The sequence below is a fragment of the Castor canadensis genome, chromosome 2, assembly GCF_047511655.1.
Source record: "Castor canadensis chromosome 2, mCasCan1.hap1v2, whole genome shotgun sequence".
Lineage (NCBI taxonomy): Eukaryota > Metazoa > Chordata > Mammalia > Rodentia > Castoridae > Castor > Castor canadensis.
In genome coordinates this window covers 29,031,028-29,103,116 of record NC_133387.1, presented here as the reverse complement: position 1 = coordinate 29,103,116, position 72,089 = coordinate 29,031,028, and the positions used below count along the sequence as shown (strand labels likewise).

At 39.1% G+C, this 72,089-nt stretch overlaps 1 protein-coding gene across 1 annotated transcript; it reads right to left on the bottom strand.

Annotated features, from left to right (window-relative positions):
• Positions 1-14,284: 14,284 nt before the first annotated feature.
• On the bottom strand, positions 14,285-32,758 carry Gpr37 (G protein-coupled receptor 37). The gene is made up of 2 exons (XM_020154845.2): positions 30,993-32,758; positions 14,285-15,648 (listed from the first exon to the last, which is right to left on the bottom strand). The coding sequence occupies exons 1-2, from the start codon at positions 32,001-32,003 to the stop codon at positions 14,830-14,832; spliced, it is 1,830 nt and encodes a 609-aa protein (XP_020010434.1). The 5' UTR covers positions 32,004-32,758; the 3' UTR covers positions 14,285-14,829.
• Positions 32,759-72,089: the final 39,331 nt, after the last annotated feature.

Below are 72,089 nucleotides of genomic sequence, written 5' to 3'. Positions count from 1 at the left end.
TCAACATGAACTTTGGGAAGTGCACAAGCATTCTGATGACATTTTAGCCCTTACGGACATTGAATTTGTAATTAAAATTAAGCAAGTTGAAATGTGAAATTTCAAATGGGCCCAATCTAATCACATGGATTCTTAAAAGCAAAGACTCTTTCCGGGCTGTGGACAGAGGGAGATGTCACCACTGGAATAATGCTCAGAGAGATGCAATGTTCATGGCTATGAAGAATAACAAAGGGAGACATGGGTCAACAAATGTGGTCATCACTAGAAGCTGGAAAAGTCATGAAAACAGATTCTCCCTGGAGCCCCCAGGAAAAATGAAACCCTTCTGACACCTTGATAGTAGTTCAATGAGACCCACTTCAGACTTCTGCCCTACACAACTGTAAGAGAACAAATATTGAGCCTCTCTAAATTGTGATGGTTTGCTGCAATAGCCATAAGATACTAATATACTGACTTTCATGTAGATTGAACAAATTTAGTCTCTCCGCCAAACATGTCACAGATGTTCAACCATGAGCTGAATAGTTTAGGCATGAGTTAAGTAGCAAAATGTTATGATTTGGGTATAAAGTGTGCCCCAAAATTCTCCTGTGTTGAAATCTTGGTCCCAGGCTGATGGATCCAATCATTGAAAGGTGATTGGATCATGATAGCTGTGATCTAATCAGTGGGTTAATCAACTGATAAAGTCATAAATTGATGATATTTTTGGGGATTGATGGAAACTTTAAGAAGTGGGGCCTAGCTGAAGGAAACAGGTCAATGGGAACATGTCTTTGGAGCCTATATCTTGTGCTGGTCTCTCTGTCTCTCTTCTTGCTTCCTGGCTGCTGTGAAGTAAGCCATACCACACCCTTCCACCATGATTCTCTGCTTTATCACAGGTCTAGAAATAATGGACCCAGCAATCATGGACTGAAATCTCTAAAACTGTGAGCCCAAATAAATGTTTACTCCTTTCAATAGTCCCTCTCAGATATTTGTCCCAAGGATGAAAAGTCTAGATAATCCACCAAACATGTTATTCTAGAAAAGAGGGTAAAATGAGAGTCAGTGAGCCTATTTTTGGTGCTATAGCAAGCAATCCACACAAATTCCATGGCTGTCCCTCTAGGGAGAACAGAATGAGGTTGGGTAGCCTGTAATATATCCTGCAATGTATCCTGCAGCGCACTTACTTCAAAAAGAACTTTAAAGATTTCATAGTATGTGCATCTCAGAGCTTACTCAGAGAAGCAGTTTTGGCCTGGCAGAATGGCTTAACTGGTAAAGTGCCTGCCTAACAAACTTGAGGCCCAGAGTTCAAACCCTTGTACAACCAAAAAAAGAAAAAAAAAGAAAGAAAAAAATGTGGTTTCTTCCTTCCTTTTGAAGAACAGCATGTATTACTTTCTCTTCCAAGTCTTACATCTTCTTTTTATCGATATATTTTTATGTCAGCAGAGGCTCCTTGTCTTGGAGACTGCTTGCTTCAGTGCTTACTAGAGGAAAGAATGATTCAGTGGGAGAAAGGTGAGGTTAAGACACAAGTATGATCAAATGTTTATGAGGATACAATGTTTTTATTACTTAGAGACAACAATCTAAGATCAGAAGTCAAAAAATAGTGCAGAAACTGTTTTAATTTATTTTATAATCCTCTACTCACTGAGGTCTTTTCAGAGTTCTTCAAATTCTTATATATTACTATAGACTTATTTTCCAACTTTTATGCTTATTTTCACTTTTGACATACAATAAATTGCTATGAATGCTTGTTGTCATTAATGCTATTTTAACTATGTAAGGGGTATCAGCAGTACATGAGGCAATTGACTTTTTTCCAAAGCAATTCTGAGATATAATTAAGTCTATTTTCATCTGAAAATAAAATCAGAAGCAACAAATCACTTCCTAGGTATGTGGAAAGTAAATTTGGCTAGAAATAGTATTCAATTTAATCAGTGAAATAACACAGAATATATGGTAATAAACTCTTACAGCTTATGTACTAAAAAAAAAAAAAGCAGAGGGATTCAGAATGCAAAAGACATGGTCATTTCAGTAATGAAGGAGGGACACTGGCTTATCCAAGTGCCCCCATGGCCTAGAAGAATGAGGACGAGACCTTCTGTCCACCTCCATTCACCATGCAACTAACTATGTGTTTACTCACACAAACTTGAGGTCCTATACGAAGTCAATGAAATTTTTAATCACATCCCACTCAGTGAATTTGTCAACTCAAATCACACAACTTCAGGTTATATTGAAAGAGTCTATGGCTAAAAAGCAGATTTTTAGACTTTGGTAAAATCAACTCTTGAATAACACCTCTATGCCTCATCAGGCCTATGATCTTTCTATTCAAAAAAGTCCACAATTGGTTAAATAAATCTCAGGAACTAACCATTTCTATGGAATTGTGTGTATACAGTCACAAATAAGTAATTTTAAAAATTGAAACCATCCAGTCATCACATTTAAAGCTCTGATGTTGTCTATGTGTTTCATATCATTTTAAGACTGATTGTTTCTTTTCATATTTTAATTTTTATAACATAATAATAAACTATGAAGAATAGTGTCTATGCTTCCATACTTTTTAAAATATTTCACAAGCCATACTACCTTATTGTGGTTTTCAATCTTTGTTGTCTGGCACCATTCCACAACTTACCAGTGGAAATGTGGGAGGCTGGGGTAAAAATGGAAGTGTTTTGTGCTGTCACAGTGATAAAGAAATGTTACTAGTATCGAGGCCCTGGAAGTGGGGAAGGTCAGTTATACTAAGCATGCTGCAAAGTCACATGCTGTAAAAAAGTCACACACAATAAGAAGCAACAAAGAACTCTCTTGTCCCAAATGCCAATGATATTTCTGCTGAGAAGCTCTGCGTCTGGTCCCTGATGATGTCAGAATGGATTGTAACTTTTTCAGATTATGATTTAAAACAAAAGACTGAAGATCTTAGTGTATTCCCTACTGATATGTCAGGAAATGGTACTACCTGTTTATCATCGCAGTTCTGTGTCACTATATATAGCACTGTGTACCTACAGTTAAGGTAGGAGATAGCTGTATTTACATGAGTTTCTTTACTTTTTAAAAGGCTCTCTCTCTCTCTCTCTCTCTCTCTCTCTTTCATTTCAGTATCTCACCCATTCCAGTGAATAAAAGCTGATGACATAGTCTCTTAAGAATTAAAGAGGAATTAAAGAGCTTGCAAATTTTTGAGCTAAGTTGATCAATCAAAGGAACAAAACCAGATACCTCACCTTGGGAACCAGGAATTGCAACACTGAAAACAAAAGGCTGCTCCTGGCTCAGTTTGGTATGGATCAGTCATTCTGTGTTTTCAGTTAACCACATAAAGTTTCTTTCCACTTGACTTCATCAGCCATAGGTGACAGTGCAGGGGGAAACCTCTAAATATCCATGCATTTTCTCAACCAGAGTACAAAGCCCAGCATTATATGTACACTCTACTGATGTAGAAATAGGTTAGGATACAAATAGGGACTGATCAAATATCAGAGCCTGTCTGACCATTTGCACAAAGGCTTTCATTCCAGGGGCAGATGCAGCTGGAGCTTCCAGGCTTGCCTTAGACAAAGACTCTTCAGCTAAAATCCTTTCTGAGTAAGGTTTAAACAATCACACAATCAATTGGCTTTACAGCATCCAAACTTTTTACTCAGTGACCAAAGATCAGTCCCAACCAGTGAACTTTCTAATTGTTGCAAATGCCATGTAAATGTCTGGCTTGTCCTACCCAAAGCTTTTCAAGAGATAAAAGTTAATTCAGAAACAAAGTTTTATAGGAGTCAATGAAGCCTTTTGAAGAAATGTTATTGAGATATCGTAATCTCCTGCCAAAAGGAAAAAAGGAAAAGTTAAATTTCTGTCCAACAATCTCAAAATCAGCAAAACAAAGAAAAATAATTCAACTCCCAAAGCCAACAAAAGGCTCATTTACTATCTGACACCCTGGGTGGACTTTGAAGCCACACTTCCCTAACAATTACTGCATTATGCCCATAGAATAATGGCAACCTGTTAATGTGGGTTTGTTCAGCCCGTTTGGAATGCAAATGAGAATAAGTCAAGAGAGAACACTGCTCCAACTCCAACTTATTAAGGCTAAATCAAACATAGATGAAAACAAAAATTCTTTCCTTCTAAGAGAGTGAAGGCAAGGTTAAACCTTCATAGAACTAAATTTTCCCCACATTAGCCTACAAACATGAACAAGGGCACATTTTAAAAGTTAAGGAACATGCTTACTCATGTAACTTCTGGAACTTACCATGATTCATAGTGTCTCTCCTGTCTGCATACTGATTATTTACAAAACAACATATTTGTCTTCAGACACTGCTGTTAAATCCCCAGATTTTAGACTTGAAATGTCAATGTGATAAAAAAGAAACAAAAAAACAACAAGCCATAAACAGCTTTAAAACAAAAGCATGGATGGATTTTTTTAAATGAGCAAAGCATACAACTGAGTATCCCAACATGGCTTCCCCAATACCAACATGCTGTATGATTCCAATCAATACTTTTTAGAGCTTTACTTTTAAAGCACTTGTGATTAGAGCCACTCTTCTTGATACACACAATTGGAAAGAAGAAATTACTCAGGAATAAAAGTCATTTGTGGAAGGAGGGATAAAATCATGACTGCATCACTTTGCAAACTCTTTTGAAAGCTTCCTTCACAACCATCACCATCTCTTCACTAATTCTGGGCACACTAAATGTCCCCCTATGCTCTGTGTCTTTCTCCTAATGGAGCCATTCCTCCCTTAAACTTTAAATTCTGAGACTAATTTTTAAATCTTGTCAGGTTCAAAACACTTGCTAGTTTGAAATATTTGGCTAAAACATTTTTAGTAGAAATATAAATGGGAGGAACACAACTCCAAGAACCCTATTTCTCAAAACCTAACAAAATAAATCAAAATTAAAGAGTAAATTTCAAATATCTATAAAGTTAATTTTGTTAAATATGAAAACATAAAACAAACCAGCTAAATGCCTATCTGTATAGCAAGGCATTTGACTCAAAAGGTTTCTATGGATTTTAAAGAATGCATTACATATGAATTATTAATCTATCTTAAAAATTCAAGGAAAAATAATGAATTGAATTGGTACAATTAACAATTTTACTAACAGGAAATGGAAATGTCACTTAATAGCCGTGTGATTGATTAAAGCATTACCAGGTCAAGAGAATGATCACTTTGAGATTGATTAAACCCTACTTTTAAATATAATCAATTTTAGAATTCTGGCATTTGAGACACAAAGACTGCTCATCCTCTACAAAACTATAGAACTCAATAGAAGATTGATTTAGTGCCAGAGTTCTAAGAACCAAAGATCTCATAAGTATGAAGTTTAAATGATAATTACCTTTTATCTAAACTTATACAACCTCTTCAATTATGAATTCTTAACCTACTGCAGATTATATTTTTGGGGTAAAACCATGGGAAACATAATTTGATAAAAGATAGTGAAAAATCAAAACTGAGTATTGTGAGGCTATAACTTTCAAATATGGAGGAAGTCTGTTTTCTAACAATGATGATGGTCTCCCCTGACCACTAGAAGGACATTCTAATATCAGTAAAGGGTTGTTATTCTACCTACATATAACAGAAACCCACTGCAAATGAATGGCAATTTGTTCCATGTAAACTCTGGTCTCATGCTACTGCTTTTTGCTTTTTTGCAAGCCAGCTCTTCTTGGCCTCTCTTGTTTTCCAAGCTTGCTCTGTTCTGTCTCTCCAGAGAGCTTTAATACACTATGTCCTTCTACAGAGCTCCTCCACCTCCCCACCTTTCATAGTACTGCCTCAAGGGAATTTTTCTGACACTACAATTAGATCAGGTTCCCCTGTTATATACTCCTCAGCACTTTTTTTTTCTCAGCACTAATCATGCTTTCACTAAGTGCTTTTCACTAAATAGTGTTTGCTACCTGTAGTTCTGCTGTAAACTGCTAGAGGGACAGCTTTGTCTAATGTATGCACTATTTTCTCCCTAAGACTTAGTACAATAAATGAATGGAATGAAGGAGGGGAGAGAGGAAGTGGCAATGTCTAAAATGACTTTTAGGAAACCAGGACTTCATTACTCTGGAATAGAGGACTCTAAAGATTCAATTATAGTACCCAGATGCTGTAGATGGTCTAGAACACCTATCATGCCTATGTGTTCATATCATATGACCAGAGATGCATGCATCATTTGGTTAATGCTGGCTGGATAATGTTATGGTCTGAATATTGTTAGATGAAAATTATACATTCTTACTTGATTTTTGGTTACTACATCTTAACTCATAGCTCTGGTTTTACATGTATATTTGCTGTGTATGCTACATATTCTTTCAGTTTGAAGATTCATTTATTCTTTCAGTGAACATCTACTGTGTATTATCTGAATGAAATTAGTTCTTTTTATACATCATCAATGAGTATACTGGTTAAGTAGAAAAGAGTTAACATTCTAAATATACAAAAGATCTTATAATTCTTATGATAACTCATTCAACTAGGGTCAAATATATGAATATGTATAAGTCAGTTAATAACTCAGTATCAGTTCTGTATATGTAAAGAAAGAAAAACTGAATAAAATTTCAAGATCTTGAAATCATTTTGAGGTATAAAGAAATGTAATTCCAGTATGTTATATGGGTGTAATGTTGAGTGATTTTAAATTTAAAAATTTATATATATATTTATATATATATGTAGATATAGATATAGATTTTCTTCAAAGGAAGAAACACGTTAAGCATAATTGTGAAACTGACAAAACAGTCATGTGATTTCCCCTCCTCTTTCTTCATAATAAATATCAGCCATAGCCAGATATATTGGAATATGCTGCTACAAAGAGAATATACAAAGTCAAACAAATAGAAATTACCCACAGAGTGCAATGAATTGCAAGACATTCAAATAATCAGAAAGAGATTTTATATTGTTTTCTTGATGAACCCTTGAAGACTGGAAATGTCCTTTTATTTATTTATTTATTTCAAAATAAGAAGGAGGATTGGAGAATATTTCTTGAGTGGAATCAAGCTCCCTGCCAAACCCTTTGACAGTGACTGGGACCAGGTGTGAATGTAAGCAGAGGGAAGATGCCATAAATACTGCTAATTAACATATGGTAGTATATGGGCAGGGAAAAGCAGGTATCTCATGTGAAGATATAACATTTAGAATGCCAAAGACATAAGTCTAAAAATTGCTTATACACTTATTTTAGCTGCAGGAATATGGACTAGTCTGCCTGAATGTAAGATTGTGTTTTGAATATACTTAAGGATCAGTCCAGTTTTTAATCCAGGTGATTCCCAGTACAGTGAAATATTTTGGTTTACATGAATAGTCTGCATAGTGCCAAGCAATTCTGGAGGTGGAGATAAATTAAATAAGCATTTTTGAAATTCATGGTGACTTCAAAATTGTGACAAATAATATAATAATTACTAAAATTCAGTAAATGCTTATTCTATAAAAGACCCTGCTTATATAAAAGACATTCTTTATATGCACTTATTCATATTTAACTCCATATTATTTGGTTCTGAGTACTCTCAAACATGAGAGTTTATCCATATAATTATAAAACGATCACATGGGCTTAGGAGTTCTAAAGAATTGTAAAAGGCTAGAATGAGTAAAGGATGACTGTTTTTTAGAACATCTAAGGCAAGCTTTCTCCAAGTGAGGTCTCAAAAAAAGCCACATGTAGACTACACCACAGACATCATCAAAATGTGATCCAGTGGTCCAGAGTTAACATTGAGAAGGGATAGTGTTTTATGCAGGTAAGTTATGAACCCAAACATTTCACAGAATTGGGGAATTGTTGAGTATTAGCTAGTCACTGAGCATAAAACAGAAATCTCTGTGTGAAAAACGCAGGCAAAAAGAGGTAAAAGACTAGAATATAATTCTCTCCACATCTGTAGCCTGACACTAAGATTAATATTATGCTTAAAAATCTAATCTCCTTCAAGAAAACTGGATAAAACACAAAGAGACCATAGCACATTAAGATAAATTATCTTTTTGATAAGACTGTAAGCTAAATAAACCTTCTCTTTTTAAGTTGACTAAAGGTATTTTGTAATAGTAACAGAAAGCAAATAAACAGGTCAATGTAAAAACACACTGTGGTATATCCCTAAAAGGGAATAATTCACAATAACAAGAGTCAAACTACTGGAACATATAATGGATGAACATGCAATGTATTATGCTATGGGAAAGAAGTCAGACTAAAGAGGCTACATTCTGTATAATCCCTTTTCTGTGACTTTCTTCAAAAAGCAGATTTTAAGAATGGAAAACAGATGAATGGGAGCAGGTATGATAAGGTTGGCTACAAGGAGACACGGGGAATTTTCTGTAACGGTGAACTATACTTGTGAGGCTGGTTACACAATTATACATGCTTAGGACTACATGCTAAAAGGAGTGACCTTACTGCATACTAACCTTGTATTAATATTAAAATTAAATAAAATATATCCAAAACCATTCAAAGGAGTCTCACTTGAAATAAAAAGCAAAGACCAATACAATAGCTTACAAAAACCTCTTTTTAGCTCTCTGACCTCATCTGCTAGTTGTCTTTCCCTCCCTTGATTTTTTCCAACTACACCGGTCACTTTGCATTCCTGAAATTTACCAGGTATGTTCATGCCTCAAAACCTTTGCACTGCCGGTTCCCTGTGCTCTTCCCCTTGATAGCTGTAATGCACTTGCTTACTTTAGGTCTTACTCCAGAGTCACCTTTGCAATAATGTCTTCTTCGTAACTCTACCTTGCTCTGTACTTCTTTCTTCCCTGTTACTTTTCACTATCAAAAATACTATGTAGTCTCCTTAAGTTGGGCATGGTATTTCAGGCCTCTAATCCCATCTACATGAAAGGCAAATATGGGAAGATCATAGTTCAAGGCCAGCCCCTGGTAAAAAGCTAGAGATCCTATCTGAAAAATAAAGTAAGAAAGGACTGGGGGTGTGGCTTAAGAGGTAGAACACTTGCTTAGGGAGCATGGAGTCCTGCATTCAAGCCCCAATACTGTAATAAAAAGAAAATTGAGAAGAGTACTGTGCTTCCTTACATTGTCTTTCTCAAAAAAGAGGGAGGACTTGTAGTGGATGTGTTCATAGCTGTATCACATGAACATGCAACAGTGCTTAACATGGACTATACTCATACTCATTAAGTTTTTGTTCAGTAAATGATCATGAAAGAGTCATTACTTAACCAATGCTTGGCACTCCTTATAGATTATAGTCTTTTATGACACATGAAAACCAATTTTCATCATAAGTCTTAGAAAAATGGATCTTTTATTCTAATTCTACTTTTATGCAAAAAATGATAAGAAAAGATAATTACTTGGGACGTATTTTAAAATAAATACCATCATTTCATTAGAATCAGCACAAGTTCAGCTTTATTCAGTAAATGGCTTACATTTATAAAGTGGAACAATGAGTGTTTGATCTCTTCCTCCTGAGCCATCATTTGTATCTCTTGCCCTCCTGTCACTGAACCCTCAGAGAGAGGAACTTTAACCTTCATTCCCACCATCAATCTACTCCACGTTTACTCAACCATACTTCATGAACTCTGCACATATCAAACTAAGTTCTTTAGCATTTTATTAGCATATATTAGTTGTACAGGAGGTTTCATTGTGACATTTCCATATACACTTACAATGTATCTTTATTAGGTTCACCTCCACCATCATTCCTCATCCCCTCCTCAATACTTGACAATACTAGCAGGTTTGATTGTTCTATTTTCATACAAGTATATAAAGTATATCGACTATATTCACCCTCCTTCACCTTCCCCTTTCATCCCCTCCCACTAATACTTACCTACTAACAGGACCCATTTCACAATCCTGTCCTTTATTTTTTTAAGTATTTACTCATACTTAAAAGGGATTTCACCATGGTATTAAAAGGGATTTCACCATGGTATTTCGCCTGTGGATATACTGTAATCAGATAAAAACCCTCTATTACTCTCCCTTACCTTTTCCCCTATGCTGTAGTATTCAACAACTTTCAATGCATTTCATTCTGCCATCTTTCTATATATGCAATGTGTTTTGATATTATTCACTCCCTATCATTCCCTTTTCCTTTCCCTCTTTCCCCAGTCCCCTCAAACAGTCCCACTAATACAAACATGTTTTATATATATGATCTATCTTCCACATATGAGAGAAAACATGTGACCTTTGATTTTCTGAACCTGGCTTACTTCGTATAACATGATGATCTCCAGTTCCATGCATTTACCTGCAAATGGTATAATTTCATTTTTCTTTATGGCTGAATAGTAATATATTCTTAATCCATTCATCAGTTGGCATCAAGGTTGTTTCCATAGTTTGGCTATTGTGATTAGGGCTGCAGTAATCATGGGTGTACAAATGCCTTTAATATTCTGACTTACATTGTACATCTATCTGCCTGGAAAGAATATCACTGAATCATATGGTAGATCTATTTTTAGTTTTTTGAAGGACCTTCATATTGCTTTCCATAGTGGTTGTACTAATTTACATTCCCACCAACAGTGTATAAGTGTTCCTTACCCCCCACCCCACACACACCCTTGCCAACATTTGTTGTTTGTATTCTTGATGACAGCCATTCTGACTGGAGGTAGGTATATGTGTCCCTCTTTTAAAGAATAAGCTACTTAATGGCAGGAATACAAAAGTTAAGGACAGTTAAATTATGTGTCCTAACTGCCTGGCCTAATACGCACAAAGAAATTGAGTTGGTGTTTAAAGTCATAAATTTGAAGGCTTCAAAATTGGGAATCATCAAAGAAATGCTCAACTAGCCTGATTATACTATCCAGTTAGAGATGGATATATTTTGAAAATGTTTTCATTGTCTGTCCTGAAGTCACAAAAGTTTTCTGTTTAGGTAATTCAACTGCCATTCTTAGAGTTTTCTGACAAATCTTCTCAACTTAATCTTTTTGTTTGTTTGAGTTTCTTTTTTTTAATGACACCTGAGAGAATCTGGACTAGAGAAGTATCTAACAAAAAAAGTTAACAATTAAAAAAAAGTTTGATATAGAAATCACTTGTGAAAAACATGACTCGAGAAAACTTTGAAATCATGTTATGCTTGGGAGACTGTTTTGAGTTATTAAATTTTCTGATTTGACAGACGTTGGATTCAGTAAGGTCCATGTACTTACTACCTAGAGAAAGTCACAAAGCAAGAATAAAAAGAGAAAACAAATTTAAGCCACCATGCCTCTGTTGTTGTTTGATGCCATATTATGGCTTCCTAATTGGGTTTTCATGTTCAGACTCACCGACCAGCCTATTTAAGATGTTTACAAATTGATCTTCCTATTGCAGACTTATGATGATGTTTCTCCAATATGCAAAAAACTAGCTTACACCTAGGTAACTTTCAAAACTTGGCTTTTTATTATTTGCCCTCAATGTGTTACTGAAAAGTTAGCACAACTACCTCAGTTGTTGTGAGAGAAGAATTCAGGAAAGACATGAAAATGTAGTAAAAAATGATCGCAAAGTTTATTAAGAATGAAATTTAAAAGAACAGAATAAAAGTAGGGGGAAAAGGGAGAAACATTACCTGTTCCCCATGCAGGAAATGGAATAAAGACTCAAAATGGTGGTCCTTATTTCTAGTCTTATACTTTCCAATCTGGAGGAAAACATGTGGTTGTGTCTAGAAACTCCTAATCATTCAGACAATGGATCTAGGTGGCTAAGATGGGTGTTAAAACGAGGAGATGTCACCTAAAACATAGGAACAATATGGGTGTTTTAGTACTTCTCTTTGCTAGACATGCCTTTCATTCTTTTTTGTCCCTCTGTCCATCCAAGGAGACTTGCCAGCTTGCTAACTTCTCAAAGAGGAAGGCAGATGCAGATATAGCCCTTTTATGTCTCGCTACTCTTGTAACCTGACATCTAAAAGGAGATGGGAGGGGTTAGCTTCTCTGACTTTTTAGTTTTTGCTTTCTTGTTAATATTTAAAATAATACAACGTCCCTGTCTACTCATCTATCTATCCTGCCTCATTTCCCCCTAAACAACTTTGGTTCCTTTTAATATTAAAATGTATGCAGAAGGGAGACAAGTACATATTTTTGTTACCATTTTTCACAAGGCTTCTGTATTAAGTCTATTTTTTCCTGCTGTAACAAAATACCCAACACTGCATACTTTATAAAGAAGTTTATATAGCATACAAGTTTAGAGAATGAAAGTTTGAGGTCAGGGTGCCCACCTGTTTGACCTCTGACGAAGGTCCCCTTACTGCATTACAATGTGGTGGAGAAGTGGAAAGGGAAACAGTTGGGGGCAGGAGAGACCAAGAACATGGAGTTGTCTTGCTTTTATAAGAACCTGCTCTGTTCTCACACTATCCTTCAGTATCACAGAGCTGGAAATACCATGAGATGCATTAATCCACTCGTGGGAGTAGGGCCCTCATTGTCTGATTGCTTCCCCTTGGACACACTTTGTAAAGGTCCACCACTTCCCAACACCACCACACTGGGGACCAAGTTCTCGTACAAGAACCTAGGGAAGACACACTTCACCCATATCTAAACCATAGCAGCTGTTATGCACACATAGCACCAGAGCCAAGCTGGACTGCTCGCTCATTCTTCAGTGTACCCAATGACTCCTTGTTGTATCTCTTTGTTAAAATAGGTCTCTCCCCAGGAATGTCTTCTACTCACACACCCTTTCATTAATTCCTTCTGAAGGCCTACACATCTTTTATCTCATAAAGCTTTTCATACTCTCCTCTCTGACTTCTCTCTTTTCTGAAAGTTACAGAACTTTACCTATTCCTTATGGCACCTAACGGGTCAAGTTTATATCATAGTTGTTCATATATTTGCTTTACTTCTTCCTGTCCATTCATTCCTTACTGGTTTTGTAAGTGCTGACACTGAGCTTTACTTACCTTTATTTTCTGCAGGCAATAGCATCAAACCTTTCCACATAATTTTTCCTGGTTTTTAAAGTTGCTTAAGTATCTGAAGAGGCACTGTGGAATCACAGTTGTTGATCTGCTCCACAGCTCACACCTGGGTGCCCTCAGGTGTCCTCTTGAGAAGTTTTCCAAAGCCCTAGTACAGGTGTCTGTGAGAGAACAATGAAGCTTTGTTTTTATCCTCCCTCAAATCTCTTATAATACAATGGGAGAAAAAAAATGCCTTTGAAGAATATATACTGAAAAAAAGGAGATAGTCTGAGTTATGTGGAAGATAAATGGTCTTGATCAAGTTTCTTTAATGTTTCTGCTCATGAAGCTTCATGATTTTAAGTAACATCATGTTAAAGAATCTGGCAGAAGAACTCAATAGCATAGGAATCTACAAGCAGAAAACACATTTCCGAGACAGAAAATTGGGTTTTCCTATCATAGAGATTTTTCTACAGACAGACATCTAGCCATACATCTTCATCTTCTTTGGCAGCTTTTAAATATCACTATGTCACCAGGTCAGTGTCTCTGGCATCTCATTTAGACATATATCCCATAAGTCAGCATAACATACAATTGCTGCAACTGAAACTCCTCAAAACACAAGTGAGGGGGGTCAAATAATTCAATGGATGAGGGTAGATTTTTAGTGGTCATTTATGAAGCATCAATTTAAAGGTAGTATTTGAATAGTCAAGTGCTCTCATCAAGATATATAAATATTTCATTATTCTATGACTATACTTTCATTCCACTTAAAGAAATTAAGTCATACAGATTTAATCAAGTTCATTTTTTAAAAGGAGGAAAATTAGAATTCGGAGTGCTTCATGTATGATTCACAAAGCTTCCCAGGCCATTGTTCAGAGGAAATCAGATGACATGTGCCTTGTTTTTCATTCATATTTCTGCCCACAACTACTCAGGGGAAAAACTGCAGCTCCCTGCTAGCTCAGAGGTAAATTTTTTAAAAAGATGTTTCTTCCTATTTTACTACCTGTTTGTACTTTTTATAGGATTACAGAAGTAATTTTACATCTATTTTTGAATATTAAAAATACAGTTTTGTTTTAGCATACAATCTAGTTTTATGAGTCATGCATATAGCTTTTAGGAAATAGTTCTCTTCATACTATTGTGAAAACTTTTTGTAACACGGTGATTACCTGCCTTAAAAGAAAATAAAATTATAAAACAGTAAAGCCAGTTTTAAATTGTGCATAGAACCAGTAATTGTGTCTTTAAGGCAAGTAAAAGATTTATTGAGTCTTGGTTAAAAGTAGATTGACAATGACATTAAAGAATAAAGTGTAATTTATTTGGTGCTACTTTGTAAATGCCTCTAAGTACAAATCATCTCACGATATCGTATACAATATACTTTCAATCACAACTCAGACATAAAATAACTTGTAAAACCACATGGCTATCATCAATATACAATGCTTATATTTTTAAAAGAAAGAAAGAAATCTAGCAATTAATTAGTTAAGGTGCAGTAACTTTTTTTGAATAAAATATTAGCACCATACCAGATAAAATGATCTAAAACTATCAGCCTTCTTCTTAAATAACTAAATATAAACATTTTTTTCCTCAGAGCACAAATATTAATTTGCAAAATCAGTTCTATAGCAGTTAATATGTATTTCTTTGCTTTTTTTTTTTTTTTTTTTCTTTTGCATCATTTCCCTGTAAGGAAAAATATGAAGTAAAAACTTTCACAGGATATGAAAATCAAACAAATAAACAAATCTGATCAAACCAAGTACTGTCCTTTAGCAATGGGTTCCAACAGAGGCAAACGTAGACATTTCCCGGCGAATGGTGCTGAAGGGGGAGAGTTCGAGCTCCGTGGTGTACTCATTGTCATTGTCGTCGCTGGTGACTGTAGAAGACTTCTGGATACACTCTTCACAGCAGCAGCAGCAGCACTCCATGAAGGCCCGGCTGAAGGGTTTGCAGAGGCAGAAAAGGAGCACGGGGGTGACACAGGACTTAAAGAAAAGAAGGAACTGGCTGATGATGTTAAGGAGGTCCATTGTCTGCTGTGAAACCCCTGTGGCCATATAGGCAGTGACAATGTTGCAGATATTTTCAGGAATAATGCAAAATCCATATAAAATGGTCAATGCCACTACCGTGCAGTTCATCTGGCTTTCCAGCTGAATCTGTCGTTTATTCCCCCTGGTACAGGCTTTCTCTGCTTTTCGGATTTTCCTAGCAGTCACTAGAGAGCAGGTAATGGTGAAAAGTGTGGGTAAACAAAAATAACAACCAAAATACCACCAGAGTCTTGCACTGTCGTAAGTGAGAGCTAACACATAGATGGTGTCTGGTAAATCGGGAGAGACCTTTATTACGCACCGTTCCGCCGGAGCTCGGCCACTAAACCCCAGATCCTCCTTGCTCAGCTGGCGGAGAACAATTTCTGGAAGTGCCAACAATAGGGCGCCAACCCAGATGACAGCCAGTTTGGCGGTGGTGGAAGAACAGTTTTCTATCATTTCGTAGTACATCTGCACGTTGGTGGCAGCGCGGAAGCGATCAATGCACAGAGCACATAAGGTGAAGGTAGTGACACCCAGAGAAGCCACCTGCGAGGGACATAGAATCATTTATTTTGGGTGTTCCTGAAAGGTCACAGCAGTAAGAAATAAATGCAAATGAGAAAGAAAGAGAGAGGGGGAAAGAGGAGAGAGGAGGAGAGAGAGAAGAGAGGAGAACATTTCCAGAAGAAGCATGGGGACTGGGACTGCTCACTCCATTGTGAACATAAACACAGGGGAGAAAAATAAAACTGTAGTGGTTCAGGAGTGATGGAGTTAAAACAAAAAAAGAAAAGGGAGCTGAAAGCATCTATAAAGGTCAGCTACTCCAATGCTATTTTATTACAGATAAGAAACCAGAGGCCCTAAAAATTTCAGTCACCATGAAAATGCCTGCCACCAGAAGATCTAGATGAGGAGTAAAGATAAAGGAGCATGTCCTGTTTCATTACTGAAAAGGATGGTCCTGCTTCCCAGTGTGGGGATCAGGAATGGTCCTCAAGAGCTTATGGTTTCCAACATGCTACATTACTAGAAATCTTTCCCAATTTTTCCTGAATGCAAAATAAAATATGTTAATATTATTTTCAAAGGCATTCGCTTATGAGAAGGAGAATCACAAATACAAGAAATAATCAGCCACAATGAGGTTCCTTGCCAAAGGAAACAAGTTAGAGAAACAGACATCAACTAAGTACATTCATTATAAAATAAGTATGTTATCAAATTTAAAGAAATATAATATACTGGAAAATGTAAATAGTACATATTAAATAACCATGCAAGTAGTTATAAAGAAGCTAAAGATAATATCTCAATATTACGTCATAACCATAGGAATACTTCAGATCAGAACACTAACCACATACAGCAGTGGACCCAAAGGGCACAGTACTTATATGCATGTGGTCCAGATATATAAACAAATCAACAATTTAAGGTTAAGAACCAAAAAAGAGTTCTATATTTTTTCATACAGAAGATTTTCTAGGAATACAATACATGTTCCTAATGTAAGCATGCTATCATTTATTTATCTATAATTGATTTATCTAGCATCATACGTAGTCTAACAAGTCACACAGAAATATACCCAACACAAAGACACATCTGATACCACCTCTATGCCAAGAACTAGGTTTGATATCGGGAAAAGAAATGGGTAGGAGAAGCAGACCCTTCCCTGCAGGAGATCATAATCAACCAAGAGGGAGAAGATGGTTCTCAAAATCACAGCAGTCATCTGAGCTCATCAAATTTACTCAAATATTTCAGCGGAAATTTAAGAAATTTAATATTCAATAAATGCAGTCATTACTTATATTTTTAAGCAAGGACAAAAATAGAATGCAAAATGTTAATGAGGTTTCAGATAAAACATAATACTAACTTAAAAGCCCCTTGTCAAATGCAATGCTTTGGGTTTTGCCCCGTGTGCACACCCTCTCCCATGCCTGCTTATAGCACTGTTTAACATAGTTATAGTCAGACTTTGACAAGGAGTATAAAAATAAACAATGCTAAAATCTATTTTTTTAGAACTCGATAGGATTGTGCTGACAAAAGGAAAACCATTTGCCATACAATTGTAATATTCAAAGCATTTGTTGTTTATCTATTGTACTCAAGCTGTCACTGTCCCTAGAGCTATGGCAACTTGCTTTGTGGGTTCTGAAAGTTCTAATGTCAAATATTATCTCCTCTTCCTACACACTATACATCACACTGTATCTCCCAGTTCTAATATGGAAAATAAAGACAGTGAACACATGACATAACTAGTCTGAGAACTATTGATGGAGATAGTCAGAGAATGAGGTATAATAAGTTTTGAATTATATGAAAACAAATTGAAGAAAAATATGATCAACAAAGTTCAAAGATAAAGAGCTTGTGATTGGGTTTATGACCATAATTCTCCAAAATTTTCAGAATGTCTTCCATAAATAAAATGTCAATCTAATATGGCTTAGAAAAGTAAATTCCATCTCAACATTCACCTTTTTAAAATTAACTTTAAAATGAATGAGTTGCTCACCTTCATGGAAATTTGCTTTGCATCTGTGAAAGGGCCCAAAACAATTCTAAAATTGAGGTCAACATGGTGCAGTTTCCCTCCAATCATAAGGTTTTTAAGGTCAGTAATTGCCACATTTGGGGAGATCTGAGAAAGGCCTGCCTGCCATTATTTAAAGGTCTACATCAAACAGTATCATACAGAAAACACTTTATTTTATAGAAATTTTTTCAAACTTTACATTTATATTCAGGGTTTTTAATGTTTAGATTCATTTCTCATTAAGATGAAAAAAACATTCTCAACTGTCAGATATATGGAAATATTCAGCCAGGCTTTCTATGTAGCTTTCACTAAAGCAAGTCTTTGTGCACGGTCCTCTGTCATTACATATCCTGAGTCAATCTACAAATATTAAGCTTTTAAGGTTTGATGTTGTTTATTCCTTTTAAATTATGAATAGCATTTCAACTAAAAGGAAAGTTCAGTAATACGGAAATATTGGAGGCACTGAGCAGAGGTAGTCTGTTAAAACCTAGGCATTCTATTTCTTCGTGGTTTTTTATCATTGTTTACAAAGAATACATAATGCACAAAGAATAGCATCTTCTCCTCTATGAATCTCCCTAATTGTAAGTCTAGAGATTTTTAAAAACCTGGACAAATTATCACAAGTGCTAGCATTTGCATTTCTGTCTCCAAGTAGGATACACAGCACTTCATGAGATGTAGCAGTAAATGCATGTAAGTGGGCATGTATTAAGATGGGTGTGTTAGATTGCCGGCCCCTTAGATATCAGAAGTTGTGCTGCACATCCACTTTTAATTAGAATATGTTCCCTGTCTCAAAGAGCAAAACAATACTCTCCAGGTTCCATATCGTCCATCTTGCAAGATAATAAAAGCTAAGACAATTGTTAAGATTAATATATGCTCCAACTTTTCACTCAGGAATCTTTTAGCTATGTTTTATTTGAAGTTACTCAGTTCTTCAGACATATTCTCAAAAGATTTAGTACCAACTCAGAATCTCAAACATACTTGATCTATAGTTTTCTTGACAAATTATAGATAGAAGCATCTTCCCCAGTTTTCACACACAAAATTTAAGAAGCTCCCATATCCAACCTCTTGTTTTCAAATTGTACTTCTCTCTGATAGCATGCTCTGCAGTTAGGATCCAGCTGAAACAGGGTGAACAGTCCAGAAAAGTCAAATGAGCATCAGGAAGAGCTGGTGAAGGAGACAGTGAGGAAACCTGTGCTGTCCCAAAACACACAACCTTTGCAATGTCTTTGCCAACAGAAAGTGCCACTAAATGCCAATCCCAGGTATCTAGACTGTCCTCCTGCCACCACCTGCAGTGATATTACTTCACATATTCTCTGTAAATTTACTTAGGTACTAAACTTTACAATGTGAAAGAGCCTGAAATGTATAAAGACCCTGCTCAGTACATTCCCAAGTTGTTTCTACAAAGCCTGAGTCTGTGTAAAGAATTAACAGCACACCTCAGAAATTAATTGATAAAAATCATTCATATAAGGGGTGTTGACCAAGTTTCTGCTTACTCAAATATGAAATCTATACATGTAATTAAAATTCCTAAATGTTAGGCTACCATGAAAAGATTTCCATCACAAATTTTAAATATAGTGGTTTACAAACAGTTCATTAAAAATCTAACCAAGATGAATAGTGCAATTATATGCAGTTATAAAACTGTATCATGAATGGGTGGATCTTCTGCATTTAATGACCACATCTGATTGCTAAAACTCAATACCACTATGAAATATGCTCTTGGGAAGAAAGCTGTTAAGCGTCGGCTTAGATGGGTAGTTCTTTCAAGCAACATCCTGAGATGGAATGAGTGAGATGCAATCTCTTATGAATTAAACTGAAATGGGGGGAATAATGAATAACAACAAAAGCGGAAACTGTATAAGCACTTTCAATAGACAAGACTATTAATTTTGAGAATTTCCAGCTCACAAGCTAGAAGCAAACAAAATTAACTATTGGGGGAAATATTTTACTAAGCATTTTGAATGAACTGGCATCAAAATTCAGAAATGGCAAGGGAATCAAAATAAGCAACTCTAAGATCTTTCAATCAACAATGTCCTGCTGTTCTCTTTGTACCCCAGAGTAACAACAATAAAGCTCCTTCAGCTCCTGCACTGTCGACATCCAGAGCAGGGAGGCTGCAGGCAGCTGCAGCCACCTACAGCATTGCTCCAAAGCACTAGAGGGACACAACCAAAGTCCAGACCCCAGAATTTACACAGGGAAGCAATGCCAAGTGCAGGCTTAAAGGTCACTATTTTTGATCATCCCTCTATTGTTACTGTTTCCATTTCAGTGTCATCATGATTTTATTGAACTCTGTTCTCAATGCCAAAGAGAGTGCTGCATTAACTGAGTACTATATATATGGGTGTATGTGTATATACACATATATACATAAATACACATACACAAACACAGGTAAACATTTTTTTGAGAGAGAAACTACAAAATGTTATGTTGTGCCTGCTGTCAGAAACCATGATGAATAAGGCATGGATTTTGTCCTCAAGAAATCTGAAATCCAAGGCAGAATTTCTTTACTTACCCCGACCCTCTGTCATGCATCCAACAGGTAAGTTTACACATGGAACAGCTTATTACATTCTGCTGGACAGATCTACTTGACGTTACACAATTCCTGACAAGCTTGCTGAGGCTCCCCTTGCTCTAGGTCATAGCCATGTAGGGAAGAATCAACTCAAACAGTTTGGTTAAAGAGATTGGGAGGCAAACAAAATTACAAAAATATCTCCTAGAGAAATAGTTGCAGATGTGTACTAACTTCCTAAGCTGAGCAGATGGTAAAACTTCTCATGATATACACTTGCATTAAGGAATATGATCTAATTCTTTGCAAATGTCATCTCTATAGTACTTAGTCTATCAAACTGGGATAACCTTGGGGTTTGGTTGTTTAAATTATATGTTAACATCTCAGGACAGTAAAGAATTGTTCTTTACAGAATTGAATTTAAATCTGTGGGATACACAAAGCCAAGAGAACTTGAAGACCACCTAGAATTTAGATCTCAATATGCTTTTTGTTGTTCTCAACATATACAGTGATCCTCATAAAGTTGTAAAAGAAAGATTTATTCCTATTAGGGAAAATAAATAGCCCAGAAAAGAAGGTCATTAGTTTTACATATTACTCTGTTCATTTCTAGAATCATTCACTGTTTGAATGGGTTACTTAAATTTGCTTTATATACTAACATATTTTAGGGATAAAACTGATGCCTTTTCAATATTGTTAATTTCGATATTTATGTAGTGCTTAGGAATGACTACAAAGGCTTAAATCACTCATAAAAGAACTTCATTATATTCTATAGTTTAAATATTTTACAAACCCAAACTGGACTCCATTTTGAAATCATCTAAACAGGTTATTCCTAATTACATTCAAAGTGCTGCTGATTCAAGCTAATGGCCCAGATATTTCAGTTGACACCCAACACTGTGACAAATGAGCTCTCTCGTCTTCTTCTTGCCTCAGTTTCCTTAATAAGGAGGAGGGTAATATGCTTTATTCCTTTATTATAAACCTTGAGAAGAAAATAAACCACTGGAGAATTTAAAAAATATAATGGAAGTTGTTATGAATTGTTTCTAGAGTTGCTTTCTAAATTCTGTTACAGAAGCAAACTAGCAAAATGTAGTCTGACAATGTTAATGAAGTCACAAGTAAAACCACACATAGAAATGGTATAGTTCTTCAGCTAATCCCTTATTGCCTGTGGAAAGATTGAATTTAGAGAGAGTCAACTCACTAGTAATGAGAACCATAGTCATGTCCCATCCCTCTTGTTAAACATTTATGTATATCGCAAGTCCCAAATTTCTACTAAGTCCTTCATTGATCAATTTCAGCCAGCTATTTTATACCTGTGATAAGAAATTAAACCACCCACCCAGATATGTGACCACTGTGACTCTGGGGAGAGATTCAGAGTGAAGTTGTCATCTTCCAAAACAAGAAAAAAAAAAGCATTGTTCTTTCTATCACATGTTAATTTGAAGGTCACTGGTTTCCTAGGTTTTTCTTAAAAATGAAACAAAAAGAAACCAGCAAGGGAAAACATAGCAATTACAAATTAAGATATAGCTGGATTTCTTTGTCCTACTGTGAAAGTTTCTAATTCACTGCAAATACCAGGGCCTGTGGAAAGCTGAACTAACATATTCACTTTGCACTACATTAAATGTCCATTCATTCAACATGATATGAAGAAAGAGCATGAATGCTTTATAAAAACAGAGATCTTTGGAGATCCTATCTTAGCTGATGCTCCATTTCTGAGGCTTACAAAAAATGAATGAATAAACTATCAAGAGTAAAAGTGAGCTATGAAACAGACACAGATCACATAAAGAACAGTACAATGTTGATAAAATAAATAATATCTTTTGATAAACCTTTTAGCACAAATCACTGATACTGTTGGTGGGGGTAAAAACGATCAATGCTCTTCTAAGCAAATTTGCCTTCCTGTGTAAATGAACCTATAGCTTAAGAACAGTAAAGCTACTGGAATTTTCTAGTTATTATGAAGTAGGAAAACTAACCAAGGTCATGAAAACTCCATTCTGACCTAACTCTTATTTTACATCAAAACATGTTTAATACATCTATTAATGTGTTGTCCTTTGTTTACAAGTAACCTTCAGAAACAAGGGCATTATTGTTAAGAAAATCCATTCATTTGGGCCATGAATGATAACCTATTATAAGTCCATGGTTTCAGGACTAACAACTAGTCAGGAAGAAGGCAGGATGAGTGCAGGGTAGCATTTCCTTTGAAACTCTAAATGGCCTGAGCATGGGTGCCTTTGGCATTTTCTTACATTTTCCGTAATTCCCATTCTTAGAGCACTTCGGGGCAACTTCCCCAGGAAAGGACTACTGCTTTGAGCACCAGTAGGAAAAGCATGTTTATCAGAACTACTGTGTATTGGACTGCTATAAAGAAAATGACCTCTATCCAGAAGTCTGCATTCCAGAGTATATGCAGATGATGGCACTATGGCTGTGATACACTTTGATTAGTGTTCTCAAACTAAAACTAGGGCAAGTAGGAGAGATTTGCCTCACCCCTTACAAGCATGCACACCTCTCTGGAATGGAATAAAGTTCTTCATGACCAAGTTCCCACAAAGAGACGGCTTCTTACCCTTATCAATATTACTGATATTTAATCTGACAGACCTACAAATAATAATAATCTATGTAGTCTATTACACTCAGCGTATTTCATTTGTATGTGATTCCCAATGTCATAGAAAAATATTTTGAAGGCATCAACTATCAGCAGTTATTTCTGTTTCATTCCTTTTCTCTTGTTTAACCTCATAAACTTACTTAAAAACCAATTAAAACTATCTTTAAAACCAACAAAATATCCCCAAATTTATCTGGACCACATAAATTTCTTCTTTCTCTTCATAGTCTCAGCTTGAATTAAGGTTTCCTTTCAACTACAACTTCTTTTTACATAATTTTAAGTAATGTTAAATATTAGTTTCAAAATAATAATATAGTTCAGTGAATGCACCATATTAATCCCCATTTCAGTAATGAAAAATGGAATCTTCTAAAATAAAGTTTATCTGAAAAAAACTAAAATCATGAACATTATTAAAACATTTACTGCCAGAACTACAAATTCTGTAGCAAAGTGCATTCCACTTATAGTTAAAAAAAATTTTAGCTACAACTTAGCTAGCATAATTTAGCTATAAATCTGTCAAGTGTTTATTAATATAAAAATGCAAATGAAGCAAGATTAGCATCATTTGTCCTAAGATAGAAGCTATATATTGAAATCAACCAGTCTAAAGAAATTTTTATATTGCATATTTATTCTCAATAATTAAAAATTCATTGCAAAATGTAACACTTCCTCCAAGATCACAGTGCAGTTTTCATCCTCAGTGCTATGATGATGGTCCCCATCAATCTTAAGGTCACCTTCACCTGAGTGTTCTAATGAGGACCCAAGCAGTAATAACAAATTTTTACCTACTTCCTTTTGAACTACTGACATTGAGATGCATGACGGTGAATCAAAACTAAAAACAAAATTATTCGTAGTTGGGTAGTTATGATTTGAATGATATTAAACAAAACACATTTTAGGATGAAATTTCTCAGCTTTTAACCAAAATTCCACCAATGGTAGTCTGTTAAGGAAGGATTCTTTCTTCATTCAATGTTCTTATAAAAGGTAAATATTTCTAATTCTCACATTTGCAACAAAATAGCAGCCCTCAGTAGAGTCATAAAGCTAATGAGAATGACTCATTCAGACAAGGATCAAATCAATGACCTTGACCTCATTCATGTTATGAGGCATCCAAGTGTGCAGATAGTATTGAAAACCATCATAAATTCATAAACTAAAAGTATTCTGACTCAAAAACAAGCCCAGTACTGCTACTGCATCCTGTGATTGTGAAAATTTTATAGGAAATATCTATACCTACTTTGAAAATAGAAAGGTATCATATTTGAGATTGCAGTAATCTTATTCTGTACTCTACCCTGAATTTTTAGATGAGATAATTTCTTCTGGCACAAAGAATACTATTCTAATTAGGACATTATAAGAATTAGTCTTGGCAACAAAGTTGAGTTAATTATGGGACCTTGGCAGATCAATTCTTGGGAGGTAAAATAACAGAAGTATCCCTGGAGGATGGGAGCAGAACTGCAGTGCCAAAGACAAACTTCAGTGCCTAGCTGCCTGTCCTTCTCTCTCCTCCCACAGTTCACACTCAGACACTGTGCTTCCAGTGTGACACTGTTAAATCTAGTTGAGCACATAAAAGTGCCAAAAAAGGAGAGAAAATTCTCTAGTGATCCACACAGTGTTAACATGAAGGGAAGGCAGACCCTATTCACTCAGTTTGGGGTACTTAAAAGTACAAATCTGTTTGGCTTTTGCAGACATATTTGCTTCCTTTTCTCTGTTGAAGGATGTTTTACTGACATAACTGTGTATTTTGGAAGCTCTCAGGAACTCAGAGTAAATCTTCATTTTGAGTGTGTGCTTGATAGATTAACCAAGTTCTTGGGAAATTCCATTTGATATTCTTCCTTTTCCCCCATTCTACAAAAATGTTGAAAGTATCTACTTTGCCAACTCTACTTCCTAGGTTCTATAAGAATATCTAATTAAATTAGATACTCCATGTTTTTGAGATTTTCCAGGAAAAAATTCAATTTAATATACTATTATTACATTGCTAAAAAATTATATAAGTAAAAATTTTTAATTTTGGTTTATTTTATGCCTTATAGTTAATAAGGACCAGTAACTGTGAAGAAAAGGTAGTTATTTTAGGCATTACACAAATTCTATATTTTAAAAGAAATTTCTAGGACTTTACTGAATTATCTTGGTAATTGTTTTTATGGGCTTTCTATTTCAGGAAATTCAATGAAAATAGGAAAGCAAGAATTAAGATAGTCATAGTTGTAACTTTTCATCATGGATCTAGGCTTTATAGGCATTCACAATGAACAGTGAGAATATAATTAAAAAGAATTATAGGAGCTATAGCTTTTACCTGAATTTCTCCATTTTTTGATCATAATCAAATATAATTGTGAGCTGACCCATCCTAAGGCCTTTCCTAAACTTTCCTAATGCATTGTTCATATAAGAATTTATTATCCTGTAGAATGTTATATTACTTTTCCATAACTTTTAATAACAATAGCTCCCCCATGACAGTCATTTTTGGAAACTTTGCTCTCTTATCCTCTTCTGATCTCCTCCTGCCCATCCCTAACATGATGTCTGTCACTGAAGAAAAGACCTATAAATGTGTAATGAATCTATGGATGGTGAATCAATGAATGCATAACGACATATATGGCAAAGGATTATAGAAAAGAATAAATTACTCAAACTGTTCTTTAATCAGATACTGGGTGCTGCTATTTTAGATATAATCCTTAGCAGCATAATGACAAATTTCAAAGGAAAGTTAAAAACAAATACCTGTTCCTGTTCATAATTCATTGAAAAGCTTCAGAAAAGGACATGCTGTCATTATAATTAATAGTTAATTCTTTGAAGTTTGAATTTGAGTACCATAGCTTTCATTTCTTATGTAAGACCGAAATTCAGTTAACTTCACCATACATCATTCAGGGATGAAATTATAAATAAAAGAAAACTCTGAGAAAATGTTTTTCTTTCCCAGTAGTGTCACCAGCTAAATATTTTCATTTACATGAAAATGTAGAAAATAATTAAAAAGGAACTAATGAGAAGTCATAAAATATTTGTTAAGTATCATCCTCACAGATTGAGTCAATTTTCCCTGAGAATATTACTAGTAACTTTCAAATTGCTCATAAAACCCCATGTTTCCACGTAAAAGCCCATCAGAATATTTAATGGCTAATCTACCACCAGAACACACTCAGCATCTGCCATAATAAGTGAGTTATTACTCAAAAGTGGGGATTCTAGGGAACTCCGCAGAATCTCAAATCTGCATGGCCTTGCCATCTTCATCCTCTGGTATCCTTCCTCTCTTACTTGTGAGTGTTGAACTACAAACTAAGGCAATGAAAGAGTCATTTGTTTCACTCTGCTTAAAACCAGAATTTCTAGACCCATTGGAGAAGCTGTCTCTTCTCATCAGAAAAGATTCTAGGTTTATCAGCAATTATCCCTAGACTAGAAGTCCTAGTAAGAGGTGTTTCACTTAGTCACTCCTTCCCCACACAGGAATCTTGTTTCCCAGTAAAATAAAAATATAATTATATCTGTGATTGTGTAAGATCTTCTTGAATCTTTTTGTTCTACCATGAAAGTGTGAGTTCTTTAAGTTAAAGAGGAGCAGAGATCATTCAAAACCTCTCATCAATGTCCAAACAAAAGTAAATATCTAACAGTGGATCTGTTATTTTATTCTTTTCTTTTTCTTTCTTTTCTTTTTTTTGGCAGTTCTGGGGCTTACAAGGCAGGTGCTCCACAACTTGAGTCACACGCACAGCTCTTTGCAGTGGATCATATGATGCACTGACTCTCCACTGGCTTTCATCCATCAAGTAACAAGCAAAGAGTTGTTCCAGTTTTAGTATTCAATTCCTGAATTATTTTGCTTTAAACATATTAAATCCCTAAGTTAACGGTATGGTAGGGAACTTCCCCACCAATCTCCTTTTGCAATCCACACTCGAGCCTCCACATATAACACACTCTCTACAATACACTTTTCTCCTCTTCTTCCTCCTCCTCTCTCTCTCTCTCTCTCTCATTCTAACTATTGCTTTGAGTATAGCTTTTTTTGGTGTCTATGTGATGAACCATTTTGAAAGGCTTTATCTAGGATGATGGTCCTCAAATCCATCCAAATTCTCTTCTGTCCTATTCTCCTTTCTTATCATTTTGTTTGCCCTGGTCTTTATGAGATTTATCACAATATCACAAAGATACCATAATCCTGAGAAGAAAGAGAGAACTTACCAGCTACAATTCCCAGCACATTCCCATGCATAGCCATATTACTATCATAAAACTTCCTTTGTTGTGATGGACTCTGAAACCTGGGTACTGTCCTCAAGCCTTAGGACAACAAATTGCAATAAGTAGAAGACTTGACTGCAAACTGAAAATTCTATAGTTTCTGCTCAAAAAATGTCTCCAATTTTTCTACACATAACCACTTCTTCACAGAATTCCATTATATGCTTCAGATATTGCTAAACCTCAACGAACAGGAAGCAAAAAGAAGCTATGATAAGAAAAAAAAAAGAAATGAAAAATGAGAGAAAAGTTATAAAGAGTCAGTAATAATCAATGGATAAAATTTTAAATGAAGAAAAACTTAAAAGCAAAACCATTGTAGAAGGCTAACCTTATTACTTGGAAGTGGTTAATCCTACATTATGAATTAGTAAGAGGGTGTCTGCTTAAAAAAAAAAAAGAAAATAGACAAAAAATAAATGTAAGTAAAAAATGAAGAGAAGGCAAATTCTAGAAATACAAAAAAAGAGACAAATGTCAAATAGCTTTTAGAAGTCTTGAAGTCAAAAGCAGAAAAATATTAGGGGGAAGGTTTGGGAGAAAGTTTGGACAAATGTAAGAAATTTGTACTTTCTAACAAATCAAATACACTTTATGAATTTAACAACATAAAAATGTAACCTAAATAACTTTATTTAATCATCAAAACAATCATGTTTAGCACATGAAATACATACTTGTCTCAGGTTAATGCGATTTTAAAAAACTAAATCAGCTACTAACTGTGGACATTATTGCCTGTTTATGGAAAACATCATGAAACAGCAAAGCACAAAAAGCCATACATTTCATCATATAACAAATGATGCTAACTGCCTTCATCTAGTAAATACAGAAATACCTTTTCAAAGTAAAAAAACAAAGCAAAAAAAAAAAAGACTCACTGGATATAACTCTTGCCTCGTTTGTCTAATTGGCAAACATCAATGTTAAGCACTGAGTAGTTATACTGGCTTAATGGATTGGTCATTTCTGTTCTCTGAACCCTAAGTTTCATCACTAAAATGAAGGATTGAACTAGAATGCTTTTTCTTTCTAAAATTCTCAAGTCACTTTGTAATAGATACTGTGGTTCTCCACTCAAACAGCTTCCTCCCAAAGTCCTTTGGGAATGAAACATTGCTTCCTCCTGGTGCTGGGACTATTGGTGAGAGCTGCATCCCTGTCCAGGAATTGGCCTTGACCAAAGAGATCCACCCATATCAAGGTTACCACCCATTCTTAGGAACAGCTTGTATCCAAGAACTGGTCCATTAAGAAACATAAAGGCTGGACCTTTTACCTCAGTTCAGAACATCGCTCCATGGTCGCCCCAGCCCTTGGAATCAGCAGAGGTCTTCTGGAAACAGCATCACAATTCAACTTCTCCCTCTGCCCAGTCCTGTTTTCTGCATTCCCTAACAGATGTCAAACCAGAAATCATGCCCTGATAAACTCCATGCTCCAATATATCCCCATTTCAGGGGTTGCTTTTTCACAAACCCAAAAGGGAACAGGCACCTAATCCCTCTTCTGTGAAAGTAGCAGTGCCTCCTGGAGGCAGAAATGTTTTATTCTGGAATTTATACTAGGGTTCTTGTTCTCAGCAATCAGGAATTGCGAAACTGACAGACACTATGGTCCAATAATTTCTCTTACAAAACATGCTAAAACATTGTAAAATTATTTCAGAGGAATAAAAGTTATATAGGAGTATAAAAACATTGCATATTAAGATTGTTATAATCTTATTTTTCAAGAAAAAACAAATAGTGGCCTCTTTTTAAATCTTTGCTTCTCTAAGAAAAATGAGGCTTACTACTAATAACTGAAAAACAGAGAGGACTATAAAGATAGGAAGAAACTAAAGAAAACAGCATCAGAGAGCAAAAGAAAAATATTACTAACAATAAGAAAATTGGTAAAAAATATTTTTAAGGAGAAAAATTGAAAAGTAAAATAAAGTGGAAGAAAGTACTATTGTATTTTTAAAACTATCAGAATTTGTGAGAAAGAAAATTAAAACATGCATAAAAAGTACCATCACTTGTAATACTTAAGTCTCATTAAACTAACCTAAGTTTTTATGTTCTTTCTTGTTTTAGATAAATCATTTTATTTAAATTTTTTGAGAACTGGTTATTTTTTTTTTCTCTTCCTGCTTCTTTTTTCTAGCCTCTCAATTGTTTTTCTACCTAACCTGTAAAGATGTCTACACATCCAATATATTTCTAGTGAGATGAGCCAAGAGGCTTCCCTCTTATTGGGATACATCTTCTGTTCAACTTTACAGGTTACTTTTTGTCTCCTTCTCCTGTAAGTCCATTGCTTCTGAATTATTCAATCAAAATCAGAGAAAGCTCATTCAGAAATTTACCTTGAAAATGTAATTAGCAAACAGACACATGTTCTGTAGCATAAATTCAATGACCACCTCCCTAATTCAAAAATGAATTGTCTCCCAAGTAAATGTAGATGTTTAAGAGATGTTTCCAGCTTGATAAGAACACCAGCTGACTTAGCAGCCATGGAATGGTTCTATATTTGATCCCTGTCAAGATAACAGAGGGTCTTATTTTCTGTCCCTTGTTTTGGTCCTTCTAAGTAGGTACTGTTTTCTGTTTACTTATCCCCTAGCTTTAAGCCCTGGAACAATGTTGAACATAGTGTCAATTGGCCCTGGTGCCAGACAGGATCAGAGGCTCTCGAATATTTACAGTTTCCCTTCTTCTGCTTCCATAAATGAAATGGACAGTCTGAATGGAGAAAATCAAGGGCCAGCTGGCTAAAACCACAACTGGCAGCAAAGCACTTGGGCCCCTTCCAAAAGCTGGTGTTTAAAGAGAGACCATTTACAGAGCAAATTCCAACCACCACAATAAGGGTTTGGGACACTCACTAGCTATAGTATAAAGCATACAACTTTACTCAAAATGATTTTCATTTCCAAAGTTTGGAACCTGCCTCCTTCTTTTTAAAGAAATTTTCTAGGTTTCAAGTAAGTGCCTTCAAATAACCAGTCCTTCACACCCATAATAATGACAAATACATACTGAATATTTAGAGAATGTCAAACAGATTTTGTGCCATGGTGACCAAAGTCTTATTTTTGCTTAAAGTTCATTCATACAAAAATGAGAAAATTGTTAAGAAACTGAGAAACACTGAGAAACAAGAAATGACCAAAGAATTTAGATGGAATAGCTTGGAAGACAGCCAGACACTTACTTTAACCTCTTAATAACTTAAGAGGTTATTAATATATCATGAAGGCAACTGATAAAGATTTCCTTCTTAAAAAAAAATAAAATGTCACTCTGACTTTGGTATTTAAGAAAATATGTAATAGTCTTCCTGGGAGAAAAATCATATTGAAGTACTAAAAATGTAGTAAATGCATGCTAATGACTTCCTTCCCCCTCAACCCCCGCTAGTCTCTAGTAAAGATAAGCATGGGCTGGCTACTATTTAATGAACTTTCTGATAGGTGCCAAATAAGAAATATACCTAACACTGTATTCAGATAGATGGATTTATAATGATAACATTTCTATACATTATAATATCGTCATTTTTTCACATTCCAGGATGACTTTGAAGGTGATTTAGCAAAGCTGCCTGTTTTTATGCATACATATATGTGCATAAATGACTAGAAAGAGAAATGGAGGAGGGAATTCAAAGAAAATGTAGAGGGTCCAATCAGGTAGGTTCTTGAATGCTATAATCCTGGAAGCGGATAAAACCAGTAGTTTGAGAACCCCCCTAGAAGGTACCTCGATATAGGGCACAATCTTGCAGGAGAAGTCCTCCAGCAGCCACTTTTTGGTCAGCTCGTGGAAGATGACGAGGGGAAGGCAGAAGAAGATGATGAGAAAGTCCCAGAAGGCCAGGTTAGCCAAAAGAGAATTAGAGATGCTCCGCATGTAATAGTTGTGACACACGATGCACATCACTGCCAAATTGCCAATGATGCCGGTCCCAAAGATCACCACCGACAAACACATGACAGCGTAGGCTCCGTAGGATTCCTGGGTTAGCGGATAGAAGGGGTTCTTCAGTCTCAAGCGTCTGTTTGTGCTGTTACCCCGGCGGGGACCCCCGCGTTCATGGACCCCGTCACCCAAGGACCCATTTTGGGGTAGAGCCCTACCGGGGGGCGCAACTGTCCTCCCTTCGTGCCCCGCTTGTCCACTGGATGGGGGCTTGCGGTGCGAACCCTGCAGTTTCTCTGCTCTCCTTGGCCAGTAAAAAAGATCTCTGGCTCCGGGTTCCGTTTTCACACCCTGCTCCTGGCTGCGCAAGGAAATCTTAGCGCCCCTAGGACTCTTCTCTTTCTCCTCAGAGGTCTGAAGAAAGACATGGAGGTTTCTGGGGCCCCCTCTACCCAAATTTCCAGAGGGCTCCAGATCGCCGACATCTTTCCGTCTCCAGGCGCCAGGCGACCTGGTTGGAGGTCCCCAGGGTGCGGAGTCGGACGCCTCCGCCCCTCTGCCCGCACCTGGGTCAACGCCCTCGGTTACAGGTAGGTCCCAGGAGGGCGCCGCTCGCCCTGCTACCTGCAGCTCCTCCTTGGGCGCATGGACTCGCAGAACGTCTCTTGCTGAATTTCCTAGTACCCGTGCATCCCTGCTGCGGCGCTGGACCAGTGGTGAACAGCTCTGCCCCAGACAAGTTTCGTTCCTGGGTGCCGTGGCAAACCCGAGGACAGAAGAGAGTGAAACCTTCAGCAGTAGCAGAAGCAGCAGCCGCGAAGTGCCAGCAAGAGGCGCGCCCCGGGCCCTCATGGCTTAGCGAGGGCTCACCCGGCAGCCTGGCTCTTGCTTAGGACCGACACCTGCTGCCTAACTTGCTGCTGAGAGTTAGACACATGTCACATACTTACCCCGCCACGGAAGCGGGGACAGTGAGGGATCTTAAACACACCCTTACAATCCTTTCTCGATTGGTATCCTGTGCATTTCTCAGCCAAATCCAGTCCAAGTTCTGTGGACCCTAAGGTTCTGAGAGGGAGTAGCTGCTCCGGTGACTGACCTTGAAAAGTTGCAAACACCTGATTGTTGATTAATGTTGCGACCGGACGAAGCCCCACGCTCCTCCCTGCCTTTGGGTGGTGGTTGCCTTCTTGTTAACAGTTGCTCTTCTTATTCACATCCTTTCGATACTGCTTTATCCAGTGGCAAGCTGAGGTCTCTAGAGAGAAACAAAAACAAGTCCACCTCCCCCTGGATGACTGGCAATCACAGTCCCACTCCTGGCTCGCTGAAAACAAGTTGCAAACAGACGCAAGGCTGATGTATCGGGGAGACTTGCTCCCCCCACCCCAACCCCAGCGACTTTCGAGGCTACTGTTGACAAGAAGCAGCCAGATTCGCAACCCTTGGCCACAAAGTTGCTGCTCCTCCAGCTCAAAGTTGACAAGGGGACGACTGCTGGGCGACGTGCCCCTGCGCAGAAGGGAATGGGGGAAGAGGGCGAAGAGGGAGTTGCTCGTTTGCGCACAGTGCCGCCGGCCGCAAGTGCTTGTCACTGCCACAGCAGGCGCAGCTCTGCCGGAGAGCGTGGTGCCTGGAACCGCCGCCCGCTGGGCGAGGCGGTGCGTGGCCGGAAAGGGGGAGGTGGCCCGGCCTCTCCCAGCCGCTCCAGCCGCTGCGCGGGCCCACGAGACCAACTCTCCTCTCCGCTCCTCCTCTCTTCCACCTCCTCCCGGGAGAGATTCTGGTTTGTGGGGAGACGGGATCCCCTGGTGGTTCACCATACACCAAACCTACACACGTTTCATTCAAGCCATTTGTAGCAGCTTTCACTCTTTGGAGCTGGGAGCGGAGGCGGAGCAGCCAGCGCGCTGCTGGATGATCTCGACGGGTTAATTTCCCAGATATCAGAACAAGCCTGACTGGATTTCGAATCCGGGTTCGGGGTGAGGGCTGAAGGGGAGATGGGAGGAGTGGAACAAGTCAAGGGTGGAAGGAGTGAAACCAGCGTGGTGATAGCTAGCTCCAATCTGAAGTGGCCAACGCGCATGCCCAGGTTTCAGACCCTGAGGGAGTTGTAAGGTCGTGAGGAGTTTACCTGTTAGCTGCTCCCAAGAGCTGGCACAAGAGAGAAAGGGAGCACAGAGGTTTCTCATGTGGAATGAAATTGGGTTGCAGATGAGAGTGCTCAGGATGTGCTATTACGTTTAACTCTGATTTAGGAAGCATACAACCAGCGATGATTCCAACCACCGGAAGTCAAGGAAAGAAAGTTCCTTACATGAAGTAGTGAGAACTGGCAACGGGTAAATTACTTGAAAAGAATCCCCAGCATCTCTGTCCCTGCTTTTCTAAACTTTATACTAAACCCATATTCTATATCGTGGTTAAAGTATTGGTAATAAAATAGATGAGTATCAAATTAAAAGAAAGTGATAGAAGAAGAAAAAAAAAATTCCGAAAGGTTAAAAAAAAGGAAACAACAAAAAAGCTATCTAAAGATAAAAAAGAAATGTACAGTGAAAAATATGATGCTAATTGTAGTTAATAGAATAAATGCCGTCAAAAAGACTTCTTCATCCTAACCCAAGACTTAGGACTTTGCAGATGACATTCAGTTAAAGACCTTGAGATGGAAAGAGTATCATGGATTCTCCAGGTGGTACATTATAATCACAAGGGTCCTTAAAAGTGAAAGGCAGGAGAGTGGGAGGGAAGCCAGGCCACGAGCCAGTAAGATACATGAGCGATCTCTGGAAGTTGGAACAGGGAAGGAAAAGATTCTACCGTCCATTAGACTTCTGACCTCCAGAGCTATGAATTGGGGTTTTTAAGGCTGTAAGTTTGTGGTCATTTGTTGCAGCAGCAATAGTACACTAATATACAAATTAATCTAAAAATGTGGACATTGATATAGAAAATTTTATAGAAAAACACAAACTACAAAAATAGCCAAAGAAGAAAATTTGTAAAAACCTAAGTAAAACTTTGCAATCAAATCAATTATCAATATCTATCCACTAGACCTTAACATATCCTAAGGAGTAAATATACATGCATAGAAAATGTATCCGATCCATTTTATGAAGCCCAAATAACTTATATGAAATATAAGTTTGAAAAATATGAAAATCAGAAAAAGAAAGAGAGATTATGGGCTGTAACATATTCATTTGTACATTCATTGATTTGCTTATGCATGTTAATCTGCTCAAATTTGTTAAATCATTAAAGAGTTTGTGCAGGCTAATTTGGGAAAGATAAGCAAAAAAGAAATAAATGATGTATATTTCAGATAGATAAGTGCCATGGAGAAAAGAATTGAGAGCAAAGAAACAGAGTAATGAACTGAGAAAGCCTTCTCCAGAAGTACCTTACCAGATAGCAAAATAATTAAAAATACAATGTTAAAAAACTGCAGGATATTAGTACAGAATGGCCAAATAGACCAATGAAATAGAACAGAAAACAGAAAAACAAACATAAACTTATGTCAGAATTTGATAAAAGAACTATCATTGCAAATATCAATCAATAAATGCTACTGGGAAAAGTTGATAATCCAGCTAGAGGAAAAATAAAGATACTTTCCTTCTTCATATCATATATAAAACCCATTTCAGATTAAAGATCTAAATATGAAATTAAGTATTAAAAACTTTCAGAAAAAAATTAAGCTAAAACATCATAACATCAGAGTAGGAACAGTTCCAAAAGTAAGAAGACTTAAGAAATAAAAGAATAAAAGAATTAGTGACAAATATGACTATTTTGAGGTTTTACATTTTTATACCAATAAGAAAACTTTCAGAAAAGGTATAAGCAAACCAAAGATTGGAATCACTCACAGAGTGAGACCTGGTGCTGCCCACCAGAAAGTGAAAGGTTTACAAGACCAGTTGGTCTTGAAAGGATAAAAAACAATGGTATAGTGCAGATTTACAATTGCCATGAAAAATATCTTACGAAATCAGTATCCAGAGCACCTACTCAGAGCTAAATTATTGTGATAGGTTAGCATAATAAAATGACATAATCTCAATTACTTTGCACGCTGACAAAACTCGAGGGAGCTTTCAAATGAAAGGTGGTGCCCCAGTCATGTTATATCCAATAAAACATTGTTTTGGGATACAATTTATTATGGTTTGAATATGAAATGTCCCCCACAGGCTGATGTTTTAAATGCTTGGTTCCCAGCTGATGGTAGTATTTGGGGGGTTTCTGAAACGTCAAGAGGTGGGACATAACCTGGAGGAGGAGGGTCACTATCTTACCCCTGGGCCTTTCCTGCCTTTCTCTCTGCTTTTTGTCTGCTGTGAGATTTAGAAGCTCCTCTGTCACATGCTTGAGCCATTGTGATGTCGTTCCCAAGCACATGGGACCAAGCAACCATTACTAAGGCCTTTCAAACTTAACTTGTTTCTGCAGGTATTTGATCACAGCAATGACATAGTTAACACACAATCACTGAAGTTTGCTCTGAGAATGAGAGAAGTAGGTGTCATAAAATCACTTAGGAATGCTATGATCTTGAAGTTTTTTACTATCTCTTTGTCATTTTCTTTCAAATGAACAACATTACACTTTATAATTTTCTTTTTGTCCTGGACACAGACCAAAAGACTGGTACTAATATTTACAAAAACACCTAAAAATTGACAAGGAAAAATAGCTTAATTGAGAAAAGATGAACAAAGAATAAAACCAAGCATTTCACCAAAGAGAAGACCTGTATGACCAGTGAAAGTATGGAAGGGTGTTTAAACTTACTAATAGATGGAAAAGTGTAAATTAAAATACAGATAGACTTGAACCTCCTATAAGACCAGTAAAAATCAAAGAAAATGACAATATCTAACTATTTGAGAGGGGAGGAAGAAACAAATCTCTCAGAACCAGTTTTGAAGGAGAAAGTAATTTGTCAATACCTTAAAACTTACATAACTTAAAGCTTATATCCTATGAAATCATGATCCTAGACCTAACTATGAAACCTACTTGGCGGGGGGGTGGGGGGGAGTGGGGGGGAGGTGACCCAAACAATGCATACACATGTGAATAAATGTAAAAATGATTTTAAAAAAATTAAAATCTAGTGGAAACTTTGCCTGTGGCACTAGGAAACCTCCACACTTATTTTAAGAACAATAAAAGGACAGAAACAATGCAAATATCAATCAATAGAGGAATGGAAAATTTAGTTATAGTGTAGTCACAAAAAAGAACTAAACTTAAATGTATTGAACTGAATCCCAGAAACATATCAGGAAAAAAGCAGGATTCAAGACCTAAGTAACTATGTCACCATTTGTGTAACTCTTAAGATATATACAAGGCAATATAAATTATATACATCCTGAAAAAAAAAAAGCAAATGGAAAAAACTACACATCAACTTCAGGATACCAGACATCCTAAAAAATAGAAGAATGAGAATAGGATGGGAAGAATCTTCTATAATAATTGCAGTATTTTATTTAAAAAGATTTCAGATAAAGGAACCCTTACACATTGTTGGTGGGAATGTAAATTAGTGCAACCACTATGAAAAACAATAAGGAGGTGCCACAAAAAACTGAAAATAGACCTAGCCTACAATCCAGTAATTCCATTCCTGGGAATAATCCCAAAGGAAGGTAAGCCAGGATACAATAGAGCCACTAGCACACCCATGTTTATTGCAGCACTATTCCTGTTAGCCAAGCTTTGGAAACAGCTCAGATGCCCCAAAACTGATTGAGTTAAGAAAATGTGATATATATACACAATGGAGTATTACCCAGTCATAAAGAAGAATGAAATTGTTTGCTGCAATAGACCATCATGTTAAGCAAAGTAAGCCAGGCTTAGAAGGATAAAGGTGGTATGTTTCCCTCATGTGTGGAAGCTAGACTTGTAAGTGCACACATAAACACATATATGATCATATATGTATATATGATATATATATGTATATATATACATATATATGATATATAGAGAGAGAAAGGGAGAGAGACAGAGAATATGATTGCATTTGTGAGTCTGCCTGAGCTGACAGCAGGGAGGCAGGAGAAGGAAAGAGAATGATAGTGAATAATATTGAAACACATTGCACCTGTGTATGAAGATAATATAATACAATGCACCATAAGCTGTTGAATAATAGGGGAGCAGGGCCATGGAGAGAGGGGCTTAATCTGATTAAAACACATTATATATGTGTCTGAAATACCAAGGTAAAATCCCCTGGACTATCACTATACACTTTGAAAAATGAAGAGTAGGAAGGTAAAATAGGTCCTTGTCCAGGCTAGGTACCAGTGGGGGGAAGGCAAAAGGAGAGGGTAAGGAGGGCCAATATGGTGGCTATATTTTGTATTTCTGTATGGAAAAAGAACAATGAAACCTGGTGAAATTGTTCTCAGAAGGGGAGGAGAGATTATGGGGGAGAATGATGGAGGAAGTGAATCTAATTAAAATACATTGTAAACACATGTATAAATACCACAATGTATGTCCCTGTACAACTATTACATTCTAGTAAATAAAAAGAACTATGCAAAATAAAAAAAAAGAATTCAAAAAAGAGAAATTGGATTAATTATGAAATAGGAAAAATAGTTGCCAGAATGAAACTGGTGATGTCCTTCCCCCAACCCCACCCCCAATCTTATAGTTTAGAGTTTGGGTTATATGTGTGATTTTTCTTTTTTTATTCAAGACCACCTAAATATGTCATTTCCACACCTATGAAGAAAGGAATCAAGGCAAAAAAAAAAAAATCCCTTTAAGTCCCTTGGAAGCTCTACTATAATTAACTCAAGCTTGGCCTGAGTTGAGCATCATTTTCAAATTGGTGGACTACAGTACCCAAGTATCCAGTTTTGGAGAACAGCTTATGAAAATGCTAGAGGAAAGGCTGCTTGTCCTGTCTGAGATGATAACACCTCACTCATATGTAGCACTCTCCTCCATCTGAACAATGATGCCTTCCTGCTTGGCTGGCCGCCATGTTCTGGCTCCTTAAGTAAAGACTTTCATCTGACCATAAACAAAACCACAGGAGTACCAGCCACTCTATTGGAACCTGGCACAGTCCCATTTATTTGTCTTTTTAGAAACACAATATTTTTTTATCTGTAAAATGAAAATACTAATACCTGCCCTCAGCTCTGTCCACCAAAGTTGTTATGCTGATTAAGATGGACATGAAATAACTATGTAAAGTGAAAATATTCAATATTGTTGCTAGTTCAGCTATTTGTAGTTTTAACCACTAAATGTTCTTAAATGCCATTAAGAACATAGAAATCTTAAAGAAAAATATCCTTGGTAAAATTCTAAACTAATAAGTTCATTTTATAGGAAAATTTAGAATGCATTCATGGCAAAAAGAAAAATGACTCTTACAGGCTTATCTATAATTATCAGACATATCTATAATTTTTTAAATGGGAATATTCACAACTCACCTATTTCTGTTGTTTCTACTTTAGAAATATAGACCAAAAAGAAGTTAGCTAATGACTGGTTTAGAACTGAGGCCATTTATCTGTACATAAAGTACTGATTTGAACATGCATTTTTCTATGTCAGCATTCCACAGGGTTTATATTACATAATATTGATTTTTTACAATACAAAATAGACCATGTAAATTATTACCTGTCTTGGCATTTCTATAAAATCTATTACACTCCATTTAGTGTTTGGTGTGCTGAAATAAGACATATTACAGATTAAAAAATGACTGTTTCAAGTCTTAAGATACATCATTGAACAGGAAAAATTTTACTCAGCATCCAATTCACTCCCCAAATAATTTTTCTTCCCTTTCTGCTTCAGGGAATTAAAGAGTACCATATTTCTAGAAGAAACTGTATCATGCTATCAATAAATTATTATTTCCTGAGATTCAACTGTGCCCGTTTTTTCCTAGTTTGTGATCTCAAACTCTCTCTGTCCTTGAATTATTGTTACTTTGAAAGTCTCCATTGCCCACCTGTTCTGTCTCTTATCTTTTGTAACATATGACAGCAAGAGCAATACTGTTGGGAATATAACATCAATATGGTTATGCCTGTCTTTAAAAAGCAAATATTGAAATTAAAGCATTTAAGTGATGACAGATTGGCTCAATACTTTGAGTACCTGCCTAGCAAGCATGAGGCCCTGAGTTCAAACCTTTGTACCGCAAAAAAATTAAAGTATTTAAAATGAAATAACAATAATTAAAATAGTCCTTTATTTATGTTAGAAAACATGGTAGCTCTTGGGCTACCTAAAATATGCATAGCCAAAGTTGTTAATTGGACTGGAATGCAAAAAGGGTAAAATTGAAGGTGAATTACTACACGTATAACTATTCTTAAGCTTTCATAGATTTTTATGGATGTAAATGTTTATGAAATACAGTCCACCTTTTTTATGAACATCCCTTGAGAAGCATAGAAAATTTGGTACTTACTCAGCATTGAGACAATAATGATGTAGCAGGAAACTGAAGCTCAGGCTTCATTCTATCATGACTTTTCAAACAATGTATTATCTCTAGCAATTGTGTTACTTTAATTTTAGGTCTTGCAAATATCATAGTAAGCATAACTTTTAAGAATCATCCTGAAGAATGGCTGCTGGTGTGACTTAAGTGATAAAGTGCCTGCCTGGCAAGCGCCAGACCCCTTGTTCAAACCCCAGCACCGGAAAAAAAAGAAAAGTATCCCAAAGAAATACAGTATTATAAGGAAACATCATTTACTTTCTTCTTTTAGTATTTGGGCCAATGTTATATGTTCTATCATTAAAGTTCCTCCTAAGACTCTCCCAAACAAATCATTCTAGTTTTCTGTTTTCCCTATCTCTGGCCAAGCATTGTGCTTTAAGTCCATGTTCCATGTAGTGTTGATAATGGATAAAGGCAAGGCAAGTCAAACTGCAGAAGCATCAACCATTGCTGAAAATAACACATGCTAGCAAACTAGAATCTTTAGCAATCTGACTACAATGTAATCCTTCTAAACAGAACTGGTAAGGCAGAATATGCATTTCTATAGGAAAAGTCAAGGTTAAGAGAGTTGGATTCAAAAAAAAAAAAAACACCACTGATTTGGCTGTCTAGCCAGCTTATTACACTTTAACTTCAGCAAGGAAATCAATTAACTGGACATATCTAAACCTTGAGTCTTGGCACTGTTAGCCATTGTGTTCTTGATTCATAGCTGAAAAATACTAATGATAACAAAACAAGGTTTGCCTTGTGAGAGTTATAAATCTCTATCCTAAAGGTTGCTCAAAAAAGTAAAACTTTTCCAGTATAACCTTTCTGATTTGCTTTGTCAGATCTTCTATAGAGAATATTCTTTCTATTGGGATTGAAGTCTAAAACGATTTTTTAAAAAGTTTCTTTGGTAGGAAGAAGATCTGCTTTGTATGTATTTTTAACCCAACTCAGGAAATGGAGAGGGTGTGATTAGGTATTACCACTACAATAAACTGAACTGCTAACAGAAATTTTGAATGATTAAATTCATAAAATTTTTAGATTTTGCCCAAGGTAACCAGATTTGGATTGCTAGTTTCAAGTGTTTTTATTTCTCAGTTCCCACATGTACCTATTTGTAAGATAGCTCATGAAATGTTTTCTGTCCTGCTTCCCTTTTCATGAATTCAGTACCCTTCCCTGAGGATCTACCTGGAGGAGTTGGAAACACTTTTGCTTAGACATTCAGACAACAAAGAAAATGATTTCTTCTCATGTTAGAGAGCCCACACATATTTCATGATGTGATGAGGCCCATTATGCTGGTCTATCTTTTAAGGAACCTCCCCTGCTGATAGCAAAATGCATATATGGTGGTGTTTCTGGATAATGTACAGTGGAACAGTTTCCTTCTTAATATTTTTAGCTCAATGGAGAACAGGAAACATATTTGATCTCTCATCACCAGACTTCCATCAGACTTTGTAAAATAATTTTATTTGTATAGTGAAGTATTTGACGAAGTATATAACCCATTCCTTTTAGAAATAAGGAAATGAAGACCAGAGTGGGTAAGTTTGTGTTCTCTATATCATGTAGTACAGTAGAAACAGATCTTCCATTAAAAACTAAAGTTTTGAGAGTAAAGGGGAGCGATATCTCATCAGAGGTTCTGGGAGGCTTTCTAAAGGAGGTGGACAGAGCTAGCTACTGAAATATGAAGAGGAAAAGTCTATGTTGCAAGCAGAAGGACTGGCTCAAGCAAAAACTAGGAAAAGAGAAAAAGAATGGAGTATATAAAACCAAAAGCATTCAGTGTTGTTAGACTAATATAAGAAAAGCCTTGTTCCTGAAAAAAGCTTACCATTTTATTTTTTGAAGAGTTGCTTAATTAGGACAATATTTAGGTTATTATTTACCTAGCAATCCACTTATTCTGAGTCTAATGATCTTGAAGTACATATTAAAGTCTTTATGTATTCAGCAATACATTGCCTACTTACCATGTACCATGTACTGTGCTATGCAGGTTATATACAGGGTGGTGAACAAAACAGCTATGGCCCATGCCCTCCAGGATCTCATACCATAACAGGAAATTCAGATTAAAAAATAGGCATCTCATTAACATATACCATGACAAAATTAGCTATAAAACAAGAGAAGTAGGAGGTGTTACAAAGACATAAAGAGAAATGTCTTATATAGACTGGGGTCCAGGTCAAATAGATGCCCTTAAAGAAGAAAGTTTAAAACTGATGCCTGTGAGTAAATATGGGGTAATGGGAGGAAAGAGGGAAGAGGTCAGGTAAGCATGCAAATGAAACCGGGACAAAGCTGACATTCAATGTCATAAACTTGCAAAAGTGACACCAGTACAGTACTTGGAATAGTGTTGAAAGTAGAAGTGAAGAGAAATGGGTCAGAGAGTCAATAAGGTCTATGTTATGAATGGACTTAACAGCCAGTGATTTTCAACTACCAAGCACCATACATACCACAGGAGGTCCTACAGAATGTCCTGAGGGAGTGATGGGGAAGAACGAGGCCCAGGAAACTATTTGAACCATGATCCATCTTTTGTCTTTGTTTTCTTCTGCCACTTGGCTTCTTTCTTTCCACTTTCATCCCAGCTTCCTTTGTACCTCAAATATATGATAAATATGCCTGCCAACACGTTTTTTACTTAAACATTAAAAAGTTGATCATTACAGAAAGAAAATGACTTAATTTGTTAAATTCCAATATCCCAATAAGGAACTCAATATGGTCAGATGTCCACACTTGGACCTCTCACATGTGGTCAGAGGGAATGTGCAAATTGAAACAGTTATATAAGGTAGAAAAGAGACTTTGTACAATAATTGTGGAGCATTTCTCAGTATGAGAAGTCATTCCCGAGCAGGAAAAACAACGTGTTCACTTTGTTGACTCAAAAAAGTGTTATGATGATTGAAAAGGTAATGTAAATGTCATAAAATATACAGTGGTAAACACAAAAGCTATGGCCTCAAACAATAACAGGTTTGAACAAATTATTAGCTTTTCTAGATCTTGGCTTTTTATTCTGTGTAAGGCTCTTTTTTTAGACTTAGGCAGTAAGTAAGAATGTCTAAAACCCATGAAGAATTTTACAAAAAAATAGATACCTTCTATAGGCCTTATAAAGGAGGGAAACAAAGGAGGGACAGAAATCCACGTCCCTTTTACACCTCTACCTGCTAAATTGTTGAAGGTCAGTTTGAAGGATAACTCTTCTGAGGTGATTTCCCTCCTTTTCCCTGGATGCCCTTGAAGGACAAACACAAAATGAAATCTGTAACTTCAGCTTTTTAGTACCAGATAAGTTTTACCTGACTCCCATGATGCACAGGTGACATGCACAGGAATTTCAGGTGCTCAGCATTCTTAAGAATGAAAGCCCAGGCGGACTCCAGCAGCAGAGGTCAGAAAGATTTTATTTGTAGAAAAGAGAAGAGAAAGACTGAATAGTGGGGAAAGCAGGGAGACCCGGAAACCAGTGGTCCTGTGGGTCAGGTTGGGGATTGGGTTTTATAGCCTTTTTCTTTGTGTATTGCCTGAGGGCGGAGATGGCTTTCAGATGCAGACAGGCATTTCCTAGGAAGGAGAAATGTCTCCTTGACCTCCTGCGGTTCATCCCTCACTAGCACAGAATATAGAAAGTGAGTAGAGAAAGCATTTCTCTTCTCTGGCTTAAGTGAAGAGAATTGAAACAAGTTCAGTATTAACTGTTCCAGGAATTGGGTAGAGGGGATGAAGGAGAGCATTGGAGGAGATGAATTCAAGTATGATATATTTGATACATTGTAAAAACCTTTATAAATGCTACAAAGTACCCTGCACCCAGCACAACAATAAAAATAAAAAAAGACTTTGAGCCTGTTGTCCTAACTTGGGAGGCTGAGATGGGGAGGCTCACAGTTCAAGGCCAGCCCAGGTGAGACCCCCATCTGCAAAATAACCAGAGCAAAATGGATTAGAGGCATGACTCAAGCAGTAAAGCACTTGCTTTGCAAGCATGAAGCCTGAATTCCAATGACAGTCCCACCAAAGAAATTGAGACACACAGAGAGAGAGAGAGAGAGAGAGAAAAGAAAAGAAAAAGGAATAATACTTGGAAAAAACACTAAAGAAAGAAAAATGATAGAGATTGTTAGTGCCAGTGTCGAAGGTCCTTGCCTTCACGGGCCAGAAAACTGGCTTGTGAGGCAGCTGAATGATGAACCAAAGCTGGTATATAAAGTAGGATTTATTAGAGAGAAAGGAAAGGCTACAGTTAGGGAACTGCAGCAGAGCCGGGAGCCTGGTGGCTCACTGCACAGGTGAAGGCTGGGGGTTTTTATGGACGTTTTAACTCTGGGTTTGGTGGGTTTTTCTCTTTGGCCATGGATTTGCAGGCTTTCTCAGGTGAACTGGTTTGATTTGCACCTTTATTGGGGGAGAGAAAACAATCTTGAGAGCATTTTGCTCATCAGTCCTGTGGCAGGACTGTATCTCTCCTTTAGGATGCAGGAATGCAGGCCTCCATCTCCTCAGGATGCAGGAATGATATTGCCCTCCATGGGGGATGAGATACTCACTCATCTGCCTTAGGTCTCCAGACCCAACAAATCCCCTCTCTGAGAGAAGCACCCAACTGCTGTTGGGTAGTGGGGTGATGATGACTCATCTAGCTGTTTTGTGCTGACAATGGGGCGATGGGGGGATAGGGGAGAGGGTACTTGTCTCAGGGGTTGACCCGTGTAGTCTCTAGGGCCCCCCCCCAGTAGAATGGGAAGGAGGGCTTATGCCTAGGCAGAGGTGAGTATTCCTTGACTAAAAGCTGGAGTTTGATCCATTGCTCCTGTTGAGATATAAATCTGGAGAGAGCATTTATTATACAAGACCCAAATAGGAATATTAGTAGGAGCATAAAAAGGTGTCTAGTAAGGGCTGTAAGAACTAGGGATCTAGATTTTACAAAATCCTGTAACTCCCAAGAAAGCCCTAAGCTGTTTTATGGTATGGGGGAGTGGAAAACAAAGGATTGGGTCAATTCCCTCATGACTCAGGGAGTGAGTCTGTCCCTTTAAGAACACACTTAGGTAGGTGACCTGTGGGAGGCAGGGGCCAGCAGGATTTAGGTTAAATGTAACACTTTTGGATAAAAGAGAGCTTTAGCTCATTATTTTACATAAATTGACACTTTTAACTTTGTAAATGTTTATACCATATTTAGATAAAGTATAGACATCACACAGTTATAAGGTGGTCATTTAAGAAACATGAGCAAATATATACATGAACTCTGATTTACTAGTACTTAAAGCTTGACAAGATCAACAGAAAACACAAGTAATTTTTTTTATCAGAATTTGATTTTAGTTTGACATGACCCTAAAAATCTTTTAGGCAACTCTTAGATTATAGTCTACTTTAACTTTATCACACACTGTAGCTTTTTAGTATACACTTAAAAATTACTCAGACCTTTTTATAATATTTTGAACCCTTTGCTGGTTTTTCCTTATCCCTCCTGTCCATATTTGGAACAATCTTTAAGACAAACCCTCTTTATAAAATTGTTTCTCATCCAAAAAAAAATTTCCTTTAACTTCTTAAAAAATACACTCAATACCTGTCTATATCCTTTCTACTTGGTTACTTTGTAACTTGTGTTTTAAGATTAACTAAGAATTTTAAATTTATTATAGGGGCTGGAGCAAATAATTAGTAGTCCTTGCTTTATGATAGGCATAAGACCTTGTGTCCCTCAGGCTTGATGGGATGTTGTTTTTTGTGTGGAGATTGTGAGGGATCTTTGAGTTTTATTTGAATAGGGAGGGCTGTCCAGGCTCACCCTACAGTCATCCCATCAGTCCCTACTGTGGGATCTATTTGTTCCTGAAGGAGGGGGCAGCAGAGATAGCTGCCTGGAGGGAGGAGAATTTGATCTTTTAATTGAGATGGTAAATCCTATCTCAGCAGGGACACTGGAGTTTTAGGTACTAAGAGGAAAGAGTGACAGAGAGGAGGTCCCCCCAAGAGCAGGTCAGAGGCCGGATAAACTAGCGCTGTAGGGACTGGCCCTATTTGCCCCGAATGATCACTTTTGTCATTGGACCTGGGACCGGGAGAGAAAGGTAAGACAGAAATGAGCTCCACTGTCTAGCAGGAAAATGACCTTTTGCTTTTCTGTCATTATGGCTCCTCAACATGAATGCCAAGAAGTGGAGTGTGGACAGGAGGCCGGGACCCATCAATCCATAGGAGGTGGCACCTCACCTTCCATCTGGAGACACGGGCACTTAGACCTCCAGTGGTTACCCTTGCAGAGGGCAGGGTCCCTGTTGGGGGTGGGGCTGTCTCCCAGGCTGTCTCCCCTTTTTGCATTCCCTGTGGAAGTGCCTCTCCTGTCCACAATGGTAGCAAACTCAAGACATAGGCCCCAGTTGGGTGGGGCCTTCTCTGAGAGCTGCAATGAGGTTATAGTGTTTGTCTTTTTCTCTCCTTAGTAATATCTCTTTAGTAACATAATATACTATAGTTATAGTACGCAGACATGGCTAGCTGTATTGATTGGTTCAATGCCTTTTCTCCTTCAGCCACAGACTGAGTTTTCTATGAATATCTGGGGCTGACTGAATTAGAAATTTATCTTTGAGGAGAACCTCTCCCACCTGTGACTCTGGATCCCCTGTGGTATGCTTTCTGATAGCGTCCTTAAGATGTTGCAGAAAGGGAAGGGGGTTTTCTTCAGGACCTTGCTATACTATAGTCACCTGGGAATAGCTTAGAGGTTTGACTTTGGTCCTTTTTAGCCCTTTCACTATGAGATGGATTAAGTGATATTAACGACACTTATCTTTTTTATCATTTTTTTTAATTTAGCAATGTTGGAGAATTGAACCCAGAACCTCACACATGTTGGGCAAATACTCTCCTACTGAGCTACTTCCTCAGCCCCAAATATTTTTTTTCTTTTGGCTGTACTGGGATTTGAACTCAGGACTTTGTGCCTGCAAAGTGACACTCTACTGCTTGAGCCACATCATCAGCCCCTTTTAGTGTGGATCTGTCAAGGAGACTGCCTGTGCCCCTATAGGTAGGCACATTTATTTGCTCATTTCCAGGTGCCTGGGGTATTGGGTCTCATTGTAAATGGTAATCATTTCCAACCTGAGTGGCCTGGACCAGAACCTACTGTTTTTCTAATGAGAAAATAGTCTGGTCTAATAGAATCATAATATCCTTTCATGCCAATTGAAAGGTTTTGATCATAGAGACAAAGGCTTGGATGTATTGGTCAGGTGCATCAGAATAGCTGCCCAGATCTTTTTTTTTTTTTTAATTTCCCTTAGGTCTGATAGCTGGAAGGGGATATAGACTTGCCCTCTTCCTATCATTGCCTGTTGAAGAGGGAATCACCCATTAAGGGGTTCTGAATATTGGGGAGACTTAGAAGGTAGGGCAGAGGGTTGAGTAGTAGGGGTGGGCCTTATCACTGATAAGGGGCATTTCTGGTCCTTCTTCCCCATGTTTATCCTGTGGCTTACAAAGAACGGCCAGCATTTGAGTATCTAGATAGCAATTGTGGAGCCAATCTGGGTGGTTTTAGAGATAAAAGAAAATTTGTATAGGGACCTCAGTTTACCTTTTTCTTTTTACAAAAAAGGTCTAATTGGAGTATGGTGTTGCAATTTAAGGAACCCTGTGAAGGCCACTTCTCTTGGTCACCTAAGGTATATGGAGGCCAGGCCTCAGTACAAAGCTTCCAACATTTCTTTTCAATGTTTTAATAGACAAGCCAGAAGACTGGAAGGGGGCTGATCCATCTAGAAAGATGACAACAATAAACTGGGTCAGTTTTCTTCTTGTCAGCATCTTGATTGGGAATGACCTTACCAACGAGTCCAAGCATTCCTGTCTTGTGACTTTCCCCCATCTGTGGTCAGGACCAGGGAAAGTGAACTGGTTGGGTTAGACCACCTGACTGATGCAGTGAGAAGAGGAAAAAAAAGAACAAAACACTAGGATCCTGCCTTTTATCTAACAGCAGACAGCCTCTTTAATAAAGGCTACCTTTTTAACAAAGGAATAAATTGCCTGTAAAATTAGAGAAGGGTGTTCAGAGGGCATCCTGGGGCAATAACAGTACCATATGGGATGACTAGTTCTAATATTTGGAGGGAAAATTTATGCTGAGGTCAAAAGTATAGGAAATTTTAAGTGAGAAGTTTAGACAGCACAGTAACGTCCATTTTGCTATTTCTGGGATTGTAACATTGAGATAACAATTAGCTTATGAGGGCTGGGTCGGTCAGGCCCAAGGCGTAGGGTAAGGCTGGGAACCGAGCTTGAGCAAAGTGCTGTTGCCCCTTCCCACTCCTGGGATGAGCGATCCCATCCTGCAGCCTGTTGCCCCTCCTCCCTTCTCATGTACACATGCCTGTACACATTTATTTTTCCTCTCATCCATTTTGGGGATGTGGTGGCAGGCCACAGCCATCACCACGTGTGGCTGGTGGCCTAGGATGTGCTGGGTCCTCTCTATGAATTCTCTTAGCTATGGCAGGCCTCTTGCTGTGCCCAGGAGCCAGCATCCCTGTGTATGAGCATGTCTGTTTGCTTTCCCTCATCCCCTTGTGGGGGCAGAGTTAGGGTGTGAGCGTGGCAGCCGCAGTTTTTTTGTAAGCAGTTTGCCTTGCCAAGAGGGCTGGTAAACTAGTTGGAATAACTGAAGTCATAACGTACCATGCTACAAGTTTTTCATGGGAAGCCAGGATCCCAGTAAGCCCAGGGAGGGGAAGACAGGGATAAAGGACAAGGCACGACCAGAGAAGGAGCAGAATGGCTGTGTTTTTCAAGCTCACTGAAGGAAGCCCACAGCTATTTAGAAATGCTTGGGAAAGAGGAAGGAGAGGGAGAGGGTTGGGGAAAAAGAGAGTTTCCAGGCTCAATGCATGAGGGATTATTGGTCATCACTGCTGTCCAGGTCGATCCTGCCCGAGGGCAGTACTGGACGACTGGAAGCAAGAGGTGACCTCCACTCTCAGGCCACAGAAACCATGAAGGAAGCATGAGAGATCTGATTGTCTGTTTGCTACGGACATGGCTAGAGGGGTCGAGACTTAGGTGCCTTTGGAGCTTCAGGGCGGGTTAGGAAGTTGCATCTCCAGCTTTTGGGTGACACTGGGGAGTGCCCCGGCCAAAACACCTCTTATGGCTTTAAGACAAACTTTCCTTTCCATTGGCTGTTTTTGGACCGCCTCTTAAGAGGGTCAGATCTTGAGTGAGAGAGTTAGAGTTTAAGGGAAGGAAAAAAGAAAAATCCTCAGTGCCCTGAAGTCGGGTTCCACCCGCGTAGCATTGGCAGTGTGGCAGAATCCCCCACCTGCTGTCCGAGTTTCCTCAGATTGCCTGCCATTCAGCTGTAGTGGGCTTGGAGCTTTTCCTCAGTTTCCCAAGGGAGAAACCCTCCTTAACAAGACAGAGAGAGAGAGAGAAAAAGTCTACCTGAGAGTTCCACCATACCTAGGCCGTAGTGGGGGGTCTCTCCTGGAAAACAGACTCCACCGGAGTACCAGACACTCACGGTCATATTCTTAGGCAGACTTTCCCAGTTTGGCACAACCTATACTGACCTTGGTTCAAAAGAGATTGGGTCCCTTCGTGTGTCACCAAAATGTTACGTGCCGGTGTCGAGGGTCACAGGCCAGGGAACTGTCTCGTGAGGCAGCTGAATGATGAGCCAAAGCTGGTATATAAAGTAGGATTTATTAGAGAGAAAGGAAAGGCTACAGCTACAGAAGCACAGTGGAGCCCGGAAGTCGGTGGCTCACTGCACAGATGAAGGCTGGGGTTTTTATGGACATTTTAACTCTGGGTTTGGTGGATTTTTCTCATTGGCCATGGATTTGCGGGCTTTCTCAGGTGAACTGGTTTGGTTTGCCCCTTTATTGAGGGAAGGGAACAATCTTGAGAGCATTTTGTTCATCAGCCCTGTGGCAGACCTGTATCTCTCCTCTAGGGTTCAGGAATGCAGGCCTCCATCTCCTCAGGAAGTAGGAATGATATTGCCCGCCATGGGGGATGGGATACTCACTCATCTGCCTTAGGTCTCCAGACCCAACAAGACCAAGGCAGTTCTTAATTTTGAGTTGTTCACAACCAAAAACATGGCCTCAAAATTATATATAGGACTTTAGGCACAAAATGGACAGAGGCATTTTTACTTCCAACAAGTTCTGTAATTCTTTTAACTTCAGCTGTCATTTTGGAAAAGCCATGCAGAGTTTTATGAGAAATGTTGCTGTTTTGCAATTACTTATAAAGAAATTACTATAAGTTTAAATTATGGCTGAAAAATATGCTTAAAGGATGTTGAAAAGTTGCCATTTTAACTGAAGAAAATACATTTAAGAAGGAAAATACACCTTCAGATCACTATTGTTAGGACCCGGAATCCTATTACCCCGAGAGACAGAGAGCCAGGCGTGAATGCAATCAACAAAGCAGAGTTTATTGGACTGGCTAGCCAGGGTCGAGCTCCCACACGGACACGCAGGACCGGTTAGGAAAACAAGACCCTGAGCCTCTTAGGGGGAAATCTTATATAGACTGCAGTGGCGTGCATATTTTTGTTATCAACATTAGACAAGCAGGCAGAGCACATCCTGCACGTACTTCACATCTTGCTCGTACCTCACATCTTGCTCGTATCTCACATCTTGCATTCCTCACATTCTATATGCCCTAACTGAGCCCTGCCGCATTGCTTATCTTATCTACATGGGATGTTTGGTACTGGTTTCTCCAACAAGGGGGTTGGGGCCCGCTGAGACCTCATATTCCTTTCATTCCCCCCTTTCTTATGGCCTAAATTGAGGAATCATCCTCAAGAGGATGAAGAGCCTGATATTGTTGGCGGAGGACCAGAAGTTGGATAGTATTAATTCGACTTTTGACAAAAGTCATAAGTCGGTTTAGAATCCAGGGTCCTATGGTAACAAGCAGTAGGATGATTATTATTGGCCCTGCCAGTGCAGATAAAAGGGTAGCCAACCATGGGGACTGGTTAAACCAAGACTCGAACCAGCTTTCCCCTGCCTCTTTTTCTCGTTTTCTTTGTTCCAGGCTCTTTCGGAGTTTAGACATGGAGTCACGAACAACTCCGGTATGGTCAGCGTAAAAACAACATTCTTCCCCTAGAGCAACGCATAGTCCCCCTTTTTGGAGGAACAACAAGTCCAGACCTCGTCGGTTTTGAAGTACTACCTCAGACAGAGAAGTGAGGGATTTTTCTAGGTGGCTAATGGAGGTTTCTATTCTCTCTATATCTTCGTCTATGGCTGCGCGCAGCGAAGACATCCCTTTATGTTGAGTAGCCAGGGAGGCTATGCCGGTCCCTGCCCCAGCCACCCCTAGGCTAAGTAGGGTAGCAATGGTTAGTGTAGAAATAGGCTCTCTCTTCTTTCTCTCACCTGTTCCTATATTCCAGTATGAATATAGACTTTCCTCCGAATGATAGAGGATGCGGGGCAGCACAACCACTATAACACAGAATTCTTTAGAGCTGTTAAACACCTTAGTTGATAGGCATGGGGTGAGTCCGGACCGCGAGCATAGCCACCACCCATTGTCCTTTGGAATTACCCATTTAATAGCATTTCCCCAGGTAGAACTGGCGTTAATAACAGTACATAAGTCCCGTCTGTTCTTTGGCACTTTTCCTAAGCAGGTTCCTTGGCCGTTTACCTGCTGTATGGTCAGACCTCTCTTACGGTCTCCCCAGGAACATTGAGTAGGGTTTTCCTCAGATGAGGTATCGTGAGTGGTGTTTAGCCCTATTGCCTCATAGAATGGGGGCCTCACATCATAACATAACCAACAGGAGTTAGTCATGTTAGGGTTGGTGTGGTTTAACGTCAGGAAGGCAGCACCCACTAGCTCCCAGAGGGGGTCTTTAGATGCGGTCATGAGACTGGGCCTCACCAGGGGAGGGCTGGTTTCTGATGGTCTTGGAGTTGTCACATTAGCCCGGGCTATGGTTGAGGGAAGGTGATGAGCTGTGGAAGGTTGGGGAGATGGCTTTACATTGGGCGGCCTAAGTACCTTATTGGGGCCTACTGCTGTGGACGGTGGCCCTATGGGCTCAATTTTTAATCTGACCACTATGGTCGAGCCAGCATGTCCACCATATTTATAAAATACAAGTCCCCATACCTTACCTTGTATCCACCCAGGGGTGTCCTTCTTGCCAGTTTCAGTGAAAGTGACCTTGATTCTATCTAGATCCGTGGGCTGGCATTTATGGGTGGGTATTGGAATTCTGTGCCCCCTTAATATCCCATTTACAAAGGCAAATTTGACTAGGTCTGATTTTGATATCCCCCATTTCCATTCACTATCATTGGATGTGACACATGCCCATGACCTACAGAAGGAGTATTGTATCCCCCCACATTCCTGGTTCTTTTTGTGGCCGGGGCAGGCATAAAACCCATAACGTCGGGCTGACTCCGGGGCAGTAGACTTGTAGGCAGGATTGATGTCTCTGAAGCAGAACTGAAGCTCCGGCCACCAAGTTCCTATGGGGGCAGTGCGAGTAGTCTCGTTGAGGGTGGTATGAGTCTCCCCATCGGTGAGTATCCAGGTTTGCTTATAGGGCTGGTGAGGGTTGGTTTCTGCGAGGCTCCCGCTCTGGGCATTGAGCAAGATCAGAGCGATCAGCCACCCCATCCGTGGCTGCTCCTGAAGGCTCTGCATGTTCCCGGGGCCACAAAAGCTTTAGCTTTAATGGGTTGTCTGGGTGCCGCCGTACAGTCCACTCCTTGACCCCTTCTTGTTTTTGATGATTGGCTTGACGCACGTGGGAGTGGTGGATCCAAGGTCCGATGCCATCAACCTTGAGGGCGGTAGGGGTAGTAAACAGTACAACATAAGGTCCTTTCCATCTAGGCTCTAGGGTTTTGGACTGATGCCTTTTAACCCATACCATGTCACCCGGGACTATGCCATGTTCCGGAGCCGGGTCCCTCTTAACAGCGTGGTATGCTTGAATTAAGGGCCAAATCCGTTGTTGCACTTTAGCTAAAGCCTGCAACATGGTCAGGTAATTTGGGGCCAGATCACCTAGTTCTGGGCTTAAGGTCCTCTGAATGATGGGGGGTGGAGCCCCATACAGGATCTCAAAGGGAGTTAGCCCATGGACATAGGGGGAGTTCCGGACTCGGAAGATGGCCAAGGGAAGGAGCGTCACCCAATCACCGCCAGTCTCCAGGGCCAATTTGGCTAAAGTCTCCTTTAGTGTCCTATTCATCCTTTCTACTTGCCCTGAGCTCTGGGGGTTATATTCACAATGTAGCTTCCAATTGGCCCCCATAGTCTGGGCTAGTCCCTGCAGGACCTTACTAACAAAAGCCGGACCGTTATCTGACCCAATTGCCTCGGGCACCCCATATCTGGGTATGATTTCCTCTAGCAAAGCCTTTGCCACTACCTGACTCGTCTCCTTCTTTGTAGGAAAAGCCTCCACCCAGCCTGAAAAGGTATCTATGAATACCAGCAAATATTTGTACCCAAACTTTCCCGGTTTTACCTCAGTAAAATCCACTTCCCAACTTCTTCCCGGAGCCCTCCCCCGTTCCCGAGTACCTGTATGGTGCCCCTCCCTTCGTCCTGGTTTCATGATTGTGCAGCTGGCACAATCTTCCACAATTTGGCGGACTGCTATGGTCTGGTTCGGAAATCGGAGCTGCGCAGATGTCAACAAGTCTAGTAATTTTCTCCGCCCCAAATGGGTGGACTTATGTAAGTTAGCCAACAGGAATCGTCCGAGTTTTTCAGGCAGAATTAACTTGCCTTCCAAGTCGCTTTTCCATCCGTCTTCCCCTTCTCTAAAGGGGGAGTGGGCTCTCATCCAAGTGAAATCCTCTGTGGAGTATTCTGGTCGGGGGGGTAGCGGAGGGAGCTCTGGGACCGGCACGTCTATCGCCGCAACCGTGGAAGGTTGCCCTGTCTCCATGGGAGGACTCACCATTGCTACTCTCTTTGCTTCTTGATCTGCTCTGTTGTTACCGACAGCTTCCGGCGTCTTGGCAGACTGGTGGCCTGGGACATACATCACTGCCACTGCCTTCGGTTTTTCCACTGCCATTAATAGACGCTGGACTTCGGCTAGGTTCTTTAGATGTTTTCCTTCTGCTGTGCGGAATCCTCTTTCGCGATAGATGGCCCCGTGGACATGGATGGTACCGAAAGCATAGCGGCTATCGGTGTAGATATTGACTCGCTTTCCTTTTGCCCTCTCCAGGGCCTCTGCCAAGGCAATTAATTCCGCTTTTTGGGCTGATGTTCCGGGTGGGAGGGCGCTGCTCCATACCGTATTTCCTTCTTGGTCGACTACAGCTGCCCCTGCCCTTCGGGCTCCATCTTGGAAAAAACTGCTTCCATCCGTGTACCAGTTTAATTTGCAGCCGGACAGGGGGGTATCCTTTAGGTCAGCCCGTACCTGTGTAACTTCGGAGAGGAATTCTTTGCAGTTATGGACAGGTGTCTGCAGTTCCGGGTTAGGCAACAAGGTGGCAGGGTTCAGGATTACGGGATCTGTGAATGTGATCCGAGGGGAATCCAACAAGAGCCCCTGGTAATGGGTGAGCCTGGCATTCGTCATCCATTTCCCAGGGGGTTGTTTAAGGATTCCCTCCACCGGGTGAGGGGCCGTTACCCAGAGGGCCTGTCCAAAGGTTAGTTTATCGGCTTCTCTCACCAGCACGGCAATGGCCGCTATGATGCGGAGGCAGGGGGGCCATCCTGCCACTACTGCGTCTAATTTCTTGGAAAAGTATGCCACTGGTCTCTTCCAGGGACCTAGCTGTTGGGTCAAGACTCCTTTGGCTACCCCCTTTTTCTCATCTGCAAACAGAGTGAATGGTCTTGTAGGATCTGGCAAGGCTAAGGCAGGGGCCTGCAAAAGAGCGTCTTTTAGCTGATCAAAGGCCTGTTGTTCTCTCTCTCCCCAACTCCAATCTGGAGCTTCTTTGGTGGCCTCATATAGGGGTCTGGCTATTTCCGCAAATCCTGGAATCCAGAGTCTACAGAACCCCGCGGAGCCCAGGAATTCTCTCACCCCCCTAGTGGATGTCGGGGATGGGATAGCCAGAATAGTCTGTTTCATGGCATCAGTCAGCCACCTTGCCCCATCTGCAATCCGATAACCCAAATATGTCACTGACCTTTTACAGATGTGAGTTTTCTTGGCACTTGCCCGATACCCCAGCTCACCTAATTCCGTTAGCAGGTGTTCAGTAGCCTTGATGCACTCCTCTCGGGTTTCTGCCGCTAACAGTAAGTCATCAACATACTGTAATAGAGTGACTCGTGGGTGGCTCCGACGAAAAGGTTCCAGGTCCTGGCTCAGGGCCTCATTAAACAGGGTGGGAGAGTTTTTAAATCCTTGCGGCAGTCTGGTCCAAGTGAGCTGTCCGGATTGGCCCCCATCTTCTTGCCATTCGAAAGCAAATAGCGGCTGACTAATTTCTGACAATGGAATGCTGAAGAAAGCATCTTTCAAATCAAGGGTTGTATACCATACTTGCGAGGGGGGTAGGTGGCTGAGCAAGGTATAGGGATTCGGAACGGTGGGATGAATGTCCTCCGTCCGCTCGTTTACCTTTCGTAGGTCTTGCACAGGTCTATAGTCCCCGCTTCCCGGCTTTCGGACGGGGAGCAGAGGAGTATTCCAGGCAGACTGACAAGGTCGCAGTACTCCTTCCTTTATTAGCCTGTGGATATGAGGGGCTATGCCTCTTCGGGCCTCCTCAGGCATAGGATACTGTTTCACCCGAATGGGGAGAGCAGAAGCCTTCAATTGTATAACTACGGGCGGGAGGTGTTTGGCGAGGCCGGTTCCCGCAGTCTCCGCCCAGGCCGTGGGAAATCTTTTTACCCAATGAGTCATGTCCCCTCCTGGTTCCTGTTGACTCTCAAACAGACGATGCTCGTCAGCCAATGATAGGGACAAGACATGAATCGGGCTCCCTTCTCGATCAGTCACAATTATTCCATCTGGTTCAAAATGGATATGGGCCCCTATTTTGGTGAGTAGGTCCCGTCCGAGCAGGGGAGCGGGGCTCTCAGGGACGACCAAGAAGGAGTGTGTGACCTGGTGTTTTCCTAAGTTCACCTTTCTTTTGGTAGTCCATGTACATAACTGCGTACCGGTGGCCCCCTGAACAACACTTGTTCGTGCCTTGTTCAAAGGTCCATGTGCCTTGTTTAAAACCGAATATTGGGCGCCGGTATCCACCATGAACCCCATCGGCTTCCCCTCCACATGCATTGTTACCCAGGACTCGGGGAGGGGGTCTGAGCCCCGTCTCTTTCAGTCCTCTTCTCCGGCTAGTAGGACTCTGGCCTGCTCTACTGCTCGTTCCCTTTCCCTGTTTTCCCCCGGTCTCCTTCCAAACCCTCTTCTTCCCTTTAACTTAGGACATTCTCTCTTCCAATGCCCCGTTTCCTTACAGTAAAAACTGTTCCTTATCCGGGGTCCTGGCGTGGCCCCCTCCTCTGGGTTGGTCCCGGACACCCGCTAGGAAAATACGAGCCATTTCTCTCTGTTGCTTTCGGTTTTCCTTAGCCTGGAACTCCCGGTCCTCCTTTCTCAATTTCTCCTGGGCTTCCCTGTCTTCCTTTCTCTGTCTTTCCTCCCTTTCTTCTGGAGTTTCCCTAGCGGTAAAGACCTTTTCTGCTACCTGTAGCATTTCCCTTATAGTCATCTCCCCTAAGTTTTCCTGTTTATTGAGTTTTCTCCTAATGTCTGGGGCTGCCTGATTAATGAATGAGAGTACCACAGCAGACCGGTGGAGGTCCGCCTCAGGGTCAATCGGGGTGTACTGACGGTATGCCTCATGGAGGTGCTCTAAGAAACCGGCTGGGCTTTCGTTTTCCCCTTGAATGACTGCTTTTACTTTTGCAAAATTGGTGGGCCTTCTAGCGGCTGCTCGGAGACCGGCCATAAGAGTCTGGCGGTAGATCCGAAGACGCTCCCTACCTTCTGTGGTCCCGAAATCCCAATCAGGGCGGCGTAGGGGAAAAGCCTCGTCTATGGCCGGTTGGAGAGTTGTGGGTCTCCCATTATCCCCCAAGACATTCTTCCTCGCTTCGTTGAGGATGCGCTCTCGTTCCTCCGTCGTAAAAAGAGTATTGAGCAGCTGATGACAGTCATCCAAGTGGGGCGGTGTGTATGCATGATGGACTCCAGGAGATCTATGAGACACTTGGGGTCTTCAGAAAAGGGCGGGTTCTGCGTCCTCCAGTTATATAGATCACTGGAGGAGAAGGGCCAGTACTGAAACTGTTGCCCTCCTCCCGGTCCCCCTTGGCCCACCATCCGGACTGGAAGTGTAGGCACAGTTTTCTCCCCCTGTGTTGATGAGGGGGGGCCCGTCTTCCCCCTCCCTTTCTCGGATCCCTCGGGGGCGAAGTCTTCGACCCATTCCTCCTCCTGCTGCCAGTCCTGTTGAGGAGGATGAGGAAATTTCCTCCTCCGGGGCACTGGCTTGGCCAGGGGGAGTCACGTATGGAGGCGGCCGATCTTCCTCTGCCCCTGCGAGGGATGGGTAAAGGGGGGAACTCTCTGGTAAGACCGGAGATGGTGAAGGAGATGCCCTAATTTGAGGACCGGTCAAGGTGGGAAGAGGAAGTTTTTCCTCCTCCTTTATGACCAAGGCGGGCGTGACTGGGGTTTTAGCCCCGGGGGCCGAACTGGAGGGGTGGGTCAGAAAAACTGTTAACCAAGGGGGAGGGTTCCTCACCAGATCCTCCCAAACCAAAATGTAAGGAACTTGGTCTGGATGGCCTCGATTGTCTGGCTGAAAAATGACTGCTTTAACCTTAGTGATCAGGTCTAGGGAGAGGGAACCTTGAATGGGCCACCCGACTCCAAAGGTGGGCCACTCTGCAGAACAAAAGGTGTCGAACTTACCTTTCTTGATGACCAGACCCGCATTTAAGGCCCTTTCTTTAACTTCTGGAAAGTGAGAAAGGATCAGAGACTTTGGGGTTGTTTGTCCCTGTCCCATTGTGGAAGGAGACTCAAACACCAAGAGAGATAGAACAAAAAGGGTAAAGGCAACAATAATTCCACACACACACAACACTCTCCAGCACTCGCTCGGACCGGTCCTTCTCTCACACTGGTGCGCACCCCATTCAACCTCCTCACCGTCCAACTGGGATATCAGGCCGAAAGGCGTCCACTTGACGGGTGGTCGGTCGACTAGCTCAATTAGTTCTTCACCTGGCGCCAGGGTTCCTAAAATGCTCGAGCCCAAATGAGAGGAAAGCCTCTCCCAATAGGACCCTGTGGTCCTCCTTGCAAGATTCCCAGAATGAATCTCCCTGGGGATTGGCCGAATCCCCGCCGCGGCCCAAATGGAACACTCAAGTTCCTCCAAATGAGGGTCTGGGATCCCCTCCCAACGCCTAGGACTTGGGATCGCCCCTGCTTTCTCGCAGGCAGGTTCTGTCTCTCGAGAAAATGAAATCTCGGTGGGACCTCCAAATGTTAGGACCCGGAATCCTATTCCCCCGAGAGACAGAGAGCCAGGCGTGAATGCAATCAACAAAGCAGAGTTTATTGGACTGGCTAGCCAGGGTCGAGCTCCCACACGGACACGCAGGACCGGTTAGGAAAACAAGACCCTGAGCCTCTTAGGGGGAAATCTTATATAGACTGCAGTGGCGTGCATATTTTTGTTATCAACATTAGACAAGCAGGCAGAGCACATCCTGCACGTACTTCACATCTTGCTCGTACCTCACATCTTGCTCGTATCTCACATCTTGCATTCCTCACATTCTATATGCCCTAACTGAGCCCTGCCGCATTGCTTATCTTATCTACATGGGATGTTTGGTACTGGTTTCTCCAACAAGGGGGTTGGGGCCCGCTGAGACCTCATATTCCTTTCACTATTTAGATCAAAATGACTATGTTTTAGTCATGTACCTATAAATATTACAATATTGAGAAGAGATTTGGATTATTATGATGAGCTTTCCATTAACTATGGAGCAGGGTAATCTTACCAGTGTCTGAACTTTTTGTACACATATATCCTCAACTGGAAATAGTTGAACCATACAATGTTCAAAAAATAGTAAGTATTTTATATGCTCATAGAATTTATGTATTAGTGGTTTCTAGGCTTTATACTATTTGCTTTTTTTTAAAAAATAGGACAACAGAAGGAAATAGAGATGCTCTAAGTCTAACATTGGTACAAATATTCATGAGTTATTACAGGAATTGTTATATTTTATATAGTACATGCAGTACTAGCTAAAAGTATGGATTATGTTTAAAACCATTGCATTATTTTTGTCCATGCATATAAAACCATAGATTTAGAATGACTGCAGAAATGAATGAAAATATTTGTAATTATTTTCTAGGTGGAGTAGTCTGTATTTTCAAATAATTTAATGAATAAAATGAGGAAAATGTAAATTTTTTTGATGTTTTAGCAAGGATTTGTTTTAGTATAACAGGATAAAGTATACAAGGTGGGGGGGGGAGGAAAAGAAAGAGAAACATTCCTGTTACCCACACAGGAAATGGGAGCAAAGACTCAAAATGGTGGTCCCCATCTGTTAGTCTTATATTGGAAAGCTGAATGAACACATATGGTAAAAGATAATGGATCTGGCTGGATATTAAAACAGGGAAGGGTCATTCTGGCCCACCCAAAACACAGAGAAAATAGGTTTGCTGTAAGACTTCCCTTTCCCAGACATGATTATTCTCCACCTATCCTAGAATCCTTGCAGCTTATTAACATCTCAATGAGAAAAGCAGAAGCAGGTAGCTCTTTATGTCTCTCTATTTCTGTAATTTAGCATCTAAAAGGAGATGGGAGGGGCCTAGCTGCTCTGGATCTCCAGTCTTCTTTGTTGCAATGTCTGAGTCTGCCCCTTTAAATATTTATTAAAATAATATAATTTCCCTGTCTCCTCATCTATACAGCCTACTTTATTTCCCCCCCTAAATGACTTTGGTCCCTTTTAATCTTAAAAGGGGAACAGAGGGGGACAATCCAGTCTTCCTGTTGCTGCTTCCTGGTGAGTTTGGATCCTGGTCCTATTTAGAAAGGGAACCAAAAGGTTGTTTTTCTATCTTAAATTTAGAAGGTCAGAAGGGAAATTTGCTTGGCAGAAAAATCAGTTGATAGTTGTTAGGATCAGGACCAGGAGATATCAAATTACTCTTTTACTAAAAGAAAAATCAAAGAGAAATTAGTGAAAACCATCCTTCAAAGTAAAAAAAAAAAAAAGCTTTTTCATTTGGGTAAAGCTGATAGGGTTTTAAAGAAGAGTGATTAAAAACATTACGGGAATGTGTAAAGTGTATCGGGTTAACATACTGAAAACACCTGCTGGACACAGAAACAGAATAGTAGTTCAAAAACTTCTATAGCCACCTGTTGTCTATTTTAGCTGGCAATGGTCAGTTATCCTCTGTGGATAATGTTTTTTCTGTCAAGTGGGTGTTATTAAGAGGTAGGTTGTTATGAAAAATATTAATATTTTGTTAGGGGGGTCCTGGATTAAGTAACTTATGTTAGACCCCAGGTCATACTTAAATTACCTGTAGGGTCATTCAGTATTCAGTTGGCAATAATGGGCCGATAGGTTTCAGTTCTTACTGCACCCTTAAGCTTCTGTTTTCCAGGGTCACAGTCCTGCCTCAAGTCTAGCTTGAACCCTCCTTCTGCCCCAACCTCCAATCGGCATGAACCATAAGATCCTAACCAATCAGATCATGCTGAGTCCCACTGAGGGGTATTTAAGCCCCTGCCCCTCTCTCTCTCCCTCTCTTGGCTCTCTGCTCTCTCCCTCTCCCACGTGGCAATAAAGAATCTCTTGGCCAGATCACTCCTCTCCATGTGGTCACATTTTGGGCCCATATTTCCTTACAAGTAGACACCCCTGGACCTATCACAACTTGAAAGAAAACAATTCTTAGAAATATCCAAAACACATCGACCTGTATTCCATACTATTATTCTAATTGTTGACATTTTATGGAGATTCATTGTTTGGTTAAAATCTATCCATTCATCCAACTCTGGTTCCAATACAGAGCATAAGATCATTGCTGTAGTTTGTTTTAGAAATTTTTTAAATGATAGAGTCTTACTGGTTTTGAAATGCTTTATGAAGACAGAAATACATGCATATATACTATTTAAGTGTTTAGTAATTCACCAAAACCTCACTGACTATTTTTTATGCAAAAGACAATGCTTGTATATAAATGAGAGGAGAAATAACAAATCTTATGTAAGGAAGTTTGACATGCCTGTTTTCCTACCTGTACAAAAGATTTCTCATGATAATTTTAAACCAAGTGGTGTGAAATAGTCTAAAATAAAAAGGGAAGTGAAATCCAATGGTAAAGCAAGAAAAAAAAGCCCCTCAGACAAAAGCATTTCTCCTTGAAAAATATAAGAGAAAAATAGTTAATTTTAAGAGTCAGGCAAGAAAAAATAAGAAAACCAAAATGACAAGGAAAATTCTTAGGCTTTAGGTGAAAGATTATTGTTTTAACCTATAGTCATGGTTTTCTGCCAAAATCTATACATTGAAACAGTACATGACGTATTTTACCACTTATATCTTAGACATTACATGGCTGCTGATGATAGCGTTTGCTTGTGAGGCTTCCCTGCAGGAGTGATGAAGCCTTTGGGTGGAGACTATCCAATAACAGCAGACCTGCTATTGCTGATGTGTCAGGGTGAGTCAGACAGGCATTTGCTCCCTGCAGATTACAAGGAAACAAACAAAGAAAATGCAAGTATTTTCATTGAAGGAATTTGCAAATGAGTAGGTACTCCAAGAAATCAAAAGCAAGGACAGTAACATTCACTGAAATCTTTTGATTTCAGTATTCCCCAATAGATAAATTAAAGCATCTACATGTCTTCCAATAGCCCAGTTGCACAAAAATATGAGCTTAAAACTTAGCCAATATTACATGATTTCACACACTGCTCATGCTTATTTTTTCATTTTTTCTACAAATATTATCATATTTCTACTACTTCAAAGCATAATGTTAGGCATTGGGGGATGTAATAGTGTGCAGAAACTAACTAGAACTAACCAGAGTCAGAAACTAACCAGAACCCAGTTTAATGAGGATGGGAGGCAACATAGCAATTAAGTTGATACAAAGGAATATGAAATTGCCATGGAGACAAATTTGATGGAATCTATGACTAGAGTATTTTGTCTAGTGCAGGGTCAAACAGCTTCTATATAAAAAATTTCTATAGGCTCCTTACACATTAATTACTCAGCAAGAGGCAGTGGAAGCATCCTTCCAAAGGCATTGGGGCAGGAAAGAATATGATCAGCTGAGAGACTCAAAGGAGGTTGTGACTGAGGTAGAGACTAGCAAGGGTCTATAGCACAGGATGGAGCTAAAGACATGGGGGACCAGATCTTGAAGGGCATACAGGCATGATTGAGTTTTGTCTTTATTCAAAGGGATTTGTATAAACTCAATGAAATAAGGTAGGGATGTGTGTGTGTGTGTGTGTGTGTCTGTGTGAGAGAGAGAGAAACAGAGAGAGAGAGAGACACTCTATAAGTGTGTATTGTGCACGTGTGGGACTTAGTGTCTGAGTGGCATGACTTCATCAGGTTTGCTTTTGTACATTATTTAATCACCTGTTAATTTTACCAACAGCTGCCCTTGTTAACAGTTTCCACAGAAAGTAAAAGTAATTGGGGTTGAATACAAAGTGTTTTTACATCTAGTTTATGTCCCAAAAAAGCATAGCATCATATGTAAAAAATATTTTAAAAGTATACATAACAATAAAATCACAAATTTTGCCTGTTTTCATGTGCAACATAATGCAGCCAAATGTCTTTTGTGTTAAGAAATAGTGCATTTTGCTATTCTTAACATGAAGAGAATCAAGAGAAAGCTGGTGGCTAAAACCACTCAAATATTTGAATAATCAGCTTTAAGCATATACAAGGTAGTCTGAGCAACACAATGAGTAAAATATTCTGTGCTTGCCAATGTTGGTTACATGCAAAGGTGCAGTGTCTCTTTGGGGAGAAACTGAAGGTTGGGAATGTAAAAAAAAAACTGAATATACATCAGGTAAATTACACTGAATGATTCATTGAAAAACAATATACAGAATGACAGTAATAACTTGTTGTTATGAGCAACTTTAGCAATAAAGAGAATCCAGCTCATAAGTTACTATCTTTTGAAATCAATCTAGTAAGATGCCTGTAGAATTATGGACAGTATCATTCATGCTGCAGAGTTCCAGGTTTTAAGTGATTAAGTGCCTGCTATGTGCTAGGCCCTTTCATCATCTCCATATTGAATCTTCATAAGGGGTTGTTTGCAGGAGGACTGAAGCCCAGGTCTGCTGAAGCCTGACCTTGGGTAATAGAACCTCACTTCATCCCATCCCATGAAAAGGTGCTAATTTTGTTTTGCACTAGTTATTTGCACCTAGTGAGGAGGCAGGCATGTAGCCAGAGCTCCAGAACAGTCTGGCTGGTATTAATATACACATACATCCCTAGAAACAATGAAGGGCAATTTTCCCTCCTGGCACAGGTAGTGTCCTAGTCCTATCCAGGCTGCATTGTTTCAATGGAGCCCTGGGGCTGAGGCAAAGCCATACCTAACTTTGAACCTCACAATGTTATCTCCTGCTTTATGAAACTGTTCTGTTTTTCTGTCTTTAAATTTCCTCATTACTTGCTATTAAAGCCTTATGCCTTCCCATCACATTAGCATCCCATTTGATAACATAGAAACTGTTATACTCACTTTGGAAATGAAGAAATTGAGGCTTTGAGCATTACAAGTACTCATCGAAATTCAGGAACAGTACTGTAGAGGTTCTAATGAGCATATCTGTGCCCTTGGAGGATATAACAGTTAGAAGAGGGCAGGGAGCCTGGTGGTAAATTTGTAGGGTGAACAGAAAAAAATATATACAAATGTACACCTGTGACATTGTGTGACAAAATCTAGGTTATTTTAATAATGTGACATTACACATGAATTTATTGCACAAATATGAATAACCTTATGAGAAGTTTGTTTATTTTATTTACCTCTGTAAGACCAGTATCAAGCATGCGTGTAATACCAACTAAATAAATACTTATTAAAAATTTAACACTGCTTTTGATTGTTTCATTACTTAAGGTTAAAATATGTTCCTTGGTTATTATAGAGCGATATTAAAAGTGATATGTCTGTGAGGCCAGTTCTTGATGAGATTTACATTTAAATCTGTTGATTTTGAATAAAGAAAATTGCCCTCCATAATGCAGGTGGGTCTCAGCCAGTCAGCTGAGGGAATGACTGGATCAAAAGGCAAATCTCCCCTTGTGCCAGCAGACTGACTCTGGCCTTCAGTTGCAACATCAGTTCTGACTCAGTTCTCCAGCCAGACAATCTACCCTGTAGATTTTGAATTTGCCAGATCCTATAATTGTGGGGCTTACTCTCCCAAAATAAGTTTCTTTCTCAATGGGCTCTGTTTCTCTGGGGAATCCTACTTATTAGTGGGCTTAGCATAAGCTTCTTAGGATATGTTTCAGTGTATATAACCTTAAAGGTTCAGTCTGTCAAGGTAGGGTGGATAAACATGGAGTAGGAAAGCCACTGGGTCATGTCCTGGATCTTTTGCTTCATCAAACACTTCCTGAACATCTGTGATACCTCAGACGCTGTTCCAGGAGCTGAGGGCACCGTGGGGAAAGGAGGTGGTCAACTCCACCCTCTTAGCTCCTTCCATTCTGGTGGAGTGGATACACAATGCACAACTAAACAGACAAAGCAAAACAATGAACAAGCTCCTTTCAGAAAGTAGCAACCACTACTAAAACAAACCAAATTGAGTGCATATTATAAAAATCTCCTTAGATGGGGTGAACGGGAAAGGCTTCACTTAAGGAGGTGGTTTTTGTGTGGAAAGGTGACTGCAAGTAGGAGGCTGCCATGTGATGTATCAAAACCTGAAGTAGATTCTCAGACAGAGGACCCAGGAAGTGTGAAGGCCTTGAGATAAATAGCATCTGTCCAGTGATTTAGACAATCTGTGTCTCTCTGAGTCATGGTTTTCTCATCTTAAAATAAGGGTGATGAGACATCCAGTACATCAACAGACATTTAAGAAATGCAAGTTACTAAGTGAATACAGAAGGAGGAATCATTTTGACTAGGAGTGGAACATAAACAAATGATTTACAAGAACATTTGAACCAAACTGTGTAGAATGAACTAGGAGAACCAAGTAAATACTCTAAGCAGAAGGATTAGCATGAGAAATCATTTAAAATACAAGGTAATCTTAGAGAATAGCAAAGCAATCGATACTGAAATCAATAATAAAAACCTTGTTTATGTTTACCTCTCCAGAAAAAGTGTTCTTCTATTAGCCCAAGAAATCCCTAAGTCTTTTCTGAGGCCTCTTTTTACTGACTTTTCACTTTTATCTCCCAAGTATTTTGACAAATACTTGTTTTTGAAGTAGGGGTGTGACAGAAGCAAATGAAGTTGACTTAGTTGCCATCCAAGGCAGTGTTTTCCATTTTGTGTGAAGCACTGGGATTATGATCATGAGGGATACTTTAAGATATGCATGTGCCTGATTCACACTCCCTGAGATTCTGAATGAATGGTTTGATCAATGGTGTAGACATCAGAGTATTTTTAAAGATTGTCTGGGTGTGGTTGCTTACACCTGTCATCCCCGCCATAGGGTGGTGGAGATGGGAGAATAATGGTTTGAAGCCAAAAGTTAGTGAGATCTTACCTAAAAAACAAAAAAAACAAAAAACAAAAAAACAAACTAGGCACAGTGGTGCACAGACATAATCTCAGCTCTGCTAAAGATGTAGGTAGAAGGATTTTGGTCCAAGACCAGCCCCAGGCAAGCAGCTCAAGACCCTGTCTGAAAAATAAACCAAAACAAAAAGGATTGAAAGTGTGGTGGAGTGCCTGCCTAAATACAAGACCCTGAGTTTAAACCCCAGTACTGTTGGAAAAAAAATTTCCAACATATTTTATAATACATATGTACATGAAAATGTCACAAGAAAAACCAATGTACAGCTATCTTAAACAAACAAAAATGTCCTTTTTTTTTTTTTACAAAATCAGAGAACAGGAAGGCAGAATAGGTCCTGTCTGGGGACTTGCTACCAATGGGAGAGGGGAGAATGTGGGGAAAGGGTATAGAAGGGTGAATATGGTACAAATACTGTGTACACACATATGTAAATGGAAAAATGAGACCTGTTGAAACTATTCCAGGAATGGGGATGGGTGGGAGAATGATGGAAGGGTGAATTCAAGTATGATATATTGTAAGAACTTTCATAAATTGTCTCAGTGTACCCTCAAAACAACAGTACTATATATAGATGACAAAAAATAAAACATCTAAATATTAGCAAACTTCTTTATTGCCTAAGTAGGTTTGTGCTTTATTTTTAGAAGCTAATTTTTTTATTGATTTTAAACCTAAAATGTACTGTATTTGAAGGTTATGAAAGCAACAAAACTCTCTCATTCTGTACTGTGAAACTTTGAAGTTTTAGCTTCTCATCTCTTCTCTTTTTTTTCTTTTTAAGTGCCAGAAAGACACTTGAATGATCAGATAAAATTCCCATGCTATTTTCCTTTCCAAACCATGGCATTGCTTATTAAGTGGTTTCTTGAGTAAGGATTTCTAGTTAAGACACCAATATCCAACATATAAAACTAGCAATATAACATATATATGTATATGCACACATGAACAACATATTTTAATTGTTAAAATGCATTGGACATAGAATTTGCCATCTTAACCATTTTTAACTGAAGTGTTCAGAGTATTAAGTACATTCAAGTTGTTATGCAGCCAATTTCCAGAACATTTTCATCTTGTGAAACTGAAACTGCACACTTAAATCAACTTCCCAGTGCCCCTTCCCTCAGTCTCTACCAGCCACCATTCTGCTCATGTAAGCATGAATTTCAGTCCTCTTGATACCCCACTTAAGTTGAGTCAGACAGTATTTGTATATATTTTTTGCAAATGGCTTAATTCACTCAGCATAATGTCCTCTGGGTTCATCCATGTTGTAGCATGTGTCAGAATTTTTTTCATTGTTATGGTTGAATAATACTCCAATGTATTTTTACCTCACTTTTTGTTTATCCACTCACCCATTGATAGATACTTTGGGTTGTTTCTTCTTCTTGCCTATTATAAATAACAGTTCTGTGAATATGGATATACAAATATCTCTTTGTTACTCTTCTTTCAATTCTTTGGATATGTACCCAAAGGAGAATTGCTAGATTATATGATAATTCTAGATTTAATTTTTTGAAAAATTAACTTGTTTTTCCGGTACTGGTGTTTGCAAGGTAAGCACTCTAGTACTTGAGCCATGTCCCCAGCCCTTTCTACTTTTTACTTATTTGTGTACAGACTTACCTTGAACTATGATCCTACTACTTCTGCCTCCCACATAGTTGGGATTACAGGTGTGCACCATCCCATCCAGCCCAAGAATTGACATTTTATTTTCCATAGTATATTCTTATCAACAATGTACAGTGGTTTGTAATTCTCACCTACATCTGTTCTCTTCTTTTTTTTTTAATTGCAACCATCCTGATGTTTATGCAGTAACACATGAAGGGGTGGATTTTATTATTCTTTGATGATGGCAATTTGGTACGTGTGCACACATTCAAATGACATAAAGCTCCTTCAAAGAAATTATGACCGCTTTAGATCATTCTTTGTGGAAAGAAGTGATTGAGTCTAACAAATACCTCCACCAAGAGGGCCCGCAGGATGATGCTTAAGCATAGACTCACCTGTCTGGGAGATTGCCTCCATGTCATCCGGCAAGAGCACTGGGTGGAACTTACTGGCAGCTATTTACCATGTTCCTATCTGAAAATGCCTGCACCTGCTGCTTCCACCTGCTTTTCAACAAAATATCTATTAGAAAGTATACCAAGGAGAAAAAGCATCTGCTTAAAATGCTTGATGTGACATTCATATGAAGTCTGAGAAAGATTTCACCAAGTATCAAATGAAAAAAAAAAGTCAATTTTGGCCACTCACAAAGATGAAGAAAAATTTGCATTCTAAATTTTAATCTGTATACGGTCAAAGACTGTGACAGTTTTTGATCATTTTACATATACATATCCTGCAGTCTAGCTCCATGCCTGGAACTTGGTGGACAATGAAGAATTTGTTAAACAAATGAATGAGTAAACAGGTGAATGTTGCCATGTTCATGAAGATTCAACAGAAAGTATGTAACACAGTCAAACAAAGATAATGTGAATAGGATCTCTGCTCTGTTTGCTTGTTACAACAGCTTGTTTGAGGTATAATTGATATTCAAGAATGTCATATATTGCATGTATGAAATTTGATGAGTTTGAACAATTTGATGAATTTGAACACATATAAATGCTCATGAAAGCATCATCACAAGCAAGGGAATAAACATACCCATCACTATCAGAAGTTGATGGAGACCATACAAATAGCATAAAGGTTGGTGAAGAGCAGGTAACAATGAATGGTGGACATGGAAGGGCAAAGAGAAGAGAGCTGTCCTTGTCATCCCACCTGGATTGAACACTGATCCTACCAGCTACTCTGCATATCACTCATATCCTCACTTTACTGTGGCTTGGTTGTTGTGTTTAAAGGAATATATATATATATACATATATATATACATATATGTATATATATATGTATATATATATATGCAATTAAAATTATTCACATTTTAAATAAGAACAGAAACACACAATTCTGTTATATAAACATCAAGTCTCAAAATAACAGGTCCACTTGATGTTGCTCTCAATGAACGACAAAGAAAGGAGATAGACAAAGAGAAAAGGAGGGAGAAAAAAATGGAATATGGAAAGCAGGGAGAACACCCAAGAATCATAAAAAGAAAGATGACAGAAGAGATAAGAGGATAAGAAACACCCAGACATGCCAAAACAGTGTGGGCCTACAGAGAGATGAGAAGGGGGAAGGGAAAGTGAGGAAGAAGGGGAGGAAGAGGAAGAGGAGGGAGCAAAAGAACTCCAGAAATGAGTGGGCCAGCTGTCAGGAGCTGTCCAGGCTGCAGGCTAGACCTTGAAAAGATGTGGGAGAATAGTTCTCAGCAAAATGTGTAATTAACTTCTGGGAAAAAACCATCCTTGACTTTATGACTTAATGTTCTTCATTCTATTTGTAAAGGAAAAAAATCATGTCTCCATGGGATGGAGATAGTTCTTGCATGACAAGGACCTGTTTTTCTTTTTATCTGAAGAAGCTTGGAAGCAACTTTTGCCATCAGTAAAATAGAATTATAACTGACCTATCACTCATAAACTGTTGTCTCCTTCCTTCTTCATCCTTTATTTCCTATTTTACCATACTGCAATGTGTATGTATGTATCTATCTGTTTATATCTATTTCTGTCATATAGATATTAGTTTCTATGTAGATACATAGCTATAGCTAGAGATACATAGATTTCTTTTTTTTTTCTTTTATTATTCATATGTGCATACAAGAATTGGATCATTTCTCCCCCCTGTCCCCATCCCCTCCCTTACCACCCACTCTGCCCCCTCCCTCTCCCCCCACCCCCTCAATACCCAGCAGAAACTATTTTGCCCTTATTTCTAATTTTGTTGTAGAGAGAGTATAAGCAAAAATAGGAAGGAACAAGGGTTTTTGCTGGTGGAGATAAGGATAGCTATACAGGGCATTGACTCACATTGATTTCCTGTGCGTGTGTGTTACCTTCTAGGTTAATTCTTTTTGATCTAACCATTTCTCTAGTCCCCTTTTCCTATTGGCCTCAGTTGCTTTTAAGGTATCTGCTTTAGTTTCTCTGCATTAAGGGCAACAAATGCTAGCTAATTTTTTAGGTGTCTTACCTATCTTCACCCCTCCCTTATGTGCTCTCGCTTTTATCATGTGCTCAAAGTCCAAACCCATTGTTGTGTTTGCCCTTGATCTAATGTCCACATATGAGGGAGAACATACGATTTTTGGTCTTTTGGGCCAGGCTAACCTCACTCAGAATAATGTTCTCCAATTCCATCCATTTACCAGCGAATGATAACATTTCGTTCTTCTTCATGGATGCATAAAATTCCATTGTGTATAGATACCACATTTTCTTAATCCATTCATCAGTGGTGGGGCATCTTGGCTGTTTCCATAACTTGGCTATTGTGAATAGTGCCGCAATAAACATGGGTGTGCAGGTGCCTCTGGAGTAACCTGTGTCACAGTCTTTTGGGTATATCCCCAAGAGTGGTATTGCTGGATCAAATGGTAGATCGATGTCTAGCTTTTTAAGTAGCCTCCAAATTTTTTTCCAGAGTGGTTGTACTAGTTTACATTCCCACCAACAGTGTAAGAGGGTTCCTTTTTCCAGATATCCTCACCAACACCTGTTGTTCGTGGTGTTGCTGATGATGGCTATTCTAACAGGGGTGAGGTGGAATCTTAGCATAGTTTTAATTTGCCTTTCCTTTATTGCTAGAGATGGTGAGCATTTTTTCATGTGTTTTTTGGCCATTTGAATTTCTTCTTCTGAGAAAGTTCTGTTTAGTTCACTTGCCCATTTCTTTATTGGTTCATTAGTTTTGGGAGAATTTAGTTTTTTAAGTTCCCTATATATTCTGGTTATCAGTCCTTTGTCTGATGTATAGCTGGCAAATATTTTCTCCCACCTGTGGGTGTTCTGTTCAGTTTAGAGACCATTTCTTTTGATGAACAGAAGCTTTTTAGCTTTATGAGGTCCCATTTATCTAAGCTATCTCTTAGTTGCTGGTGCTGCTGGGGTTTCGTTGAGAAAGTTCTTACCTATATCTACTAACTCCAGAGTATTTCCTACATCTGGGCATCGGCGACTGGCGGCCCGGGGGCCCTCCTTGTTTCTCCATTTAACGTGAAGTGGAGATTCTCTGTGCCAGCTGGAGGTGTGGAGGGGTCAAAGTTATGCCTCTTCTCAGTGATTATGCCTGCAAAGTGTATCTCTGGAGTCTCTCCAAGATTTCACTATAGGAGGCTCGCTTTCTGCTTCCTCCCTCTAGCCGCCATCTTCTTCTTACACATAGATTTCATATGCTTTCAGTTTTCCTAACAAATATTTTGTAGGTATGAATAATGACTTTATATCAGCTATGCCCAATCCTGCATCATTCTGCAGTCTGAGACTCACAGGAGGAAATAAACACTGCATTGATACAGCCAATTAGTGGTGGACCCAGGATCCAGGATCCAGTTGTCCAGTTGTTGCTTGCTCTTTCCTCTAAACCTCAAACTTCCTCCCTAATTAAAGACTAGATAGTGGTCAATGTACCAGGAAGTCATCACTTTGGTTCAATTTTTATCGCTTTTCTTTGAAAAACATAACATCTTCCTCAATTATTTTGTGAATGCTGGAAACCTATTGAAAAATGGTATCACTTCAAAGTGATAACTTGTTAACAGATTTTTTTTTTCTGAGAGCACATTTAATATGAACTATTTAATTTATTCTATTACAATTAAGCATAATGCTTGGTCTTATTTTCAGCCCATCTTATTTTCAGCTGAACCTAAGAAATGTCCATCAATTTGCTAAAAGGAAAAGCATGCAATGTTTCTATTTTGTTATTAATGACAAGGACTAGGATGATAAAAAGTGAGCACTTCAAAGCTTCTGTAATGTATAACACATAGTACTAACTCTAGGACATGAATAACGTCAAGAGTTCTTTTAAATATATAATCACATCCTATCAATATACTCACTTTGCAGATAGACCAAAGGCTGAGGAACATGCAATTTTCAATTTCATTGTTAACTAAAATGTACAAATGCTCCAAAAATTATGAATTTTATTTATTTATGAAATTTATGAATATTTCACAACTCAATATGTGAAGAAAAGGATCCAGAATTCAAAGTAAATTCTACCATATATTCAGAGTTATTTATGGTCTCTTTCATGGCTAGAACCTGCCCCATGAGTAAAGACTTGCATAACCGAGCACCCTTAATCCCCCTGGAAATCTTGTCAGAAGGCACTTACCTACAGAGTATAGTTTGGCCATAAGCACACTTGATATTATAGGCTGGGAATGTAATTGGATGAGTTCACAGAGTTAAATACCTTCTTTTTTTCTGAATAAATGCTGCAACATTAGTATTCCTCCAAAACTATATGGAATCTTTGAAAACCTCCACAGAACTAAGACAGGACTGCCACACTGCTAGCTTTGACAGATCTAATTATATTTCTTGGGGTCTCCAAACAAGCATTTGCCAGCATACTGATTGAACT

Coding starts and splice junctions, on each gene's coding strand:
- Gpr37 (XM_020154845.2), bottom strand. CDS start 32,003: ATGAGGGCCCGGGGCGCGCCTCTTGCTGGCACTTCGCGGCTGCTGCTT. Junction 15,649..30,992: donor AGATTGTGCCCTATATCGAG/GTACCTTCTAGG, acceptor TGTCCCTCGCAG/GTGGCTTCTCTGGGTGTCAC.